Here is a 63,220-nt window from a genome sequence, read left to right on the forward strand (position 1 = left end):
GTGAAATAATTTCTGAGATGCCAGAGAAGAGTTACGGCTCCCTAGGTAGCAATAGAACGCCAAAAAAAGGTTAGGAGAATTTTTAAGATTGGTACAAACAGTTTTGGCTCATTAAGCAAAACGAAGGGCATTTTGGTCATTTCGCCTTCAGAGATGATTTTTGACTGACTTATCAATTTAAGTAGGTGAATTATATGACTTAAAATGTGAACAAATATTGATGAAAATTTAATTAAAAAAATGAGTAAAAGAAATACTTATCAGGTACTAAAAAAAAAGGCGAATTGAAAATCTGGTAAGACTAAAAATTCGGTCAATGAAATTTGAAAGTCCCACATTTACCAAAAAATGAAATTTATTAAGTTAACAAAGTTAAATTAGTTTAATTAATTGAAATTATAAAAATTAAATATAATTATTTAATTAGTCAAACCAAAATGATTAGGAATTTCAATTTAATTGCAAAAGTGCCATCTAATAATATTTACAAATTTGCCATTGGGCATTAAATTAATATATAAATCAATAATTGAAAAGAAAATTATGTCTTCCTATTCCTCATCTTCCCGTCCATTGCTCTCTCTCCCTCTTTTTTTTCAATTTCTTCCATTGATACACCTACTCAAAGCTTGAAACCCTAAATCTCAACCAAAAATTCCTTAGAAAAACTATATCCCACCCTAAACTAAAGCCTAACTAGTATAGAGCACTCAAGAAAACCAAAAGAAATTAAAAGTTTAGGGCAAGAGGAATTTCAGCCAAGGTGGTTCCATGAGGGGAGTGAAGATTTGGTGGATTTGAAGGTTGATTTAGGCTAAAGAGAGCTTGAAGACAAGGTCAGTGCTATGAACTTCATTTAATTTTGAAGTTTGATAAATTTGGTTAGGGTGTAGTGAGAAATATGCAAGGGTGTAGGGCGTTCACCGAAAGCGATGCGCCATGCCGGCGCCCGGGTGTGTTGTTAAGTGAGCAAGGGTTCCCACATCATGGACGTGTGTGGGTAAAGAAGTTAGTCCATAGGACAGATGGTAGAACAGATAATGGAACAGAACACAAGATAGACATAGAAAACAATAGAAGATATCATAGAAAGAGACCAATTAGGAAGGAGCAGGTTAGGAGGAGGATCAGGGTTGGTACTTGGAATGTTAGATCACTTACAGGAAAATTAATGGAGCTTGTGGATACTTTGGAAAGGAGAAGGGTGAATATTGCTTGCATTCAGGAGACTAAATGGGTAGGAGAGAAAAGTAAGGAAGTGGGTAATTCAGGGTACAAATTGTGGTTTACCGGAAAGGAGAGAAATAAGAATGGAGTGGGCATAATCATAGACAAGACATTGAAAGACGCAGTAATAGCTGTGAAAAGAGTAGGAGATAGAATTATATTAGTAAAACTAGTACTAGAAGGAGAAACAATAAATATAGTTAGTGCTTATGCCCCACAAATAGGACTAGACAGTGAGAGTAAACAAAGGTTTTGGAAGATATGGATGATTTAATACAAAGCATACCGAATGAAGAGAATGTTTTCATTGGTGGAGATTTGAATGGACATGTAGGAAGTGATAGACAAGGTTATGAGAATGTTCATGGAGGTTTTGGCTTTGGAAGTCGAAATGAGGAGGGAAAAAGCATCCTGGATTTTGCTATGGCATACGACCTAATGCTAGCAAATACCTACTTTATAAAAAGAGAGTCACATTTAGTGACTTTCAAAAGTGGGCAACATAGAAGCCAAATCGACTTCCTCTTAACCAGGAAGACAAATAGAGCTTTATGCAAGGATTGCAAGGTCATTCTAGGAGAGGCTTTAACAAGTCAACATCGGTTGATGGTCTTGGATGTCAAGTTTAGGAACAATTTAATTAAGGTCAGAAGAAATAGTGTAGCTCGAACAAAGTGGTGGAAGTTCAAAGGAGTAAAGCAAGTGAAGTTCAAAAATGAGCTTCTCGAGTCCAAAGTATGGAAGCTAGATATGGAGGCCAATGATATGTGGATACAGATGGCATCAAAGATTAGAGAAGTAGCTAGAAAAGTACTTGGAGAGTCTAAAGGACATGGACCACCCTTAAAAGAGAGATGGTGGTGGAATGAGGAAGTACAAAAGGCAGTGAAGAGAAAAAAGGAATGGTATAAGAAATTACCTAAATGTGATAATAATGAGGCATATGAACAGTACAAGATAGCAAAGAAAGAGGCAAAAAAGGCAGTTAGTCAAGCAAGAGCACAGGCCTTTGAAAAGTTATATGAGAAACTTGGAACTAAAGAAGGGGAGAAAGATATTTATAGATTAGCAAGGAGGAGAGAAAGGAAATGTCAAGATCTCAATCAAGTTAGGTGCATTAAGGATAAAGAAGGAAAAGTGTTGGTGAAAGATGAGGACATTAAAGAAAGATGGAGAAATTATTTTAATGATCTCTTTAATAATAGTCAAAATGGTAATAGCGTAAATATAGATTATAGAACAATAGAAAAGAATGTGAATTATACTAGAAGGATTAGATCTTTAGAAGTAAAGGAAGCACTTAAGAGAATGAAAGTGGGTAAAGCCTGTGGACCCGATGAAATACCAATTGAAGTGTGGAAGTGTTTGGGAGATATGAGAGTGGCATGGTTAACTAAATTATTTAATAAAATTCTAAACTCAAAGAAAATGCCTGATGAATGGAGGAGAAGTATCTTAGTACCTATTTTTAAAAATAAGGGAGACATACAGAGTTGCTCAAACTATAGGGGAATTAAACTCATGAGCCATACTATGAAGTTGTGGGAGAGAGTTGTGGAGCATTGACTACATCATGATACTTCTATCTCTCTCAATCAATTTGGTTTCATGCCCGGTTGTTCAACTATGGAAGCGATTTTTCTCATTAGAAGCTTGATGGAGAAATATAGAGATGTGAAGAAAGATCTGCATATGGTTTTTATTGATTTGGAGAAGGCTTATGATAGTGTTCCAAGAAATGTCTTATGGAATGTGTTAGAACAAAAGAGGGTATCTATTAGATACATACAAGTGTTGAAAGATATGTATGAAGGAGCAACTACTATTGTGCGCACGGTGGGAGGGGACACAAGAGATTTTCCGATCTCAATTGGATTACACCAAGGATCAGCCATAAGCCCTTACCTTTTTACATTATTTTTAGATGAATTGACGAAACATATACAAGAGAGTATTCCTTGGTGCATGATGTTTGCGGATGATATTGTTCTGATAGATGAGACACAAGAAGGAGTCAATAGAAAGCTAGAGCTTCGGAGAAGTGCTTTAGAGTCAAAGGGTTTTAAGTTAAGTAAACGAAAACAGAATACATGCATTGCAAGTTCAGTGAAGGCCAAACTGGTGATAGGAAAGGAGTTAGTTTGAATAGAGTGATACTGTCCCAAAGTAATCACTTTAAATATCTAGGCTCAGTCCTTCAAGTAGATGGGGGATGTGAGGAAGATGTTAGTCATAGGATTAAAGCCGAATGGTTGAAGTGGAGATGTGCCACGGGAGTTTTATGTGATTGTAAGATTCCAAATAAGTTGAAAGGAAAATTTTACGGTACAGCCATACGACCGGCTATGTTATATGGTAGTGAGTGTTGGGCACTGAAAGAGTCGTGTGCGTCTAAGATAAGAGTTGCAGAGATGAGAATGTTAAGGTGGATGAGTGGCCATACTAGACTAGATAAAGTCTGTAATAAGAGTATTAGAGAAAAGGTAGTAGTGGTGCCAATTGAAGATAAGTTGAGAGAAGGGAGATTGAGGTGGTTTGGTCATGTGAAGCGTAGAAATACGGAGGCTCCAGTTAGACAAGTAGAGCACATTAGGTTAGAGGATAGAAAGAAAAAAAGGGGTAGACCTAAATTGACTTGGAGGAGAGTAGTACAATATGACCTAGAAGCATTACACATTTCTGAGGATTTAACCCAAAATCGTTTAGAGTGGAAAAAGCGAATCCATATAGCCGACCCCAAATTTTTGGGATAAAGGCTTAGTTGAGTAGTTGAGTAGTAGATGTCTTATTTATTGTAATTAAGCAAATATTATTGCTATTGGGATGTATGATTATTGAAATATGCTGAGAAGATACCAAATGATTTAAGGGAGTGTGGTGTTGTGTTTATGCAGGATTTTCTAGACCTTGAGTCCAGTGTGGTTTTTAGGCCATAAGTAGAATTGTGCAAGTCCAATTGGTACAAGGGCAATTGGAGATGAAACTAGACACATAATGACACAACTTTTATGAAGAAACCCTACCCAGAAAACCAAGTTAGAATGACCTAGAAATTGCCCTAATCCGGGTGACCAACAAGCTGTCCCTGGAAAATGACCAAATGAATAGTGTTTGTTCATTTGATCATAACTCACTGTAGAAATGTCCAATTGACTTGAAATTTATATGAATGGAAAGCTTAGACAATTTAGAACAACTTTTATGCAGAATACAAACTTAAATTTTGAACCTAACCAATTGAAATTTCTAGCCCAAGTTAGGACACTAAATCTGGCAGAACCAAATTCTGCCCAGAATTTCTGGACAAGGAATTAAGGTGAATTATGAATACTTGTTCTCATCATGAGGAAAAAGAAAAATTAAAGTTAATACATAAATAAGTTTGTATCTCAACTACATTGCTAGGGAAAATTTAATTTTCAATTCTGGACCTCATAATATATTCATAATACAACTGGGAATATAAAATGTGAATTATATATATATGGACTGTTAAATGTGAAAATGAGGCAAAATTATCACTAGGGCTATGCCTCTTTTGTAACCAGAAATTAATACCTTACATAATTAATGGCATATGAGAAACAAAAAGAATGTTTTGAGTACAATGGTATATGAGAACCATTGTTGTGAATTGTGATCAACACAAATGATATAATAAATGAATGTATAAATTATGATAAATGCATAATTTATGTAAAATTGTATTCTATAAATTTATATTTCTGTTACGAATAGAATTGAAATATTATAAATTATATTTAGAATTTATCGTGAAATAATGAAATAATAAAACAAAACATATAACACTTAATGGTACTTATGTGCCCATGTATTGCCTAGACACGTGTGTTAGATTGGATAGATTGGCATGCCAATAGAGTATTGTTTTAGCAGTACTGTGTATGGCTTTATGCCCGCACTCATGGCTTTTTTGCCCGATTATATGTTATCATGGCTTTTTAGCCATACTGACTGCATACGTGGTTGACGTTCCGCGTCCCATGGTATGACGGCCCGAGGCACCACCCGTTATCCAGTTTAGTCAGCCTGTCATAGGTTACCTGGGCAGTGTAAATTATTGAAATTATTTAAGAATATTAATAATTAAAAATATTAGAAAGTGTTGAATGAAATGAGAAAAAAAAGATTAGCGATAAAAACAAAACTGAATCAAGTAGTACAAATGAAATTTTCAGAATTGTAGGAACCGAAAATACAATACTCCTAGAATTAATCTGTATATTGAATATTATTACCGTATAAACTCAACACTTCCAAAGAGGGATAAAATAAAATACAAGATAGTTGATATTAGAAATATCATACAAAATTTAATTGATACCCGATGATCTAAATTATACTTTAGAATTATACTTCAGTCTTTCTTTATTTGTATATATTTTTTTCTTGTTATATTATTATACCACTAAGCAGAAATACTTAGCGCGATGAATTTGTTTCATTCGCGCAGGTACTGAAGGTAAAGCCTAGCGAATATTAAATAGGGATTTTGGAGTTCTGATATGCAGAAGTATCTGAAGTATTCAAGGTTATCACCTCCTCAGCAATGCATATAGATATGGCCCATATAGATCATCTTTTGTATTTTGTATAAAATGCTTATTTATTGTATTGTAATGTATATTATGAAAATGTGATCAATAGGAATGTGATGTAAACTAATAAATTAGCTTTTTCATATGTAATTAATTTATATATCATGTAAATTACGAAATTATGTAATCATTTTGTAAATTATGTAATTTGAGCATGAATGAGATTGCATGAGTTTGAAGATAGAATTGAAATATATAGATGATGCATGAAATGATGAGATGATTATGAGAATTATTGATAAGATTTTTATTGTAAAATATTATTGAAAATTTCAAGCTGGTGAATAGTGAATCACGTCAAAAGTAAATAAAATAGGAAAAATTCTGTTAGTTTCTCCATAGAATATGAATTATTTTAAAATATAACAAGTTCAAAATTATTAAAAAAATAAAGTAAGATAAGTTAGGATGCTTTGACATTGAGTGTGACATGCCTTGCTCGACTATACTGTAGTCAATGATGATGGGTGTCACATACCTAATCAAGTTTTGGCAGCTTCTATAACAGTACCTGAATATTCACACAACTATCATAGGTATTGAATTTATAACAGATTAAGTGTAGATAAGAATTTATAAATTAAAAAAAAAAAAAGACTATGAAAAGTCTTTCTAGCTTAAAGGGTGATTTTGCGACTGAATTTTCTGTCCACAGACTGAATTTTCTGTCCATAGACTGAATTTTCTGTGAATTTAATTAATTAGAAGCAGTTCATCAAACACTCAACTTTTATGGTTGCTAGTGCTAAAGATAAATCTTATCACCTGTGCTCACCAATTGAATGTTGCCAATTCATATTTTTTTTTTTAAAAAAAAAGAACACATATTTTTATGATCATGTGACTGATATTAAATTATTTATATAGAAAATAAGAAAAAAATTAGCAAAAAAAATTTAATTGATTAATTAAAAAACAAATTAACTTGTATACTCTGGCACTAGCGATCCTTTCGCAAAAACATAATTTTCATACTTCATAAATGAGCTGTTTCATTAATTATATATATTTATTAAAAACTTGTTTGTTATTGTTGTTAAATTTTGCTATTGTTATTTTGAAGCTGTTTACAAAATTATTGTTTTGAAAAAGTAATTTATATGTTTAATAATAAAATAAAAAATTATTGTTGATAAAAAAAATTATTTATTATTTAGTACGTTGTTGTTAGAAGTAAAATGATAAAAAGACTAAATTATAAATATATTATTTTAATTTTATTAATAATTAACTATTAGTTTTATTCCTATTAATTTTTTTTCTAATTATATTCAATTTATAAATTTTAGAAATTAATTATAAAAAACTTCATTGTAATTTAAAATAAATAATATTTAAAATAAATTAATCAAAATCACAATTTAAAAGGGTATCATTGAATTAAAAGGATTGAGGTGAATAAATGGCTAGAGTCAAATGAAGATTAGACTTACTTAAATTTAGACTGATTATAAATAAAATGTTAAACTAATCAATTAATTAATTGATCCTTTTATAAATCCATTAATTTTTTAAGATGACTTTGAATGGAATAATAACATTATGATTTTTTACATGAAAATCACAAAAGTATATTATATAAAAAAAGTTTTAAAATCTTATATAATTTATTATATTTATGGTTATATATATATATATATATATATATATATATATATATATATATATATATATATATATATATATATATATCTTTACAAATTAAAATTAAATTCTTTATGTAGAGCAATCTTTTGATATGGTCTATATATAGATATAGACCTAAAAATCTGATTGACATAGTTGCTGTTTAGTCACTCATTAAAAAAAAATAAATTTTAATTTAAAAGTATTAAGGATTCACGTAATAGAAATTAATACTGATTTTATGGGATTCCTTGTAACAACCTCATTTTAGCTAGTCTGTGTATTCGACTAATCCAGTGACCAATGTCTGACCGGACAGCTAGAATATCTGAAATTGTATTTAGACTAGAGTGAGGAGTCATAAATAATTCAAATAAGTGTAAGAAAAGTTAAACAAAAATTTTAGAAATGAAATACAACAAAATTAAATGAGCCAATACCCCGGTGATAGGTGACCATAACGGGAAGTTGCTGTCTTCACAGCTATTAACCCTAAACCCAAGGGGAATCCCGTGAAATAATTTCTGGGATGCCAGAGAAGAGTTACGGCGCCCAAGGTAGCATTAGAACACCAAAAAAAGGTTAGGAGAATTTTTAAGATCGGTACAGACAGTTTTGGCTCATTAAGCAAAACGAAGGGCATTTTGGTCATTTCGTCTTCAGAGATGATTTTTGACCAACTTGTCAATTTAAGTTGGTGAATTATATGACTTAAAATGTGAACAAATATCGATGAAAATTTAATTAAAAAAATGAGTAAAAGAAAGACTTATCGAGTACTAAAGAAAAAAGGCGAATTGAAAATCTGGTAAGACTAAAAATTCGGTCAATGAAATTTGGAAGTCCCACATTGACCAAAAATGAAATTTATTAAGTTAACAAAGCTAAATTAGTTTAATTAATTGAAATTATAAAAATTAAATATAATTATTTAATTAGTCAAACCAAAATGATTAGGAATTTCAATTTAATTGCAAAAGTGCCATCTAACAATATTTACAAATTGGCCATTGGGCATTAAATTAATATATAAATCAATAATTGAAAAGAAAATTATGTCTTCCCATTGCTCTCTCTCCCTCTTTTTTTTCAATTTCTTCCATTGATACACCTACTCAAAGCTTGAAACTGATACGGTGTGTCCGCAAGTGCACGGGTCACAGTAGTATAGTTTTAAAAAAATGATATCGATCCCACAGGGAATTGTGCTTAAATTGGAAATAAAAGTATAAGCTAATTAGAATGACAAGAATTAAAGATGTAAAATGAAATTTCAAATTAAGACAAAAATTAAAGATGTAAAATGAAATTTGGAATTAAAATTTGTATTCGAGGAATTAAAACTAAATCAAACAATTAACTAAAATTAATTAAGCTAGATTACCAAAAATTAATGTGGAATTTCTATTTATAAAATTTGAGAGGAATTAAATCTAAATTCAATAAAAATAAAAATAAAGTGATTCTAGAGATTGGATTTAAATTGGATTTAAATTTAAATTGGATTTAAATTGAAATTGCTAATTATGAGATTTGGAGGATTTAAATCTAAATTCAATGAAAATTAAATTGATTCTAGAGATTGGATTTTCAATATTGTTTGCATGTGGTTTATCCTTAATTTAGCCAAACACATGAGAATTGCAATTTTGAGGGAAATCAATTCTTAAATTTTTGAAACCTTTTTCAAGCATCTCAAAATTGGTTTTCATTAAATCAAACCCTGTTTTCACGGTATTTCAAATCTAACAAAAACCCAACTAATGCATAAAATTGATTTTTGGAAAATTCCCCTTAATCTTCTTAGCTTATTTCTAACACCAAGAAAATAAAGTTTATTGCAAGATTATCCATCCCCAATATTCACTTTTCAGTCCATCTATTAAGGATTAAAACTTAACTTAATGAGGGCCCATTCATCAAGCAAGGCAATAAGCACACAAGCAATAAATCAAAATATAACAAATCCCATTTAAATGGCTAAATCAGTTCAAAACCACAAAACAAATCAATATTTACAAACCCATCTCTAGAATCTCAATAAACTACTCACAAATCATTGTTTAAAGACAAACCCAAATGAAGAAATGAAGAAATAATGGAAATGTAAGCTAAAAGGGGTAGAAAAACCCAGCAAATTTGCAGAAGGATCTCTGCAGAAAAGTGCAGAAACGTGATCCTTGCTGCTGCTGGAAGAAAATGCAGAAGGTGCTCCTCCTTCTCTCTTTCTAACTTTTCCGAAAATGACTCCCTTGCTCTCTATGGAAAGAAAGTGATAAAGGGCACTTTATATAGGCGAGGGGACTGTTCTAGAATGGGTAAAAGGGGGAAGGATCCAGAGAAAGTGAGGTAAAAAGGCTGGAGTAACGGAAATGCCACGTCAACAATTTTCCAGTAAAAACGACATAAGCCGAGTCAGTTGTGTCGCGGGTTGTGTCGCTCTCGGCGTGAATATCTGACGATCGACACAACCTGCGACATAAGCTAATTCGGTTGTGCTGCAGGTTGTGTCGCTCTCGGCCATTTTTTTACTCAACTTCAAAATTTTTGCAATTCGACTTTAATCTCCTCCAAATGGCTACTCTGATCAAAATACATCAAATTTCTCCAGATTTAACCTACAAAACAAATAAATTCCAAAAATTAAACTAAGAAATGTGAAAATTGTAAAATTGACTAAATATATACTAATATCTAAAATAATAGCTATGAATAAGGGTAAATTATGTGCAAAAATTATACCTAAATGATGATATAAAATGCATGCATCAAATTCCCCCATACTCAAACTCTTGCTTGTCCTCAAGCAAAATTTCATTGAAACTCATTTGGAAGGGAATAGAATCAGTCTTTGAAAACACAAAAATCACTGATCCAAACCACCAACTTACCTCTATCCACCAACATTCCAAGTTCCCACCAGCAAAAGCACAAAGAATGAAGCAAGCACTCTCAACAATTACAGAATAGCTAAGAATTAACCAATCAACCCAAGCAACAAATACCAACCAACTACAAGAGTCAATTGTGCCTAAACAAACTTAAATGAAATAGATAGCCAATGTGTCTCAAATAGATGGTGAGTAATGTATGGAAGATTATGTTGCCAAACCCATATGCAAGCATAAAAGATCTAACTCTACTAATGTAACAAGCATTTTTCAAAGAATCATTAGGTCTTTTTAAGGGTTGTAATGGGGTCCAATAAGGTAAAATTGCGGTTAACAAAGAAAGGGAATAAGGTAAACAAAATATGAGAATAATATTAATCATGAAACTCATAGTGCATCCATTTTTTTTTTTTTATCAAATCAAGAGGAAAAAAATTCACAATGAATCTCAAGTGCTATCACAATGATTATATAAAGGGACTGCTTATTTATTTTATTTTATTTTGATTTTGTATGTGTCCCTATTTCATGTCACACCCAAAATTACCTTTGGGATATTTTGGTGACCTTTTCAACTTTTCACAATTACTCTAGCACTTTTCAAGATGTTTCAATCCTCCGAGATTTTTTTTTTTTATGCACTTAATTGCTAAAATATTATTCTCATAGATAGGTAGTAGTGTTTAGGTTTTATGGCTAGGTAAATGATTTGGGTTCCAAAGAAATTAGGGAATTAAGGTTCAAGGGGGTTTGCAAGGGTTAAAATGAAATTAAGGTAGGTTAAGGCTAAATGTGAGGTTTAAAATATGAAGAAATGCCTAAATCATATTCTTATCAAATGCAAGTTAAAAATTTCGCTTTGAAAGATCTAAGATGCTTGTTCTAGGAATGGTGAGATGACAATGACCATTTTCTTTCTTAAAGGCTTATCCAGACACTCAAAACTCAAAATAATTAATCAGAATCTGTATACCTAGATGAATGTATTAATTTTCAGCTATTAAGTAAGAGAAAGAATAATGCTTAAGACTTTGTACCTAGCTGAAACTTTCATTCCACTAACCATCTAAAGGCAAGTTGGATTGCCTGAATAAGTGGCTTATGGAATTCAAAGACTGGTTTAAAAATCCAAAAATTTTAAATGAATGAATAAAATGCATGAGTGTATAAATGTATAGTGAATCTATATGCAACTAAGTATGCATAACTAAGTGTATGAAACTATATGCAGGTGTATATATGTGAATATGTACAAGTATGAAGTAATAAGTGTGTCGGAAAAATAATTTTTGCAAAAAATTTACCCTCTCCCCCATACTCAGAATGAACATTGTCCTCAATGTTAAAAGAGTGCAAGGAATGGGATAATTATGTGCATAAAGAATTATTACCCTGTTGCATAAGCGATAGCACAACTTGTGTTGAAAGTGACACAAGCTGAGATAAGAAGTGTTACCTCATTGAAGTGCAGCCAATTTAATTAGATAAAATTTGGACAGCTGCTGCACTCATTGCAAAAGAAACAGTGCAATGGAATCCATTAATTAAATCAATTAATCTCGAAAATTTGGAATAGGGAAGTTAAGCGCAGAAAATATAATTATCAAGTGTAAATTCTGAAGGAGCATATTAAAGCAAGTGAGCAATGTACTAAAGACATAAAAGAAAAAATGTATTTTATGAGGAACTAAAAAAAACTGAATAAGTAAACGGTTCAAGTAAAAGAAAAACAACACAAGCAAAATATTAATTAATTAAGCAACGAAAATAAAGACATGAAATGTTTTTTTTTTTTTTTTTTTTTTTTTTTTTTTTTATGCTCATTTGCTTGCAATGCATTGCATCCCATCTGCACAAGGAAATTAGAACAATGTTAAACTCTGAATAAGGAGTATAGAAAAACTTAAAACAAATATATATATGAAAGAAATAAAGAATCAATGAAAAATTATGAGTTATGCAAAAAAATGCTAAGTTTAGGTCTTTAGCTTGACCATACTCACTCAAGATGTTATGGAGAATGAGAGAGATAGCAAGTTGCTATCTTCTCAATTGGCTCACCAGCTGAATAATGCCTCAACCTTTGCCCATTTACCTTGAAATTACCTGATTTTTCACCAAAAATTTCCACAGCACCATGAGGTAAAACTTTCACAATTTTAAATGGACCGGACCACCTCGATTTTAATTTTCCTGGAAAAAATTTTAACCTTGAATTGAATAAGAGAACCCAATCTCCTTCTTTAAAGTCCTTTTTCTTGATATGCTTATCATGCCATTTTTTAGTTCTTTCTTTATAGATCCTAGCATTTTCATAAGCATCAAGTCTCAATTCTTCTAATTCATCAAGTTGCAAAAGTCTTTTGTGTCCAGCAGCTTGTAAATCAAAATTGATTGCTCTTATGGCCCAATAAGCTTTATGTTCTAACTCTACGGGCAAATGGCATGATTTCCCAAAAACTAACCTATAAGGTGTAGTTCCTATGGGAGTTTTAAATGCTGTTCTATATGCCCAAAGAGTGTCATCTAATTTAAGGGACCAATCTTTTCTGGACTTATTGACAGTTTTCTCTAAGATTTGCTTGATTTCTCTATTTGTGATTTCTACTTGGCCATTTGTTTGAGGGTGATATGGTGTGGCAATCCTATGCTTTACCCCATATTTTCTCATCAATTTTTCAAATTGGTGGTTGCAAAAATGGCTACCACCATCACTGATTATGGCACGTGGGGCACCAAATCTGGTTAAAACAAATTTTTTCAGAAATTTCACCACAACTTTTGCATCATCGGTAGGTGTAGCAATAGCTTCTACCCATTTAGATACATAGTCCACCCCTACCAAGATATATTTATTCCCATAAGAAGATGGAAATGGCCCCATGAAATCAATTCTCCACACATCAAATAGTTCAACTTCTAATATGGACTGTTGGGGCATCTCATCTCTCTTGGAAATGTTGCCTACTCTTTGACACCTATCACACCTGCTTACAAAGTCTCTCACATGTTTAAACATTTTAGGCCAATAGAAACCTGATGTCAAGACTTTTTCAACAGTTTTTGAGACACTAAAATGACCACCATATTCAGAGGAATGACAATGGTAAATAACATCATTTATTTCTTCCTCTGGTATACATCTTCTAATTATTCCATCATTGCATCTCCTAAACAAAAGAGGTTCTTCCCAAGAATAAAATTTAACATCATGCAAGAATCTTTTCTTTTGCTGCCAAGATAAATCAGGTGGCAAGACACCACAAGACAAGAAATTCACAATATCAGCAAACCATGGAAGTGCAGAATTTAACACATACAACTGCTCATTCATGAAAAATTCATCAATTGGCACAATTTCATCATCTTTATTTTCAGTTTTAATCCTAGAAAGATGATCAGCCACCACATTCTCAACACCTTTTTTATCTCTTATTTCCAAATCAAATTCTTGAAGTAATAAAATCCATCTAATCAACCTAAATTTAGCCTCTTTCTTGTTTATTAGATACCTTATTGCTGCATGATCAGTAAAAACTATTACCTTTGAGTTGACCAAATAAGAACGGAATTTATTGAGTGCAAATACTACCGCAAGGAACTCCTTTTCAGTTGTAGCGTAATTGACTTGAGCTTCATCAAGGGTTCGGCTTGCATAGTAAATGGCATAAGGTTTTCTATCTTTTACGGCCAAGGGCGGCTCAACAAAGAAACTCACTTGCATCACACATAATTTCGAATGGCAAAGTCCAATCCGGGGGTTGCATGATAGGAGCTGTTGTTAATGCCGTCTTTAACCTGCAAAAAGCAACCATACAATCTTGATTAAAATCAAATTTAACATCATGATTCAAAAGATTTGTTAAGGGTTTAGCAAGTTTAGAAAAATCCTGAATAAATCGCCGGTAAAACCCGGCATGTCCAAGGAAACTCCGCACTCCTTTGTGATGGTTGGAGGGGCATTTTTCAATAATTTCTATTTTAGCTCTATCCACTTCAATTCCCCTATTTGAGATCAAATGCCCTAAAACGATCCCCTCTTGGACCATAAAGTGGCATTTCTCCCAATTCAACACCAGATCATTATCAGCACATCTCTGCAAGATTTTAGACAAATTAGTCAAGCATGAATCAAAATTAGTGCAGATATCTTGAAAAGTCATCCGTGAAGACCTCCATAATTTCTTCAATAAAATCAGAAAAATGGCCATCATGCACCTTTGAAATGTGCCAGGCGCATTACACAATCCGAATGGCATCCTTCGATAAGCAAAGGTGCCATAGGGACAGGTAAAGGTAGTTTTTTCTTGGTCATCAGGATGTATTGGAATTTGAAAGAAACCAGAATATCCATCTAAGTAACAAAAGAATGAATGCTTGGCTAATCTCTCTAACATTTGATCCATAAAAGGAAGGGGAAAATGGTCTTTTCTTGTAGCACTGTTCAACTTTCTATAGTCTATGCACATTCTCCAACTCGAATAGTTCTAGTGGGTATCAATTCATTATTCTTATTTTTAACAATCACACCCCACCTTTCTTTGGTACAACATGCACAGACTAACCCACTCCTTTATCGTAAATAGGGTAAATAATTCCAGCAGCTAGTAATTTTAGGATTTCCTTTTTCACAACATCCTTCATTGTAGGATTCAATCTTCTTTGATGTTCAATGGAAGGTTTACTATTTGGCTCAAGGAAAATCCTATGCATACAAACTGTTGGACTAATTCCCTTTATATCATCAATTGTATAACCCAAAACTCTTCTATATTCTCTCAAAACTCTCAACAATTTTTCTTTCTCAATATTAGTCAAAGATGCATTAATTATGACAGGATATGTTTCATTTGGTCCAAGAAAAGCATACCTGAGGTTGGAAGGAAGAGGTTTAAGATCTACCTTTGGGGCATCCTCTACCTTTAATGATGGTGGTTTGATCTCTAAATTTTGTACTTCTTCAAGTTGAAAAATTGTGGCTTCAGGATGTGGTGGAGAGCTCTCCAAGTGTTGTGCAAAAGTAGCTATGTTGTGGTTATCATCATCAATGCTCCCATCATGGACTAAGCAATTTTCAAGTGGGTCTTGTGGATAGCTTTTTCTGAAATGCTCTTGAACAATTTCTTCAATAATGTCTACCCGCAAACAAGACTCAACTTCTTCATGTTTCCTTTTCATGGCAGGATTGATGTTGAATATCATTTGATCATCTCCCACTCTAAGTGTCAATTGCTCACCCTTCGCATCAATTAATGCACCAGCTGTTGCCAAGAAGGGTCTTCCCAATAAGATAGGAACTTTTGTGTCTTCTTCCATATCCAAAATGACAAAGTCCACCGGAATGTAAAATTTCCCAACCTTGATAGGCACATTTTCAAGAATGCCTTCCGGATACTTAATTGAACGGTCAGCCAATGATAGATACATGTTTGTGGGCTTCAATTCTCCCATATTCAACTTCTCATATATTGAAAGTGGCATTAGGCTGACACTAGCTCCAAGGTCACATAAGGCATTTGCCACACAATTATCACCAATATGACAAGGGATGGAAAACACACCCGGATCTTTGAGTTTGGGAGGTAACTTCTTCTGGATTATAGCACTGCATTGCTCTCCCAAGTTGATGGTGTCATAATCTTCTAGTATTCTCTTGTTGGAAAGAATCTCCTTCAAAAACTTGGCATAACTTGGCATTTGGGATAGTGCCTCAGTGAATGGCACATTGATATACAACTTCTTTAGCACTTCAAGGAATTTGCCAAATTGTTTGTTTAGCTTGTGCTTGATGAATCTTTGAGGGTAGGGAAGGGTGGGCTTGTAAGGTTCAGGTGGGATGTATGGTTTCTCTCCCTCATCTTGCTCACTTTTGCTTTCTTCTTCTTTTTCATTTTTCTTGCTCTCAACTGAATTTTCTTCTTTTGTGCTCTCTTTTTCTTCTCTCTTGTTTTCACTCTCTTGACCAACTTTTTTACCACTTCTCAAGGTTACAACCTTACATTGCTCATGAGGGTTTTGTGGTTGGCTAGGTAGTTTCCCATAGGAATTGCTTCCTGATGAGCTTGCTTGTTGCGCCAATTGAGTCTCCAACATGCGGTTGTGGACTTGTAATTGATCCATGGTTTGTCTCATGTGTTGCATTTCTTCCTCCAATTTGCTATTCATCTTGCTTTGTTCAGCAAAAAATTTCTCCATCATGTTCTCCAAAGATGGCTTCGGTTCATGAGATGGAAGGGATTGTTGTGCTCTTGCTTGATATCCAGGTGGTGGCTGCCTTGTGGGCTAAAATTGAGGCTGAAATTGAGGCATATTCTGCTGCACAAACTGCTGGTTATGAGCATAATTTGAGCTTTGGCCTTGCTGAGCAAAAGTTGCTTGTGGTCTCCATGTTGAGTTGTTCACATTAGAGTAAGCATTTCCCATAGGTTTCTGTTGATAACCTCCTGCATAAGCAGCTTGCTCCTGCAAATAATCATCACCATAAGAAGAGTAATCAACTCCACAACTTTGGGTTCCATCTGTGAAGGCAACTTGTTGCATAGTTGTAGGAGTTGAGTTTGTTGCCTTTGTGCAAAAATCACTAAGAAGCTGAGTCAACTGATCAAATCTTGCATTCATGTAGCTAACTGAGTCTAGTTCATAGATCCCAGCTTTCTTTGGCTCAAGTGCTCTAGGATTTCCCCATAAATGGGTATTATGAGCAATCTTCTCTAATAGATCATAGCATTCTTCACTTGTCATTCTCATGAAATCTCCTCCTGCTTGTGAATCAATTGTGTTTCTTATGGCTGGAGTAACTCTGGTGTAGAAATTCTGAACAGTCATCCATTTGGGTATTTCATGATGAGGACATTGCCTTTCAAGCTCCTTAAATCTCATCCAAGATTCATACAAAGTTTCATCATCTCTTGGTTTAAAAGCTACCATTAAATTCCTCAAATGAGTAATTTTCCCAGGTGGGAAAAATTGAGATAGAAAAGCTTGAGATAGCTGCTCCCAAGTAGCTATAATAGCTTGTGGAAGTGAGTCATACCACTCTAATGCTGAATCCCGAAGAGAAAATGGAAATAATGTGAGCCGAATAACTTCATCAGAAACTCCAGGTTGCCTTTGTGTACCACATATCATCAAAAATTTCTTCAAATGAGAATGAGGATTTTCAAGTGGACTACCTCCAAATTGTGAATTCTGAACCATTTGAATGAGACCAGTTTTTAACTCAAATTGATTAGCTCCAATAATAGGTCTGTTATCTCTCACATCAGTACATCTAGGAAAAGCATAGTCTAACATGGATCTTCTTTGAGGATCATTTTGATTAGCATTTTGCCCGTTTTGCTCATTTCCTCCATTGTTTCCACCAATAGCTCTATTTTGATTCTCCATATTTTCTATTGTCTCCTCTTGCTCAAATATTTGTTGTTCTTCTTTTTCTGCTTCTTTTCTTCTCTTGTATTCCTTTTTGTTGGCTCGACAGAATTTTTCAATTTCAGGATTGAACAACAATTCAGTATCACTTGTGCTTTTCGATCGTCTCATAAACAAGAAAAGTACCTGAAAAACACAAGGAACAATAGTGAAAATAAAAGAAAATAAAAATTCTAATTAGCTTAAAACAATTAAAATCCAACTTAAAAACAAACAATTCCCCGGCAACGGCGCCAAAAACTTGATACGGTGTGTCCGCAAGTGCACGGGTCACAGTAGTATAGTTTTAAAAAAATGATATCGATCCCACAGGGAATTGTGCTTAAATTGGAAATAAAAGTATAAGCTAATTAGAATGACAAAAATTAAAGATGTAAAATGAAATTTCAAATTAAGACAAAAATTAAAGATGTAAAATGAAATTTGGAATTAAAATTTGTATTCGAGGAATTAAAACTAAATCAAACAATTAACTAAAATTAATTAAACTAGATTACCAAAAATTAATGTGGAATTTCTATTTATGAAATTTGAGAGGAATTAAATCTAAATTCAATAAAAATAAAAATAAAGTGATTCTAGAGATTGGATTTAAATTGGATTTAAATTTAAATTGGATTTAAATTGAAATTGCTATTTATGAGATTTGGAGGATTTAAATCTAAATTCAATGAAAATTAAATTGATTCTAGAGATTGGATTTTCAATATTGTTTGCATGTGGTTTATCCTTAATTTAGCCAAACACATGAGAATTGCAATTTTGAGGGAAATCAATTCTTAAATTTTTGAAACCTTTTTCAAGCATCTCAAAATTGGTTTTCATTAAATCAAACCCTGTTTTCACGGTATTTCAAATCTAACAAAAACCCAACTAATGCATAAAATTGATTTTTGGAAAATTCCCCTTAATCTTCTTAGCTTATTTCTAACACCAAGAAAATAAAGTTTATTGCAAGATTATCCATCCCCAATATTCACTTTTCAGTCCATCTATTAAGGATTAAAACTTAACTTAATGAGGGCCCATTCATCAAGCAAGGCAATAAGCACACAAGCAATAAATCAAAATATAACAAATCCCATTTAAATGGCTAAATCAGTTCAAAACCACAAAATAAATCAATATTTACAAACCCATCTCTAGAATCTCAATAAACTACTCACAAATCATTGTTTAAAGACAAACCCAAATGAAGAAATGAAGAAATAATGGAAATGTAAGCTAAAAGGGGTAGAAAAACCCAGCAAATTTGCAGAAGGATCTCTGCAGAAAGGTGCAGAAACGTGATCCTTGCTGCTGCTGGAAGAAAATGCAGAAGGTGCTCCTCCTTCTCTCTTTCTCACTTTTCCGAAAATGACTCCCTTGCTCTCTATGGAAAGAAAGTGATAAAGGGCACTTTATATAGGCGAGGGGACTGTTCTAGAATGGGTAAAAGGGGGAAGGATCCAGAGAAAGTGAGGTAAAAAGGCTGGAGTAACGGAAATGCCACGTCAATAATTTTCCAGTAAAAACGACATAAGCCGAGTCAGTTGTGTCGCGGGTTGTGTCGCTCTCGGCGTGAATATCTGACGATCGACACAACCTGCGACATAAGCTAATTCGGTTGTGCTGCAGGTTGTGTCGCTCTCGCCATTTTACTCAACTTCAAAATTTTTGCAATTCGACTTTAATCTCCTCCAAATGGCTACTCTGATCAAAATACATCAAATTTCTCCAGATTTAACCTACAAAACAAATAAATTCCAAAAATTAAACTAAGAAATGTGAAAATTGTAAAATTGACTAAATATATACTAATATCTAAAATAATAGTTATGAATAAGGGTAAATTATGTGCAAAAATTATACCTAAATGATGATATAAAATGCATGCATCAGAAACCCTAAGTCTCAACCAAAAATTCCTTAGAAAAACTATATCCCACCCTAAACTAAAGCCTAACTGGTAGAGAGCACTCAAGAAAACTAAAAGAAATTAAGAGTTTAGGGCAAGAGGAATTTCAGCCAACGTGGTTCCATGAGGGGAGTGAAGGTTTGGTGGATTTGAAGGTTGATTTAGGCTAAGGAGAGCTTGAAGACAAGGTTAGTGCTATGAACTTCATTTAATTTTGAAGTTTGATAATTTTGGTTAGGGTTTGATACATTTGAGAATTTTATTATCTATGTCTTATTTATTGCAATTAAGCAAATATTATTGCTATTGGAATGTATGATTGTTGAAATATGTTGAGAAGATACCAAATGAGTTAAGGGAGTGCGGTGTTGTGTTTATGCAGGATTTTCTGGACCTTGAGTCCAGTGTGGTTTTTTGGCCATAAGTAGAATTGTGCAAGTCCAATTTTCAAGGCCAATTAGAGATGAAACTAAACACATAATGACACAACTTTTATGAAGAAATCCTGCCCAGAAAACCAAGTTAGAATGACCTAGAAATTGCCCCAATCCGGGTGACCAACAACCCATCCCTGGAAAATGACCAAATGAATAGTGTTTGTTCATTTGATCATAACTCACTGTAGAAATGTCTAATTGACTTGAAATTTATATCAATGGAAAGCTTAAACAATTTAGAACAACTTTTGTACAGAACACAAATTTAAATTTTGAACCTAACCAATTGAAATTTTTAGCCCAAATTAGGACACTAAATCTGGCAGAACCAAATTCTGCCCAGAATTTCTGGACAAGACCAATCCGGCCAGTTATGGTGTTTAGGCCATAACTTGAGTTACAAAACTCCAAATGGAATGATTCAAAAAGGGAATTAAAGACGACACATAAAGGAACAACTTTCACGAAGAAAGTTTTGTCAAAATTCTACTGTAGCAAGGTCCAATGAAACAGTAAACTTGGACCTCAAATTCTGAAAAATTGAAATAAAACCTAGGAGGCTAGGAATTGAGTTTGGCAATCAATGCCAATAAAAATAAAATACAAAATGTGGTATCTTGGTGAATTTAGGCTCAACAAATTTATTATAAATAAAAAAGTCAACCTTTGAATGGAAATGGTCAAATAAATAGTAACCACTAAATTATGTGAAGTAGAAAATCAAACTATAAGAACCATTGTAGTTATTAATATAGAACGTGGTAGGTAAATTGTGAATGGTGAATTTGAGTGACACTAGGATTTAAGGAAAATTTAGCTAAATTTGAAATCTATGAAATATTCATGGATTACTTGAAATATGAATAATAATTCACCTAAATTACGAGGAATAGATAGTTAGAGCTTATATGCCCATTACAAATAGAATTCATGATACATTAGTAATACAATTAGAAATATGAAATTGTAATTAGCATAAGTGAATTGTCAAATGTATAAGTGAGATGAAGTCAACATGAGGAATTATGTTTCATTGTAATTAGAACAATAATAATATCCTACCCAATAAGTGGTGCATGAGAGGAATTAAGGTGAATTATGAATACTTGTTCTCATCATGAGGAAAAAGAGAAATTAAAATTAATACATTAATAAGTTTGTATCTCAACTACATTGCTAGGGAAAATTTAATTTTCAATTCTGGACCTCATAATATATTCATAATACAACTGGGAATATAAAATGTGAATTATATATATATAGACTGTTAAATGTGAAAATGAGGCGAAATTATCACTAGGGCTATGCCTCTTTTGTAACCAGAAATTAATACCTTACATAATTAATGGCATATGAGAAACAAAAAGAATGTTTTGAGTACAATGGTACATAAGAACCATTATTGTGAATTATGATCAATACAAATGATATAATAAATGAATGTATAAATTATGATAAATGCATAATTTATGTAAAATTGTATTCTAAAAATTTATATTTTTGTTATGAATAGAATTGAAATATTATAAATTATAATTAGAATTTATCGTGAAATAATGAAATAATAAAACAAAACATATTAACACTTAATGGTACTTATGTGCCCATGTATTTCCTAGACACGTGTGTCAGATTGGATAGATTGGCATGCCAATAGGGTATTGTTTTAGCAGTACTGCGTATGGCTTTATGCCCGCACTCATGGCTTTTATGCCCGATTATATGTTATCATGGCTTTTTAGCCATACTGACTGCATACGTGGTTGACGTTCCGCGTCCCATGGTATGACGGCCCGAGGCACCACCCGTTATCCAGTTTAGTCAGCCTGTCATAGGTTACCTGGGCAGTGTAAATTATTGAAATTATTTAAGAATATTAATAATTAAAAATATTAGAAAGTGTTGAATGAAATGAGAAAAAAAAGATTAGCGATAGAAACATAACTAAATCAAGTAGTACAAATGAAATTTTCAGAATTGTAGGAACCGAAAATATAATACTCCTAAAATTAATCTGTATATCGAATATTGTTACTGTATAAACTCAGCACTTCCAAACAGGGACAAAATAGAATACAAGATAGTTGATATTAGAAATATCATACAAAATTTAATTGATACCCGAGGATCTAAATTATACTTTAGAATTATACTTCAGTCTTTCTTTATTTGTATATATTATTTTCTTGTTATATTATTGCACCACTAAGCAGAAATGCTTAGCGCGATGAATTTGTTTCATTCGCGCAGGTACTGAAGGTAAAGCCCAGCGAATATTAAATAGGGATTTTGGAGTTCAGATATGCAGAAGTATCTGAAGTATTCAAGGTTGTCACCTCCTCAGCAATGCATGTAGATATGACCCATATAGATCATCTTTTGTATTTTGTATAAAATGCTTAGTTAGTGTATTGTAATGTAGATTATGAAAAGGTAATTAATAGGAATGTGATGTAAACTAATAAATTAGCTTTTTCATATGTAATTAATTTATATATCATGTAAATTACAAAATTATGTAATTATTTTGTAAATTATGTAATTTGAGCATGAATGAGATTGCATGAGTTTGAAGATAGAATTGAAATATATAGATGATGCATGAAATGATGAAATGATTATGAGAATTATTGATGAGATTTTTATTGTAAAATATTATTGAAAATTTCAAGCTGGTAAATAGTGAATCACGTCAAAAGTAAATAAAATAGGGGAAATTTTGTTAGTTTCTCTATAGAATATGAATTATTTTAAAATATAACGAGTTTAAAATTATTAAAAAAATAAAGTAAGATAAGTTAGGGTACTTTGACACTAAGTGTGATATGCCTTGCTCGGCTATACTGTAGTCAATGATGATGGGTGTCACATACCTAATCAAGTTTTGGCAGCTTCTATAACAATACCTGAATATTCACACAACTACCATATGTGTTGAATTTATAACAGATTAAGTGTAGATAAGAATTTATAAATTAAAAAAAAAAAAAAGACTATGAAAAGTCTTTCTAGCTTAAAGGGTGATTTTGCGACTGAATTTTCTGTCCACAGACTGAATTTTCTGAATTTTCTGTCCATTGACTGAATTTTCTGTGAATTTAATTAATTAGAAGCAGTTCATCAAACGCTCAACTTTTATGGTTGCCAGTGCTAAAGATAAATCTTATCACCTGTGCTCACCAATTGAATGTTGCCAATTCATATTATTTTTTTTTAAAAAAAGAACACATATTTTTATGATCATGTGACTGATATTAAATTATTTATATAGAAAATAAGAAAAAAATTAGCAAAAAAAATTTAATTGATTAATTAAAAAACAAATTAACCTGTATACTCTGGCACTAGTGATCCTTTCGCAAAAACATAATTTTCATACTTCATAAATAAGCTGTTTCACTAATTATATATATATTTATTAAAAACTTGTTTGTTATTGTTGTTAAATTTTGCTATTGTTATTTTGAAGCTGTTTATAAAATTCTTGTTTTGAAAAAGTAATTTATATGTTTAATAATAAAATAAAAAATTATTGTTGATAAAAAAAATTATTTATTATTTAGTACGTTATTGTTAGAAGTAAAATGATAAAAAGACTAAATTATAAATATATTATTTTAATTTTATTAATAATTAACTATTAGTTTTATTCGTATTAATTTTTTTTTCTAATTATATTCAATTTATAAATTTTAGAAATTAATTATAAAAAACTTCATTGTAATTTAAAATAAATAATATTTAAAATAAATTTTTTAAAAAAATTAATCAAAATCACAATTTAAAAGGGTATCATTGAATTAAAAGGATTGAGGTGAATAAATGGCTAGAGTCAAATGAAGATTAGACTTACTTAAATTTAGACTGATTGTAAATAAAATGTTAAAACTAATCAATTAATTAATTGATCCTTTTATAAATCCATTAATTTTTTAAGATGACTTTGAATGGAATAATAACATTATGATTTTTTACATGAAAATCACAAAAGTATATTATATAAAAAAAGTTTTAAAATCTTATATAATTTATTATATTTATGGTAATATATATATTTATATATATATATATATATATACAAATAAAAATTAAATTATTTATGTAGAGCAATCTTTTGATATGGTCTATATATAGATATAGACCTAAAAATGTGATTGACATAGTTGCTGTTTAGTCAGTCATTAAAAAATAAATAAATTTTAATTTAAAAGTATTAAGGATTCACGTAATAGAAATTAATACTGATTTTATGGGATTCCTTGTAACAACCTCATTTTAGCTAGTCTGTGTATTCGACTGTTCCGGTGACCAATGTCTGACCGGACAGCTAGAATATCTGAAATTGTATTTAGACTAGAGTGAGGAGTCATAAATAATTCAAATAAGTGTAAGAAAAATTAAACAAAAATTTTAGAAATGAAATACAACAAAGTTAAATGAGCCAATACTTCAGTGATAGGTGATCATAACGGGAAGTTGCTGTCTTCACAGCTATTAACCCTAAACCCAAGGGGAATCCCGTGAAATAATTTCTGAGATGCCACAGAAGAGTTACGGTGCCCTAGGTAGCATTAGAACGCCAAAAAAAGGTTAGGAGAATTTTTAAGATCGGTACAGACAGTTTTGGCTCATTAAGCAAAACGAAGGGTACTTTGGTCATTTCGTCTTCAGAGATGATTTTTGACCGACTTGTCAATTTAAGTAGGTGAATTATATGACTTAAAATGTGAACAAATATCGATGAAAATTTAATTAAAAAAATGAGTAAAAGAAAGGCTTATCGAGTACTAAAGAAAAAGGCGAATTGAAAATCTGGTAAGACTAAAAATTCGGTCAATGAAATTTGAAAGTCCCACATTGACCAAAAATGAAATTTATTAAGTTAAAAAAGCTAAATTAGTTTAATTAATTGAAATTATAAAAATTAAATATAATTATTTAATTAGTCAAACCAAAATGATTAGGAATTTCAATTTAATTGCAAAAGTGCCATCTAACAATATTTACAAATTGGCCATTGGGCATTAAATTAATATATAAATCAATAATTGAAAAGAAAATTCTGTCTTCCCATTGCTCTCTCTCCCTCTTTTTTTTCAATTTCTTCCATTGATACACCTACTCAAAGCTTGAAACCCTAAGTCTCAACCAAAAATTCCTTAGAAAAACTATATCCCACCCTAAACTAAAGCCTAACTGGTAGAGAGCACTCAAGAAAACTAAAAGAAATTAAGAGTTTAGGGCAAGAGGAATTTCAGCCAACGTGGTTCCATGAGGGGAGTGAAGATTTGGTGGATTTGAAGGTTGATTTAGGCTAAGGAGAGCTTGAAGACAAGGTTAGTGCTATGAACTTCATTTAATTTTGAAGTTTGATAAATTTGGTTAGGGTTTGATACATTTGAGAATTTTATTATCTATGTCTTATTTATTGCAATTAAGCAAATATTATTGCTATTGGAATGTATGATTGTTGAAATATGTTGAGAAGATACCAAATGAGTTAAGGGAGTGTGGTGTTGTGTTTATGCAGGATTTTCTGGACCTTGAGTCCAGTGTGGTTTTTTTGCCATAAGTAGAATTGTGCAAGTCCAATTGGTGCAAGGCCAATTAGAGATGAAACTAGACACATAATGACACAACTTTTATGAAGAAACCCTGCCCATAAAACCAAGTTAGAATGACCTAGAAATTGCCCCAATCCGGGTGACCAACAACCCATCCCTGGAAAATGACCAAATGAATAGTGTTTGTTCATTTGATCATAACTCACTGTAGAAATGTCCAATTGACTTGAAATTTATATCAATGGAAAGTTTAAACAATTTAGAACAACTTTTGTGCAGAACACAAATTTAAATTTTGAACCTAACCAATTGAAATTTCCAGCCCAAATTAGGACACTAAATCTGGCAGAACCAAATTCTGCCCAGAATTTCCGGACAAGACCAATCCGGCCAGTTATGGTGTTTAGGCCATAACTTGAGTTACAAAACTCCAAATGGAGTGATTCAAAGAGGGAATTAAAGACGACACATAAAGGAACAACTTTCACGAAGAAAGTTTTGTCAAAATTCTACTGTAGCAAGGTCCAATGAAACAGTAAACTTGGACCTCAAATTCTGAAAAATTGAAATAAAACCTAGGAGGCTAGGAATTGAGTTTGGCAATCAATGCCAATAAAAATAAAATACAAAATGTGGTATCTTGGTGAATTTAGGCTCAACAAATTTATTATAAATAAAAAAGTCAACCTTTGAATGGAAATGGTCAAATAAATAGTAATCACTAAATTATGTGAAGTAGAAAATCAAACTATAAGAACCATTGTAGTTATTAATATAGGACGTGGTAGGTAAATTGTGAATGGTGAATTTGAGTGACACTAGCATTTAAGGAAAATTTAGCTAAATTTGAAATCCATGAAATATTCATGGATTACCTGAAATATGAATAATAATTCACCTAAATTATGAGGAATAGATAGTTAGAGCTTATATGCCCATTACAAATAGAATTCATGATACATTAGTAATACAATTAGAAATATGAAATTGTAATTAACATTAGTGAATTGTCAAATGTATAAGTGAGATGAAGTCAACATGAGGAATTATGTTTCATTGTAATTAGAACAATAATAATATCCTACCCAATAAGTGGTACATGAGAGGAATTAAGGTGAATTATGAATACTTGTTCTCATCATGAGGAAAAAGAGAAATTAAAATTAATACATAAATAAGTTTGTATCTCAACTACATTGCTAGGGAAAATTTAATTTTCAATTCTGGACCTCATAATATATTCATAATACAACTGGGAATATAAAATGTGAATTATATATATATAGACTGTTAAATGTGAAAATGAGGAGAAATTATCACTAGGGCTATGCCTCTTTTGTAACCAGAAATTAATACCTTACATAATTAATGGCATATGAGAAACAAAAAGAATGTTTTGAGTACAATGGTACATAAGAACCATTATTGTGAATTATGATCAATACAAATGATATAATAAATGAATGTATAAATTATGATAAATGCATAATTTATGTAAAATTGTATTCTAAAAATTTATATTTCTGTTATGAATAGAATTGAAATATTATAAATTATAATTAGAATTTATCGTGAAATAATGAAATAATAAAACAAAACATATTAACACTTAATGGTACTTATGTGCCCATATATTGCCTAGACACGTGTGTCAGGTTGGATAGATTGGCATGCCAATAGGGTATTGTTCTAGCAGTACTGTGTATGGCTTTATGCCCGCACTCATGGCTTTATACCCGCACTCATGGCTTTTATGCCCGATTATATGTTATCATGGCTTTTTAGCCATACTGACTGCATACGTGGTTGACGTTCCGCGTCCCATGGTATGACAGCCCAAGGCACCATGGTGTCCAGTGCCAACGACCCGTTATTCAGTTTAGTCAGCCTGTCATAGGTTACCTGGGCAGTGTAAATTATTGAAATTATTTAAGAATATTAATAATTAAAAATATTAGAAAGTGTTGAATGAAATGAGAAAAAAGATTAGCATTAGAAACATAACTGAATCAAGTAGTACAAATGAAATTTTCAGAATTGTAGGAACCGAAAATATAATACTCCTAAAATTAATCTGTATATCGAATATTATTACCGTATAAACTCAGCACTTCCAAAGAGGGACAAAATAGAATACAAGATAGTTGATATTAGAAATATCATACAAAATTTAATTGATACCCGGGGATTTAAATTATACTTTAGAATTATACTTCAGTCTTTCTTTATTTGTATATATTATTTTCTTGTTATACTATTGCATCACTAAGCAGAAATGCTTAGCGCGATGAATTTGTTTCCTTCGCGCAGGTACTGAAGGTAAAGCCCAGCGAATATTAAATAGGGATTTTGGAGTTTTGATATGCAGAAGTGTCTGAAGTATTAAAGGTTGTCACCTCCTCAACAATGCATGTAGATAGGGCCCATATAGATCATCTTTTGTATTTTGTATAAAATGCTTAGTTAGTGTATTGTAATGTAGATTATGAAAAGGTAATTAATAGGAATGTGATGTAAACTAATAAATTAGCTTTTTCATTTGTAATTAATTTATATATCATGTAAATTACAAAATTATGTAATTATTTTGTAAATTATGTAATTTGAGCATGAATGAGATTGCATGAGTTTGAAGATAGAATTGAAATATATAGATGATGCATGAAATGATGAGATGATTATGAGAATTATTGATGAGATTTTTATTATAAAATATTATTGAAAATTTCAAGCAGGTGAATAGTGAATCACGTCAAAAGTAAATAAAATAGGAGAAATTCTATTAGTTTCTCCATAGAATATGAATTATTTTAAAATATAACGAGTTTAAAATTATTAAAAAAATAAAATAAGATAAATTAGGGTGCTCTGACAATGAGTATGACATGTCTTGCTCGGCTATACTGCTAATCAAGTTTTGGCAGCTTCTATAACAGTACCTGATTATTCACACAACTATCATAGGTGTTGAATTTATAATTATGGTAGTTGAATTTATAACAGATTAAGTGTAGATAACAATTTATAAATTTAAAAAAAAAAGACTATGAAAAGTCTTTCTAGCTTAAAGGGTGATTTTGCGACTGAATTTTCTGTCCACAGACTGAATTTTCTGTCCATAGACTGAATTTTCTGTGAATTTAATTAATTAGAAGCAGTTCATCAAACACTCAACTTTTATGGTTGCTAGTGCTAAAGATAAATCTTATCACCTGTGCTCACCAATTGAATGTTGCCAATTCATATTTTTTTTTTTAAAAAAAAAGAACACATATTTTTATGATCATGTGACTGACATTAAATTATTTATATAGAAAATAAGAAAAAAATTAGCAAAAAAAATTTAATTGATTAATTAAAAAACAAATTAACTTGTATACTCTGGCACTAGTGACCCTTTCGCAAAAACATAATTTTCATACTTCATAAATAAGCTGTTTCACTAATTATATATATTTATTAAAAACTTGTTTGTTATTGTTGTTAAATTTTGCTATTGTTATTTTGAAGCTGTTTATAAAATTCTTGTTTTGAAAAAGTAATTTATATGTTTAATAATAAAATAAAAAATTATTGTTGATAAAAAAAATATTTATTATTTAGTACGTTGTTGTTAGAAATAAAATGATAAAAAGACTAAATTATAAATATATTATTTTAATTTTATTAATAATTAACTATTAGTTTTATTCCTATTAATTTTTTTTATAATTATAATCAATTTATATAATGAAGTGTATTTTATTTTAAAATTTTTATTATTTGTTAAATCTATATTTTTATATATAAATGTATGAAGAGATGGGTACATTAACTTTATCTAAATTGTCTTTTATTTTTAAAATTAATTATAATTATATTTTTTACTTTTTAAATTAATTTTAAAATTTATATAAATTTAAAATTCTTAATTCTACTTACACTCAACTTTAATGAAATATAAAATTTTATAAAAAATAATTAATCAAAATAAGCAATTAATAAATAAATAAAAGACTATTAATCTATCCATTATATAAAAAAACTATTTATAGCGACAAATAAATAATTTGTCGCCAATAATATATATGACAACCATCACATGCTAATTAATATAAATTTATCGACAATACTATTTAGCGACAAAAAGACATATCGCATAATATTAACACTTATCCAAAATTTATCGTTGCTATACTTTTAGCGATAGAAAATTTATCATTAAATCCTTTATTATGTAAATTCTATAATATATTATATTGTCACTAATAACGTTTAACGATGAAATATTTATCATTAAATACCTAATAATTTTATTTTTTAATATTATAATAATTAATATAATTTAAAATTTTAATATGATTTTAATAATAATTTTAGGTATACTAAAAAAACTTATTATAATTCTTAATATAGCAATTCTATGATTATAATCTTATAAGTATTATTAATTCACTAAAATTATTCAATAAAATAAATAAATAATTAAACATTGAATATTATTTTTACCAATTTATTTTTTAATTATTTTAAATATCTACTAAATTATAATTTTAAAGTTTTATTATATATATATATATATATAACGGGAAAGGAAGGGAATAATTGGAGGAAAAAATATTATAAAATTATTATTAAAAATTTAACTTTTTAATTAACATAATTACCAAAATAGTATTAAAAAATTAAATATTTAATTAAACAAAAATTTAGTGTTAACTTATTATTCAAATAAAAATTTTGAATTTTTAAATTCAATTTAAGTAAACGAACACGTAATTAGACATAAATTTATAGCCTTGTTTTTAATTATTTATATTGATAAAAATATAATTTTAATGAAACTTAAAATTTATTTTTATATATAAATTAATAAATTTTATTTATTTTATTTTTATTAAAAATAAAAATAAATAATTTTATATTCTCAAATTATTGTTAAATATAATAAATTAAAAAATAATTTTCATTAAAAAATTTAATAAAATTATTATAAATGCATTTCAATTTTGACTAATTTAGATAAATAGAATAAAATTAACACTAATTTTATAATTTTAATAAAATTAACTTACAAAATTTTAAATAAAATTAAAAAATTATTTAGAATTATTTTACTAATTAGTCCTATTTTCAAATTAATTTTACTCTTTTCATCAATAAAGTATTATAACTTATAATTATATTAAATATTTTAAAAAATACTATTCAACAAAATTATTTAGACTTTATTTGAATAAATAGTTAAAATAAAAATATTTTTTTTAATATAATAAAAAATATAATATCAAATTTAAATACTTATTCATTTCACAATTTTATCTATTTATATAAATTTTATATTATTATTTAATAGCTGAATGACTACAAAAAATTAAAACTTTTACAAGTTTTTTATTTTAACCAAACTTTTCAATTTTATCAATTTAATCTCAAACTTTAACATTAATTTTAATTTTAATAATTAGCGTAATTAGAATATTTAATTAACAAAAATAATTAAAATATTTGAATACATCATTAATATTAGCTAATCGTTTTATTTTTATATCAATTTTAATAGTTATTCCCAAACTGATAAAAATATTATTTTAATATATTATAATTATATGATTATATAACTAAAAAAAGATTAATTAAAAAATATATATTATTTCAATAAAAAATTATAATTATAATGATAAAATAATAAAATTATATTGTTTTCAGAAACTTGAATTTAAAAAGATTTTGTTAGGGGATTAAATTTAAATAATTTATTTTTTATATTTAAAAGAGTTAATTAAAATTTTTTACTACATATTCTAACTTTTAAAATTTATTATATACTACAAATAGTTTAAATTTTAATCTCGATCTTGTAAAATTTTTCAATTCAGTTATTTAGATAAATTTTAAAAATTTTAATAAAATACATTATACATGAAACTATATCATTGAATGCGAAATTAATAAAAATTAAAAAAGTTACTTTTTTTTGGACATGATGATTGTTTAAGAGCTCATTATTTTAATTATATAAATAAAAAATGCATTTTGAGTATACACGAGCTTAAATTAAAAGGTTTAGTTTTATTAGAAAAAAAATTAATTTGACTTTATTTAGACATCAGTTAAAAATACATAGGCTTAATGGAGCTTCCTTCCTAAGTGTTTCATACTAAGGTTCGAGCCCGAGACCACTGATTGAGGGAAAAGGGACACCGATCTTCTTATTTTTTTTTTAAATAATTTTTTTACCAGAGATGATATTAATAATTTAAAATTAAAAAAAGCCTCACCTAATCACCTAGCATTCATCATCCATTTATTTCCATTTCCTATTTAGTTAATAGATTCATCTAATCCATGGACATAATTGGTAAACCACACATCAAACAGCTCCACCACCTAAACTTCTAAACCATACTCCTTATTAAATTTAATACTCTGACTTATTTTTTTAATTTATTAAAAATATTTTAAAATTCTGTTTACAGTTTCACAATTTTCACAGCTAGCCATACAAAGCCCCTCTGCGTTAACGTCACACATTTTCATCATTCATTTTCATGCCTGCAATTGCAAGCTGAAATTAAAATGATGGGCTCCTCTCCTCCCTAACAGCTATCCGTTAATATTAATAATTATTAATTTTTATTTATTTAAATATAAACCTTCCCGGCTAATTATATGCATCTTTCGCTGCATATATATTAAGCTGTTTTCTGAGTCAAAAATTGCGTTCTACTTCTTCTCTCTTGCTTTGTTTTTCTAGTTGCCGGATCTCTTTGAGACCTATTCCACCGTTCTCTTTCTCCAATTATTGTAGGTGATTCACTTTCCCTGAAAATTTTTTCAATTTTTCCCTGGAATGGAAAGTTGATTCCGCAGACTTTTTTTCTTGGACAAATGATTGTCGAATGCTGAGATTTTAGCAATAAGGAAACTGGTTTTGGCGAAGAGAGAACAAGAATGGAAGCTGGCAGAGGCAAGGCGGAGAAGAAAGGAACAAACGATGTCGTACTTCAAATTTCGACGACACAAGAATCTTGCTTTGCTTCTCAGGAAACCAAAGATACGAAAGCTTACACTGTTTCAAAGAATTCCCAGTTGGGTTCTTCTCCAAAACGTTCAAAACTTGAGTTGATAGAGTTGGAGAACTCAAGTTTGAGGATCCAAACATCCACGTTTGCAACCTCTCCTTCTTCTTCAGACATAGCAAGATATAGCCCAGTTCCTACCCCAACTCTAAACAAGCCTCCAAAAATCCCAACCACCGATTCCATTACACGAAGAAAATCGCTTGCACGTTCTGAGTTTTTGAAGCCAAAATCAAGATTGGTAGAGGCACCATATCCAAATGATGCAAACTTAAAAGAAGAAAAGATCCGGTTGGTGAATTCAAGCTCGCCTTCTAGTACATCACCTAATGCAGCTTCACCAACTAACACAGTTAGCGTGTCCGCGCAGAAAGATAGCTTGAAATCTGCTCCAATTACCCCGAAAACGCCATTAATTGGAACCCCAGGACCGGATGAGGAGGATGATGAGGAGGTATATAAGACCGCAAGTCTTAAAGTGAGCAAAACAATGGGTAAGAAATGGAAAATATTGATCTTATTTGAGCTGACTGCATTTGTTTGCTTTTTGGGGTTGTTAGTTGCTGGTTTGACTATTGATAGATTGCAGAATTCTACAGTTTGGGGGTTGCAATTATGGAAATGGTGTGTGCTGATATTAGTTATTTTCTGTGGTAGATTAGTCACTGAGTGGTTTATAAATATTTTGGTTTTCTTGATTGAAAGGAACTTCTTGCTAAGGAAAAAGGTGCTTTATTTTGTATATGGATTGAAGAAGAGTGTTCAGGCCGTTATTTGGTTGGGTTTGGTGCTTCTAGCTTGGGGCTTGTTGTTTAATCGAGGAGTTAAGCGATCCAGGCACACTACAAAGATTCTAAATCATATTACAAGAGCTCTTGCTTCTTGTCTTATTGGGGCTGCTATATGGTTGCTCAAAACTTTGTTAGTTAAATTGTTAGCATCTTCTTTTCATGTCACTAGATTCTTTGATAGAATTCAAGAATCAATCTTTCATCAGTATGTTCTTAAAGCTCTTTCCGGGCCTCCTGTGATGGAGATGGCTGAAAAGGTTGGAAGCAGCAATAAAATGCCAGGCCAGCTGAGTTTTAGCAATTTGAAGAAGCAAAATGAAGAGAATAAAGAAGAGGTGATTGATGTGGATAAGCTTAAGAGGATGAAGCACGAGAAGGTTTCTGCTTGGACCATGAAAGGATTGATTAATGTGATTACAGGTACAGGGTTGTCTACTCTCTACAACGCACTCGATCAGTGTGATGAGGAGGAGGGTGAGCAGGACAAAGAGATTACTAGTGAGTGGGAAGCAAAAGCCGCTGCTTATAAGATTTTCAAGAATGTAGCAAAGCCGGGAAGCAAGTGAGAATATCCACCTCCTTAAATTTCTGCAATATTGCAATGGCAGACTGGTGATTTGTTCCAGGGTCATCTCACGTTTCTTTCTGTTTAATGGACTAGGTACATTGATGAAGAAGACCTCCTGCGCTTCATGAAAAAGGAGGAGGTGGACAATGTGATTCTACTGTTCGAAGGAGCAGCAGAAACTGGAAAGATTAAGAGATCAGCATTAAAAAATTGGCTGGTTAGATCTTTGTCAAATTTATTATTCTTATAAATTTTCTATGTGCAAATCTGCCATTTCTAAATCCTTTCTTGAGGCCATAAAATCTTGTATTGTCATTCAATTTCAGTGTGATTGTCATTTTGCATAAGATGTTTCCAGTTTTATAGTCAGAAAATGAGAATTTGACACAATCATAAATTTAGATTACAATAGTTTATCATGAATTCATAAAATAAATAGAACTTTAGAGCCTGTCAAAGAAAAATTTTCGAACATCTAGTCTCTTAGCATATGAGTTCTAGTTTGCAGGTGAACGTTTACAATGAACGCAAATCACTGGCACTTTCCTTAAATGACACCAAAACAGCAATAGAGGAATTGAATAAGCTGGCTTCAGGAATTGTGCTTCTTGTGATCATTATTGTCTGGTTACTTACGATGGGGTTTTTAACAACCAAAGTTCTTGTCTTCGTTTCATCTCAACTTTTGCTGTTGGCATTCATGTTTGGTAACACTGCCAAGACAGTATTTGAAGCCATTATATTTGTGTTCGTGATGCATCCATTCGATGTTGGTGATCGTTGTGTCATTGATGGAGTACAGGTAAGGCCTTAATCCTGGAATAGGTATTAATTCTATGATTATGTGCAATTCAACTTGATTGATACTTTGGTATATTGCAGATGGTTGTTGAAGAGATGAATATTTTGACAACAGTATTTTTGAGATACGACAATGAGAAAATATTCTATCCAAATTCAGTTCTAGCTACCAAACCAATCAGTAACTTCTACAGGAGCCCAGAAATGAGTGATTCTGTGGAATTCACTGTTGATGTTTCCACTTCAATTGAGACTATTGGAATTCTGAAAGCTAGGATAAAAGCGTAAGTCAAGTCTTATATTCCTCTGGTTTATTATCCTACTTTTTTTTTTCCTCCATTGTTTCATGTGCAAATTACAATGTTTTGTTTTATGATTTCAGGTACTTGGAGAGTAAGCCTCAGCACTGGCGTCCAGGCCACAGTGTGCAGGTTAAAGAGATTGAAAATATGAACAAGATGAAAATGGCTCTCTATGTTAATCACACGATAAACTTCCAGAATTCTGGAGATAGGGGCAACAGAAGATCTGATCTAGTATTAGAGATGAAAAAACTTTTTGAAGAACTTGGTATAAAATATCATCTTCTTCCTCAAGAAGTTAATATTAGCTACGTTGGCTCAGCAGCCTTGGCAGTCCCACCTCTCACACGATGACGGTCCCTCTCCTTCTTGCAATAATTTGCTTCTGTTGTATGTATGCTCCTTTATTCTTTGAATTTGTATCATTACCATATGTATCATTCTTGAAAGTTGAGCTTTAAATTTCTGATATGGTAAAACAAGGTTTCTAAAGGTAATCTTGGTGATACGCGAACACCCAAAAAATGGGTTTTGGAAAACTACAATGTTCTAAACTTTGTTCTTGTTCTTTTTGATAATTGGATGTAAAGAAATATTGATCTCATCATTTTATCTGATTCTTCATTTAACTTTCTGGAATTAAATCATCGGCATTTCATGGATGTCAGCTGTTATGGAGAGGAAAGAGGAGGATGTAATTCATCTCAAAGTGAAAATTCAAGATAGAGTTGATGGAGAATGTTCCATCCAAAGGTACGAGAAAAGAAGCAGAAATCAGCACTGCTATATATATATATATATATATATATATATATATATATATATATATATATATATATATATATATATATATATATATACTGTAGTTATTTAGAAATCAGATTATTGCAATTCTTTTATTATTTAATTTATTGTTGTAATTATTTTGGGTGAGTTTAATCAACCACGGATTAAAGGAGGTTGGTAGAGTTACTGCATTCCTAAAATTTTAATTTTGATTGGTCTATGTTAAATGTGGTTTGTCTTTCCCATATGTAGCTGATGCGTCCCAACCGCAAGTGCACGGGTCGTACAAGTAGTATAGAAAAATATCGATCCCACGAGGAGTTGTGTTAATGATTGAATTTTTAATATAAAAGTTGACTAAATTGAAGTATTTATGAAATTAAAATAATGAATTAATGGGTAATGGAGTATGAAATCTAAATGTGCAAATTTAATATTCTATTCAACAATGTATTAATTAAACTAAGATTTGCATCAAATTGAAATAAGCAAGTTCAAATATGGCAATATTTAAAATGGCAAATGATTAAATTCGATTAGAAATTAACAATGGTAAAAAGGCGATTCCGGAGTTCGGGATTTCATATTCAAGCTATTTTGGGATTTTCCCTAGCTAGCCCAATCCATGAAATTTATGGGTTTAAAGGAGATTAATTCTAAAATCCTTTGAAAACTCTTTCGAGTGAGACAAAGAGTGCCTTAATTAACTTAATCCTACTTTCGTGGAGTTAAAATTAACCAAGACCCATTAGGTTCTTTAATCAATCTATTAAAACCCTCTTAACCCTTAGTCTATTTCTATATCTAAGTTAATTAAGTCTAATTTCTTGATTAACTATCACTTGGTTTTCTCCTTTCGGTGCTTCAACCAAGGATTAAGAACATAACTTAATGGGGCCCTTCATTAAGCATGTGAATAAGCACACAAGAAATGGATTAAACCTCATAAATTCATTAAATTGGGACTAACCTACCAAATCCACAAAAATAACTAAAATATTACATCCCTTACTCCAATCAAAAGTAAACTACTCACTATCCATAATGCTTACAAGATATGATGAGTTTAAATGGAAATAAAGCTTTAATCTAAGCTAAGAAGTAAGAAATTAAACACTAGAAATGTAGAAAAATGTAAAGGAAGGAAGAAATCTGCAAATCTTGGTTAAAAATGGTGTGGAAGGTGAAAATGACTCCTCAAATTCTGCCTCTCTTCTCCTCTTCTTCTTTTCTCCTTTGCCTCCCTTCTAAAATGAGAAAATGGGACTATTTATAGCATTTTTCTGACATGGAGCCCTAAAATGGTATGTTCTAGGAGGAATTATTTGAGGGAATCTCCTGCCAGCTCATTAATGAACTCTTCATGGGATCAGATAAGTGGATCGCATACGGTATGCAGTCCCTTATGCAGTTTTTGGCTGGTTCTGGGTCACTTATGCGAAGCTGCATGACTTGGTGCATAGGTTATGCACAATTTCGTGAATGTGCATAAGGGAGGCGAGAATGTGCATAAGCTATGCAGTCTCCTTATGCACATTTCGGCCTCGGGAATGTTGATCTTTCTCCTTATGCAGATCTGCATAGCTTATGCGGCAAGTTATGCAGCTTGGTCAATGCATATTTCAGCTTGAAAACTTGTTTTGACATCTTTTGTCAGAGAAGACACTCCTCAATGGCAAAATTCTCTTTAGTCCTTCAAAACACCATTTTTCCTACAAAACAAAGTAAAATTACAAATTAATCCAAAATTTATAATTATGAAAAACTAACTAATTAACTAATAAAATTAGCTAAAAATGACTAATAATCAAATAAAAATGGTTATGAAATTAAACCTAAATGATTATGCAAAATGTATGCATCAAATACCCCCAAACTCAAGCTTTTGCTTGTCCTCAAGCAAACTTTAAAATGAAATGCAAAAAATTTTTAGGGGTGCCTTATCCAAAGAACTATGAAAATCACCTATTAAAGTAACTTAACACACCTTCAGCCATACCAGCAATCCATATACCCATCCTTCAAAATGCAAAGAATCTAATGCTTATCCAAGCTTTCACCGCTTAGCCATCAAGTCAATTATCATTCAAAATCCCCAAACCAACAAATCAAAAGAGATAGTCATGCTCAAAAAGAATTCTAGGACAATTGATAACCAAAGTATCTCAACATGGAATGATAGAATTGAATGAATAGATGAATAGTTTTCCAATCCCATAGGCAAATTCCCTACTCCTATCTCCACTAATGTAGCAAGTACTATCAAGAGATCAAAGGTTTTTTAGGGATGTAATGAGGCCATGGGGTTTAAAATGAGGCTAAGAAGAAAGATGGGTAAAAAGTATTCAAAGCATGAGAATATTTTCAATTTTTAAACATAAGGTACACTTCTTATTTTATTATAATTTTTTTCTTTTTCTTCTTTTTTTCTTTTTTTTGTATATATGGAGGAGAGAAGTACACAATGAGAATTGTCAAGTGCTAGCATAGTTTACAAAACACATAAAAATGGAGGGACATTTTGATACTTTAGACTTGTATTTTGCATTTTCTTTTGATGATTGTCCCTAAAAATGCCACCCCCAAACTCATTTCTTTTAATACTTTGGGTGGATTTCTTTCATTTTGAATGGCAATAGTGAAAAGCACATATACTAGCACTTTTACAAGATGACAAGCACTTCTTCTCCCTTTTTTTTGTATATTTTTTCTTTTTTTTTATTTTTTTAGAAAGTGTACCTAATATTCAATATTATTCTCATGAAAAGGGTTGGAGTGTTTGGTTCATTGGCTAGGTAGCAATAAGGATTTCAAGAAAAATTAGGGATAAAAAGGCTCAAAGGGGTTTTCAAAGGTCAATTTTAATTAGGAAAAAGGGCCAAAGGTTTAAAATGAGAAGGTTTAAATCAAAGAATGCCTAATCATCTCTCTTTTCAAGTATAAGTCGATATTTCGCCTTGAAAGGTTTAGAAAATTTGTTCTAGGATTGGTGAGACATCATTTGACTACCTTATATCCAATAACTCCTCTAAACACTCCAATCTCTAAAGGACTAGTTGGGTGGCTTTTTGGCTAAGAAGATATAGGCAAGGGATAAACACTTCAAAACTTTGCACCTCTTAGGAAACTTTCGATCCACAAACCCAACTAAAGGTAAGTCAAATCACTCTCATAGGCAACTTTTCAATACTCAAGGGATTTGGCAAAAGATTTTAATGCATGATGCATGATTCCTAAAAATGAGCAATGCATTAACTAAATGGAAGAAGTCTATTTGTGTGCAAAGTGTATAATTTCTAAGTGATGTATAATGTGTGTGTAAATGTGTTATGTATATGTATGTATGGATGTATATGTAAAATATTTACAATATATGTAAATGAAATGGGATGAGATGTTCCTATACTCAAAATGTAAAAAAAATGAAGCAAAAATCAAAATGAATGTGCACCCCCAAACTCAAAATTAGACATTGTCCTCAATGTCTCAAGTAGTGCATTATCAAAATTCAAAGTAAAGAGAAATTACCAGGAATTGTGAAATTTAAGAGCAAAAGGAAAGAGTTACAGTATAGAGCGATGAGAATTCAAGGAATAATGGTGATGCATAAGAGGTCAGACAGGTTATGCAGAGTAAAGTGTCAGTCCAAAACATGTGCATAAGTAGGGTGCATAAGCCGCAAGGCTCGCATGAGTGGCAATAAGGGTTGCATAGGCTATGTAAAATATTTGCAAAAAATTTTTTTTTTTTTTTTTTTTTTTGGTCATGCGGAAGTGCATAAGTTATGCACTCTCCTTATGCAAGTCTCAGCAGGTTTTAACTTTTCCAGAACATGTGCATAAGTAGGGTGCATAAGCCGCAAGGCTCGCATGAGTGGCAATAAGGGTTGCATAGGCTATGTAAAATATTTGCAAAATTTTTTTTTTTTTTTTTTTTTTTATTTTTTGGTCATGCGGAAGTGCATAAGTTATGCACTCTCCTTATGCAAGTTTCGGTGACCCTTGAAATTTTGAGGAGCGAAGTCATGCGGGAGTGCATAAGTTATGCACTCCCCTTATGCATCTCTCGGCGGTGGTTGTTCGTAAATCGGTCATGCGTATGCATAGGTTATGCACTCGCCATGCAATCGCTCGCAATTTTTGGAATTTTGGTTGGTGGTCATGCAGATGTGCATAAGCTATGCACTCGCTTATGCACTCGCGTGGGTTTTGAAATTCGTAATCTTTGGTTATGCGTATGCATAGGCTATGCACATTGCTTATGCAGTCTCGCAACTTTGGTTTTTCTGTTGTCGGTCATGCGTATGCATAGGTTATGCACTCTGCTTATGCACCCCTCGGCAAGTTTGAATTTTTTGGAGTTTCTGGTCATGCGGAAGTGCATAACTTATGCACCTTCCTTATGCACCCTTCGGCAGGTTTGATTTTTCTGGGTTTCTGGTCATGCATAAGTGCATAGGTTATGCACTCGCTTATGCACCCTTCGGCACTGGAGTTTTGGATTTTTGGTTATGCGTATGCATAAGTCATGCACTCTCCTTATGCAAACTTCGGCAGAGAGAGAAAATGAAGGATTTGAAGTTATGCAAATGTGCATAAGTCATGCACTCACCTTATGCAAGGTTTGACAGATATGAAATTTGACAAAATGAGGTTATGCAGAGTTGCATAAGCTATGCACTCTCCTTATGCACTTGCAATAAAGGTGAAAATGGCAAGAATTGTGGTTATGCAGGATTGCATAAGCTATGCAGTTGCTTATGCACAATTCAACAAAATTAAGATTGCAAAGAAACATGATTTGCAAGTGTGAAAAATACCCTAAAATGAAGAAATATAATTCCATGAAGCATAAACCATGAGAAGTTTCACCAAAAACACATCAATATATACAAAGTATATCAAAAAGGCATCACACAAGCATGTAAAAATGGATCCTACATAAAAGACCTTTGAGAACTATGCCATTTTAAGACAAATTCTGCAAATCAACATTTAGCACATAAAACTCCATAAAATTTGCATGAAGTTGCATCTAACCACAAATGATGAAATGAAGTCTCCAAGTTTTGCCAAGAAAATGCAGCATTTTTACCTTGAATCCTACAACCCAAAGAAGCTCAAACTGCAAAAATGACTCACTTACCACCATATTAAGATTAAAATCACACATACTTAAAAGTCTCACACCCAACCTCACCAAAAACACAAGCCATCTGCTGCAAACACCCTCTTTGCTGCAGAATTTTCTTCTTCTCTCGCATAAACCAGATTGCACTCAAGGATGTAATCTATCTGCTGCAGACTTTTCCTTTCTCGCAGATTGCATTTTTCCTATGCAATAAAAATATTTCAGCTCACAATAGTTCACCATCCTTTATTCATTGATATACATCTACAAGGGACAAGATTTAATAATGTCAAAAATTAAATTTGAGGAAATTTAAGATAAAAACAAAATTAATGAAAAAGAAATTAAATCAACAAAAGCAAAATAAAAGGACTTGGGATGCCTCCCAAGAGCGCTCATTTATAGTCCTTAGCTAGACTCTTTTCATGTTTCATGGTGGCTGAAATTGGAATTTGTTGCCTCTGTTTCCAATAGGTGCTTCAATGAATCTATACTTCATTTTCTTTCCATCACATGAGAAGATCCTTGTTTCTTTGTCTAAAAATCCTACCATTTCTTTCTTGATAACCTTTGGTGCATCTTTTCTTTGAGAGATGGTTGCTTTACTTCACTTTTCTCCACTTCCTCAAGTTGAAAGATTTGTGCCATATGACAAGGTGGATTAGTATTCAAATCTTGTGCAAATGCAGCCTCTTTTGGATTTTCATCATTGATACTCCTTCATGGATAAGACAACTTTCAAGAGAAGCCTTGGATAGCTCTTTCTAAAGTGCTCTTTTACTAACTCATCAACTATATCAATTCTCAAACAAGAGTCTACATCTTCATGTTGCTTCTTCTTATCATTGCCAATATTGAAGACTAACGATCCTCTCCGATTCTAAGAGTAAGCTTTTCACCTTTCACGCCAATCAAAGCACCACCAGTAGCTGTGAAAGGCCTCCCAAAATGATTGGCATATGAGAATCCTCTTCCATGTCCAAAATGACAAAGTCAATCGATGTAAAATTTTCCAACCTTCAGTGGTATATTTTCCAAGATCCCTTCGATATTTAATTGATCCGTCGCCAATCAAGAGAAATGTGGGTTGGCTTAAGATCTCCCATGTTAAGCTTCTCATAGATGGAGAGGGGCATAAGGCTTACACTAGCCCCTAAATCACATAAAGCTTTTATAGAACATGATTCCCAATATGGCATGGAATTGAAAACTCCTCGATCCTTGAGCTTTGGAGGAAGTTTCCTTTGAAGGATAGCACCGCATTCCTCGCCAAGGCTACAGTCTCATAATCTTCAAGTCTTCTTTTATTTGAGAGAATTTCTTTCAAAAACTTAGCATAAGAAGGCATTTGGGAAAGAGCATCAATAAAAGGCACATTTATATATAGCTTCTTCAAAACCTCTAAGAACTTTCCAAATTGCTTATCAAGCTTGGCTTTTTGAAATCTCTATGGAAAGGGAAGTTATGGCTTGTAAGGCTTTGGAGGTATATATTTCTCTTCTTTCTCTTCAACCACCTCTTTACCTTTTCTTGCACTCCCTTTTTCACTCTCTTGTTTTTCATCTCCCTCAACATCTTTCTCATTTTCTCTTTTTTCAACTTTTTCACTCTTCTTAGTATGCACTATTTTACCACTCCTCAAGTGTGATGGCATGACATTGCTCCCTTGGATTTTCTGTTTGACTAGGAAGTTTCCCATAGAATTGGTACTTGATGAGCATGCTTGTTGTGCAACTGATTTTCCAAAGATCCTATTGTGTGTTTGCATTTGTTCGAGCCTTGCTTTCATCTCTCTCAACTCTTCATCACGCTTAATTTGATTAGCAAGAATTTGTTGTAATAAAGCCTCCGTGGTGGAACTTTGTTCTTGCTGTCTTGGTAAAGGTGCAGTATTTGCATTCTTTTGCTGAAAACTAGGTGGTGGTTGCCTAGGTTGTTGGTATTGATGCTCTTGTTGTTGTGATGGAAAGTTCTGAGTTGAAGCTTGATTTTGCTGATTCTCCCATGAAAATTGGGATGATTCCTCCAAGCATAGGAAGGATAATCTACTCCACACTCATTGTTCCTTCGCATAAGTAACTTGTTGAGAACTTCCAGAGCATGATGATGAACCGACTAGCATACTTAAATCCTCCATTTTCTTAGCAAGGACATTAGTGAGTGCATCAAATTTGGCATTGATCATGTTGAATGGATCAAGCTCATACATTCCAAAGAACTTGCCTTTTTGAGTTGGAGTTGACCCTCTTGGACTACTCCATAGATGACTGCTTCTTTGCTATTTTCTCTAATAACTCATAAGCTTCATCTTCATGCTTAATGATGAATTCCTCCGCTTGAGCATCAATGATTCCTCTGATAGCAGGAGTGACATTTGTGTAAAAATTCTGGTTTATCATCCATTTAGGAATGGCATGATGTGGACATTGTCTCTCCAACTCCTTCCATCTCATCCATGACTCATAAAGAGTCTCATCTTCTCTTGGTCTAAAAGCAATCATTTGATTCCTCAACTCTTGAGTTTTTCCAGGTGGAAAGTATTGGGCAAGAAATACATCAGTGAGCTGCTCCCAATTTGTAATTGAGTTGTGAGGTAAAGAATCAAGCCAATCCAATGCTTTATCTTTCAAAGAGAATGGAAACAATTTTAGCCTTGCTGCATCATCAGATACTCCAGGTTGTTTTTGCATGTCACAAATCATAGCAAACTTCTTCAGATGTGTGTGTGGATTTTCAGAAGGATGACCCCCAAATTGAGAATTCTGAATCATTTGAAGGACTCCAAAATCCATCTTGTAACTATTTACATCAATTCTTGGTCTTGCTATGCTCTCTCTCAAGTCATCAAAACGAGGAAAAGCATGATCCATCATACTTCCCCTAGGCACCTTAGCATTAACAACTTCTTCACCATGGGCTGCATTTTCATTATTTTGATCATTTCCAGCATTACCAACACCAATTCTAATTCTTTCATCAGCCATGTCTGCTTCTAATTCAGTTTCTATCAAGGCTTCTTTTCTTTTTCTGGTTTCTTTCTTGTTGGCCTTACAAAATTTCTCAATTTCAGGGTTGAATAATAAGGATGTATCACTTGTGCTTCTAGCTCTTCTCATAAAAGATTAAGAGTACCTGAAAAAGAACAAACAAACACAAAATGAAAAGATAACAGAGATAAAACTAAAAAAACAACTAAAATAATCAAGAATTTAATCTTAAGCAAACAAGTCCCCGGCAACGGCGCCAAAAACTTGATGCGTCCCAACCGCAAGTGCACGGGTCGTACAAGTAGTATAGAAAAATATCGATCCCACGAGGAGTTGTGTTAATGATTGAATTTTTGATATAAAAGTTGACTAAATTGAAGTATTTATGAAATTAAAATAATGAATTAATGGGTAATGGAGTATGAAATCTAAATGTGCAAATTTAATATTCTATTCAACAATGTATTAATTAAACTAAGATTTGCATCAAATTGAAATAAGCAAGTTCAAATATGGCAATATTTAAAATGGCAAATGATTAAATTCGATTAGAAATTAACAATGGTAAAAAGGCGATTCCGGAGTTCGGGATTTCATATTCAAGCTATTTTGGGATTTTCCCTAGCTAGCCCAATCCATGAAATTTATGGGTTTAAAGGAGATTAATTCTAAAATCCTTTGAAAACTCTTTCGAGTGAGACAAAGAGTGCCTTAATTAACTTAATCCTACTTTCGTGGAGTTAAAATTAACCAAGACCCATTAGGTTCTTTAATCAATCTATTAAAACCCTCTTAACCCTTAGTCTATTTCTAGATCTAAGTTAATTAAGTCTAATTTCTTGATTAACTATCACTTGGTTTTCTCCTTTCTGCTTCAACCAAGGATTAAGAACATAACTTAATGGGGCCCTTCATTAAGCATGTGAATAAGCACACAAGAAATGGATTAAACCTCATAAATTCATTAAATTGGGACTAACCTACTCAAATCCACAAAAATAACTAAAATATTACATCCCTTACTCCAGAATCAAAAGTAAACTACTCACTATCCATAATGCTTACAAGATATGATGAGTTTAAATGGAAATAAAGCTTTAATCTAAGCTAAGAAGTAAGAAATTAAACACTAGAAATGTAGAAAAATGTAAAGGAAGGAAGAAATGCAAATCTTGGTTAAAAATGGTGTGGAAGGTGAAAATGACTCCTCAAATTCTGCCTCTCTTCTCCTCTTCTTCTTTTCTCCTTTGCCTCCCTTCTAAAATGAGAAAATGGGACTATTTATAGCATTTTTCCGACATGGAGCCCTAAAATGGTATGTTCTAGGAGGAATTATTTGAGGGAATCTCCCGCACTCATTAATGAACTCTTCATGGATCAGATAAGTGGATCGCATAAGTTATGCAATCCCTTATGCGCTTTTGGCTGGTTCTGGTCACTTATGCGGTCGCATGACTTGGTGCATAGGTTATGCACAATTTCGTGAATGTGCATAAGGGAGGCGAGAATGTGCATAAGCTATGCGCTTCCTTATGCACATTTCGGCCGGTTCGAATGTTGATCTTTCTCCTTATGCAGATCTGCATAGCTTATGCGCAAGTTATACGCTTGGTCAATGCATATTTCAACTTGAAAACTTGTTTTGACATCTTTTGTCAGAGAAGACACTCCTCAATGGCAAAATTCTCTTTAGTCCTTCAAAAACACCATTTTTCCTACAAAACAAAGTAAAAATTACAAATTAATCCAAAATTGATAATTATGAAAAACTAACTAATTAACTAATAAAATTAGCTAAAAATGACTAATAATCAAATAAAAATGGTTATGAAATTAAACCTAAATGATTATGCAAAATGTATGCATCAGTAGCTTAAAAAAATTTTAACAAAAATTTTTGGAATTTTTTTTATTTACCTAATTAATAAAAAAATTTAAGTTTGTATTTTAAAAATTTAAAGACTTTTTTATTAATCAAAATAAATTAAAAATTAGTTGGTTTATATTTTTTAAAAAATTTTTTAGTAATAAAAAATTTTAAAAATACTTAATTTGTGAGTAAATCACATTTAAAGACATGAATTTAAATGTACTGTCCGTCACTCTCTTTTAAGTCTAAATGTTATGTGCCTAATATCAGTTCAGCTTCTTAATATTGATTTGAGAATGAATTTTGTACCTTAGAAATGTGTTTATAATGGTAATTTCCGTACTGTTCATATCAAGTTATAATTTTATTTTATTTTTTTTTTAATGCAAGTTCCTCTTGGACCTCTTCACACCCAATGGTTCTGTCAAATTGTCTAAGCATGCTCACCTTAAAGCCGATTGCCTCTGGGTGGCTAGTTGGATGTAGTTTTGTATTTGGAGGACCTGACTGGGCCAACATTCAAAAACCCATTCAGGCAGCCCAAAGCACAGCTATAACGAGAGGCAGTACTAGTAGTCTGGATTGAATTACTGATGCCAACCAACAGAAGTGAACTCTCTTCCAAATTTCAAACTTGATGGTAATTTGGGCCAATTAGATAACCTTATCCACCAATTCCTAACAGCGAAGCTGCCACATAGGACAACGATCAGGACGGCACGTTCCCCTGGCATCTCAATTTTCCACCTCTCATTACATTCCCTTCCCCTACTCTCAAAAACAACCTTAAGAATCCCATCTTCCCAATTTGGACAGTAAATTCATAGAAAGAAAGGTGGTGGCCTAGAGAGAGCAGAACCAAAGATCAGAGAAAGAAATGGCCTCAACTTCAGCTATTTAAATGGCTATGCCATTAACTTCTGCAAGCCAAAAGAGGGGCTCTTCCAAGCTCAGAGGCCTTCTTCAATCCATTGCATGTGAGGGCATCTAAGGCTATGGTGGCGTCAAAATCCAATGGGAGGTTTCAAGTGAAGGCTTCATCAAGGAGAAGGCAACATCGGATTGACAGCAATGCACTCACCGCTTCCATGGTGATTCCCAGGTGGTCAAACTTTGGCCCGGGTTTCTCCATCTCTCAAGAACTTATTGCTCAAAGATTGTGGCTGGTGGGGTTGTGCTTGTTGCCCTTGTTGGTGCCGTGATTGAGTAGCCAATTTCGACTCGCTGCTTGAGCTAAGGGATGTTAAAAATTCTGAGAATTCCGGAATTCTTTCTCCTCTTTATGTTATGTATCTCTATGATGTTTCCAGTGATAATCTGTCTTCAATTCTGTGTTTGTTTTGTCTGTCCTTTCACCCAAACTCGTGAATTCTGAAATTTTCAATTTCTAATTTGGCCCGATACACCTTACGCTTAATCACACCATAGTTTGAAAGGTGCCTACAAATGTATGTCTCTAACAATGTTGATAAAATCACTTAACAATTAAATTTCGAGTCAGTTTGCTAATGCCTAAATGAATTTTGAAGAACCAAAGCTACCGGATCTAAAATCGTGTCTTTTGGTTCAGACATTTAGTATCTAGGATATTATGAAATCAAGTCAAGCGTGTACATACTATCTCAAGAATAATTCACCTTGTCCGCCTTTAACAACAGCTTATCTTCACCTGCTCACACCGTACATTTCCTCTTTGATCTTTAGCCTGAATATATACCGTGAAAGAGAGTGTTCCAAATTATATCTGCTAATCCGCATCATCCTCGCAATTCATATTGCAACAAGTACAATTCCTTTGCAGAGTTAACCTAATATCTCTTCCTGCACTCTGAAATTGCTACCCAAGACATCGCGGTATGGTCTTGAATTTGAAATTGAAGAAGATACCCATAGTCACATACATCAAATTCTTGATTGCATCTATCACATTGCCATCTTGAGTTTCCTGATCTTGCCACTTTCTGGTTACACTGTCTATCACCAATCATCATTGGTATTAGAAGAAAAAATACAAGTAATGAAGGAAAGGATTGTGTATTTATCTGTGTCTTATTTACAGAGATATTACATCTATTTATACATGAGAATATGAGCTAATTTAGACAAGAATAATAATTGCTATAATTATGCTGCACAAATCTCTTATAATCATACTAATTGCTGTAATTATGCTAATCCCCCCCCCCTCAAACTCAAGGTGGTAGCATAGGTGCCAACTTGAATTTGCTTAAGAGATCCTGAAAGCGAGTGGGAGGATGCGTTTTAGTGAATATATCAGCGGTTTAGCTGACAGAGGAGACAGAAATCAAACATATGGTGCCATGAGCAACATGATGACGTACAAAATGACAATCAATTTCGATGTGTTTGGTATGCTCATGAAATACATCATTATGAGAAATCTGTATGGCACTTCTATTATCACAATGAAGCATTGTAGTAGAAGAATGAGTGACACCCAAAATTAGTTAATAACCACCGTAACCAAAGTAATTCAGATGTAGCATCAGCAAGAGCATGATATTCAGATTCTGTGCTAGAACGTGAAACAACAGTTTGCTTTTTGCTACGCCAAGAGATAAAAGAATTACCCAAGAAGAAACAATAACCAGTTGTAGAGTGACGATCTGTCAGATCACCAGCCCAATTAGCATCAGAGTAGCCAGATAATACTATGGAGGAGGTAGCGAAAAAGTGCAAACCATGAAAAAGAGCGCCTTTGATATAACGAAGGATTCGAATTACTATAGAGAAATGAGTTGAGCGAGGAGCAGACATAAACTGGCTGATCAGATGAACAGCATATGAAATATCAGGTCGAGTAACTGTGAAATAAACAAGACTCCCGACAAGCTATCGATATAAAGTAGGATCATCAAGAGGAGTGCCATCAAGAGGTGTAAGTTTGCAATTGAGCTCCAATGGGGTTGATACTGTTTTGCTATCAGTGATGCCTGCTCGAGAAAGTAAGTCAGATGATACTTGGCTTGAGATAGATAATAGCCATCAGAATTTTGAGAAACTTCAAGACCCAAAAAATAGCTGAGAGAACCCAGGTCTTTCATTTCAAAATGCTAATTGAGATAATGTTGTAACTCTGAAATACCAGATGAATCATCTCCTGTTATTATCATATCATCAACATAAAGCAACAGAAGAACAATACCACTATCAGTTCGGTGAGTGAATAATGCAGAATCATGTGGACTAGAGAGAAAACCAAGTTGAGCGAGATGGAACTAAATTTGGCAAACCAGGCCCTGAGAGCTTGTTTTAATCCATATAAGACTCACCGAAGTTTGCAAACCTTATGAGGAAAATGATAACCAAGAGAAGGATGCATATAACCTCTTCTGTTAAATCACCATGAAGAAAAGCATTCTTGACATCCATCTGGAAAAGTTTCCATTTACGAACTGTAGCAATAGCTAAGAGCCTGCGAATAGATGTTAATTGGGCCACTAGAGCAAAAGTTTCTTCATAGTCGATACCATACTCTTGAGTGTACCCTTTGGCTACTAAGCGAGCTTTGTAGCATTCAATAGTTCCATCAGAACGGGTCTTGATTTTGTAAACCCATTTGCAACCAATAGAGGTCTTGTTTGGTGGAAGATCAACTAAATCCCAAGTATGAGTTTTCTAAAGCCCAAATTCGCTACCATAGCTTGCTGCTAAAGAGGGTCAGTACTTGCCTCACGATAAGAATGAGGCTCATGAAGGGTTGCAATAGTAGAGTAACAGTGAAAATAAGAAAGATAATGAGGAGTTTCTCTTACACGGATAGAACGACGAAGAGTAGTGCTAGAAGGAGATGTAGGCGTAGGTACTGGATCAACAACTGGTACAGATTCAACAGGGGCAGGTGTAGTTGGGCTAATATTGAGCACATCACAATCACCTAGATCAGGACTTGGAAACAGCTCTTTGGAGGAGTCAGTGAAAAATAGAGAGTCAGTATTGACAGAGTGATGAAATTTGGAAAGAGAAGAGAACATAGTATTGTCCCAAAAGGTAACATGATGAGAGATGCGTAACTTATTAGAAACAGGATCCCAACAACGATACCCTTTGTCTTCAATGTCATAACCAAGAAAACAACATAGACGAGCATGGGGTTCTAATTTGGTATGTTCATGAGGTTGTAAAAGAAAAGAAACACATCCAAAAGGTTTAAGGATGGAATAGTCAGGAGGTTGTCCAAACAACTTTTCAAAAGGAGATAAATTATGAAGAACCAAGGTAGGAAGACGGTTAATAATATAAACAGCATGAAAAGCTGCTTCTCCCCAAAATTTTTCTGGACATGAGGCAGAAAGAATAAGAGTACGTACAGAATCAGGAATATGGCGATGCTTGTGTTCGGCTCGCCCATTCTGTTGAGAGGTGTGAGGACAAGAACATTGAACAACGGTGCCTTGTTGACTAAGAAACTAAAGTAAAGAAGAATCCTGATATTCCATGGCATTGTCTGTTCGGAGAATTTTAATATCACAAGAGAACTGAGTTTTAATCATTTTTGCAAATGTGATGTAAATTTGTGATAACTCAGATCGATGTTTCAAAAAATATATCTAAGTAAACCGAGAATAATCATCAATAAATATCACGAAATAACGAAAACCATTTATTGAAGAAATAGGAGAAGGACCTCAAATGTCAGAATGAATTAAACCAAAAGGAGTGTCTGAAGTAGTATTATTATGAGAAAAAGATGATGCAGGTTGTTTTGCAAGATGACAATTTAAACAATTAAATGACTCAAACTTAGTAGATCCTAATAATCCACGAGAAATTAAAGGTTGAATTTTACTGGTAGAAGCATGACCAAGATGAAGATGCCATTGGTGAATGAAGAAAAGGATTGTGTATTTGTCTGTGTCTTATTTACAGAGATATTACATCTATTTATACATGAGAATGTGAGCTAATTTAGACAAAAATAATAATTACAACACAAATCTCCTATAATCATGCTAATTGCTGTAATTATGCTACACAAACCTCCTATAATCATGTTAATTATTGTAATTATGCTAACAATTGGGTATGCTGTGCAACAGAATGTATCTATTCTAACAAAAGTTATTCTTGCACGCACTGTGACCCAGTCTGGCCTATCTGATCTTCCAAGACCTTCACACTTGATCTGAGACACTGTTTTACGCATCTCATTCTTAGGTCCTCCTGTCATAGTGTCTCTGGAAATGGACAACGAAGCACCATTCTGCCCTGCTTGATCAAACCAGACCTTCAGGCCATGAGCCTCAAGAATATCTGGGTTTATAAAGAGCTGAATAGAAGAAATTGTCCCTGTGGGTTTTACACTGAAGTCACTAACCTTAACTGCTTTGATAGCTAAAAATCGAAAAACCCCAGAATCAACAATCTCTTGCAGCTTTTGACCTTCCTTATTGCAGAAATCCCCCCAAAGGGTTAGCTCAACACTCCTGCCGGAACTATCCCTCAGATTCATAATTGTTCTTTGAGTCTCCATACCATTCTTTCTCAAGATAGGAGCAGAAGGGTTAACAGATATCACGATGCCAATAACATCGAGTATGGCATTGTTCTCGGCATTCACAATTTCACTAATGAGTTTGAAGGAGAACTGTTGTTGTGGTACAGAACCATCTTCATTGGGACAAAGATCCACAGTTGAAGTTGCCTCCAAAAATATCCCCCTTCATTCTTCAAATGGTTGAAATTCTTCTGTGCAGGTTTTAAGTTACCCTTTGAAATCAAATAGACTCTACCAACCTCAATGACATCATAAAAGTAGTCAACATCATCATTGAAGCAGGTCACTTGTATTCCACCTCCATCAGAGTCGAGAAGGTCAAAGGAGAATGCCTTCCCATCTCCTCGAGCATTGTTATAGCAACGGAGATCCGCTTTTGCAGTTACCCTAGCCTCAATGGCCCATTGCCCCCGATAAGGATTCAAAGCAGCAATGGGAATGATACGTGTTGGTGCCTCATTCTTCATAATAGCAGCATGATTTTTATAATTTGGAGCTGGTAGCTATGGGGGTTGAACAGTTGGTTGGAAACTCTGATGATTATTATCATGATTTTGGGAACTGAAAGTGGATCAGAAACTTTTCATATTATTGCCATGATTTTGAGAACTCAAAGATGGCTGGAAACTATGCACACTAGAACCCTTATTTTGAGCACTCAAAAACTCTGCATATCTTGCCCGTTATTTTGGGTACTTTTGTTGTTATAACCAATCCCTGCTGATTGCATCAATTTGCCATTTGGAAATGCCTTCTGAGCAGCCATATCAGTAAACAATTTTGGATTTCCAATTATTTCAAAGTCTAGAATTATAGTTTCCAAGTTCAGTACTACAATAATCCTATGCAAAGAGGCACAAAAAACAGAACATATCAATCTCAATCATAAAGAAGTGCTAAATACATCTGCTGGGATGTCATGACCCAAATAACGATGAAACAGTGATCATTCCACAACCAAACAAACATTCTTGTTAACTTTTTTTTTCTTTTCTCATCAAAATTCAAAACTAACCGATGGCCTATTATAATTTAAATAATTCTTTGTCACCATTCACACAAAACACAAGATTTTGCATCAAGAACAAGGTCAACATAAGTCAAGCAAATCAAATCTACTTAGGACCAAATAGAGATAATCAAGTATCACAAAAAACACTCAATTTCATGTAAAAAGCACATAAATCCTCAAGTTACAAACTCAACCTCCATGAGTTTGTTCTAAAAAAAACAGCTTCCTTCCACCCTAGTTTTAATAATTTATAGTTGGACATATGAGCACGTCAGTCCTTGAGAAAAGATTATGCAATTTCCCTTTTTGCGTTAAAAAAAACTCCTAGCAAATAAATTAAAATCCTATGCATTCCAAAAAGCACTTAAAAAACGAAAGGAACTTTAGCTGTCCAAAGATAAAACCAAGACTCAAGAATTAAAAAGGGTGAAAAGGTACCCAAAAATGCTTGATAATAATCCTTTTACGTGTATAATAAAATGTAAGCTAGCTATAAGCCATTCACTAGTATGTATATGTGTGTGTGTGTGTGTATATATATATATATGTGTGTGTGTGTGTGTGTGTGTGTGTTATAATAGGCACGCAAATCTAAAGAACACAAAATCACACAATTATACAATATAAGAAAGAGAAGAAAAATAACACAAAATTTACGTGGTTTGACCGTAAGGTCTATGTCCATGAGTAAAATAAGAGAAAAAAATTCTACTATGATGAAAAGAGCAAGATACAATCACTCAAAACCCTCAAACCCTAACCCTAGTATATTTTTCTAATATCTAGGGACTCTACTGTAAAGGACAGAATATTACAATATTTATACTGGTCCATACTACCACAGATTTCACTTTTTATCCCAATTGGGTCACAGAGTGAAACTTTTGGATCGAATCACAATTCGAATCCATGAACACTATCCAAAATTCAAGCCACATAAAAATAGCAGTTCTTCCCCTTGTCTTGAATTTCCTCCATTATCACAAAATCTCCACAACACTCTGTCTTTCCATATGCCCTCGCTAAGGTACTACTGAGCACTATAAACACCAACTAAGTCTAAGTAATACCTAAACGTGCTTAGTGAGACTCCCTTGGTCATCATATATGTTGGATTATCATATGTAGAAACTTTCTACACAACTACAGTCCCCCTGAGATACAATGTTCCGAATGAAGTAATATCTAACATCAATGTGTTTAGTTCGCTCATGGTACATATAATTCTTTGTGAGATGTATTGCATTCAGACTGTCACAAAACACTGTTAGCTTATTCTGTATCAATCCAAGATCACTCACCAAACTCTGTTACCATAAAGCTTCCTTTACTGCATCTACTAAAGCCATATATTCAGCCTCTGCAGTGGATAAAGCAACTGTAGCTTGAAAAGTTGCCTTCCAACTGATAGCACTTCTAAAGAGAGTAAACAAATAACCTGTCAGAGATCTCCTCTTGACTAAGTCCTTTATAATATCTGAATCCAAATAGCCAATAACTGAATCACTCATCTTGGCCTTGTCAAATATAATATCAACATATGTAGTACCCTTCAAATACCTTAGAATTCATTTCATTGCCCGCCAATGTTCTTTCCCAGGACACGCCATGTATCCACTCAGAATACTAACTGCATGTGAAGTGTCAGGTTAGGTACAAACCATAACATACATGATGCTACCAATAGCACTTATATAAGGAACATTGGATATGTATTCCATCTCCTCATCTTTTTTTGGTGACATGTGTACAGATAGCTTGAAATTGACAAACAGAACAGTCACAGGCTTATCATTATTCATGTTGAAAGGCTTAAGTATTTTCTCAATATAGGCCCGTTATGACAAGAAAAGCTTTCCAACACTTTTATTCCTGGTAATTTTCATTCCCAATATATTCTTTACAGCACCCAAATTTTTTATCTCAAACTCATCACTCAACTATTTTTTACAAAATGTTAATCTATGACATGCTTTTAGTAGCAATAAGCATCTCATTCACATACAACAGCAAATAGACAAAGAAATCATCTGCAAGCTTCATATGATATACACAACTATCATGCGAACTACGAATAAAGTCATTACAAATCATGAATGTATCAAATCTTTTATATCACTGCTTAAGCGACTATTTCAGACCATATAAAGATTTCTTAAGCAAACAAACATGGTTTTCTATACCTGGAATGACAAATTTCTTAGGCTGACTTATATAAATTTGCTCCTTTAGCTCACCATGCAAAAATAATGTCTTCACATCTAGTTACTCGAGCTCTATATCATGCAGGGCAACCATAGAAAGTAAGACCCTGATAAAACTATGCTTCACAACTGGAGAAAACACTTCATTAAAGTCCATCCCCTCCCTCTAAGTAAAGCCTTTTACTACTAACCATGCCTTATATCGAGGTGCTTCAACCCCTAGAGTGCCTTCCTTCTTCTTGAACACCCATTTATAGCCTACCACTTTTTATCCTTTAGGCAATGTTACAACTTCTAAGTCTGATTCTTGTTAAGAGATTCAATTTCTTCACCCGTAGCACTAACCTACTGATTTGCATATGAACAAGAAATAGCTTTCATATAAGTGATGAGTTCATGCACATCAACTGTCTCAATAACTGACAAGGCAAATGCAACTAGATTTACATATGCACATCTCTGCGGGGGTCTAATCTATCTTCTCTCTCTACCAATTGCAATGCTATATGGTCCTTGTTGCTATTACTCACGTGTATCCTCTTGTTGATCAGGATCTTGCACCTCATCCTCTGAATCACTGGACTGAACTGCTAAAGTATCTATCTCAAGCTTTACCTGTTGATGCATGCATTTTAGATCATCATTTAGGTATAATTTTTGCACATTATTTACCCTTGTTCATAGCTATTATTATAGATATTAGCATATATTTAGTCAATTTTATAATTTTCACACTTCTTAGTTTAATTTTTGGAATTTATTTGTTTTGTAGGTTAAATTTGGAGAAATTTGATGTATTTTGATCAGAGTAGCCATTTGGAGGAGATTAGAGTCGAATTGCAAAAATTTTGAAGTTGAGTAAAAAAATGGCCAAGAGCGACACAACCTGCAGCACAACCGAATTAGCTTATGTCGCAGGTTGTGTCGATCGTCAGATATTCAGGCCGAGAGCTACACAACCCGCGACACAACTGACTCGGCTTATGTCATTTTTACTGGAAATGGTTGACGTGGCATTTCCGTTACTCCAGCTTTTTACCTCACTTTCTCTGGAACCTTCCCCTTTTTACCCATTCTAGGGCAGACCCTTAGCCTATATAAAGTCTCATTTTATCATTTTCTTTCCATAGAGAGCAAGGGAGGCATTTTTGGCAAGAATAGAAAGAGAAAAGGAGGGAGCACGTTCTGCATTTTTCCAGCAGCAGCAAGGATCACGCCAAGACTTTTCTGCAGCAGATCCTTCTGCAATTTTCTGGGTTTTTCTACCCTTTAGCTTACATTTCCATTATTTCTTCATTTATACATTTGGGTTTGTCTTAAAACTATGAATAGTGAGTAGTTGATTGAGATTCTAGAGATGGGTTTGTAAATATTGATTTGTATTGTGGTTTTTAACTGATTTAGCCATTTAAATGGGATTTGTTACATTTTGATTTATTGCTTGTGTGCTTGTTGCCTTGCTTGATGAATGGGCCCTCATTAAGTTAAGCTTTAATCCTTAATAGATGGACTAAAAAGTGAATGTTAGGGATAGATAATCTTGCAATAAACTTTATTTTCTTGGTGTTAGAGATAAGCTAAGAGAATTAAGGGGACTTTCCAAAATCAATTAGAGCATTAATTGGGTTTTTGTTAGGTTTGAAATACTGTGAAAACAGGGTTTGATTTAATGAAAACCAACTTTGAAATGCTTGAAAAAGGTTTCAAAAATTTAAGAATTGATTTCCCTCAAAATTGCAATTCTCATGTGTTTGGCTAAATTAGGGATAAACCACATGCAAACAATATTGAAAATCCAATCTCTAGAATCACTTTAATTTTTATTGAATTTAGATTTAATTCCTCTCAATTTCATAAATAGAAATTTCAAATTAAATTTTGGTAATCTAGTTTAATTAATTTTAGTTAATTGTTTAATTTAGCTTAAATTCCTCAAATACCAATTTTAATTTTTAGATTTCATTTTTAATATCTTTTAAATTTTGTCATTCTAATTAGCTTATACCTTTATTTCCAATTTAAGCACAATTCCCTGTGGGATCGATATCATTTTTTTTTAAACTATACTACTGTGACCCGTGCACTTGCGGACACACCGTATCAAGTTTTTGGCGCCGTTGCCGGGGAGTTGTTTGTTTTTAAGTTGGATTTTAATTGTTTTAAGCTAATTAGAATTTTTATTTTCTTTTATTTTCACTATTGTTCCTTGTGTTTTTTAGGTACTTTTCTTGTTTATGAGACGATCGAAAATCACAAGTGATACTAAATTGTTGTTCAACCCAGAAATTGAAAAATTCTATCGAGCCAACAAAAAGGAATACAAAAGAAGAAAAGAAGCAGAAAAAGAAGAACAACAAAGATTTGAGCAAGAGGAGACAATTAAAAATATGGAGAATCAAAATAGAGCTATTGGTGGAGACAATGGAGGAAATGAGCAAAATAGGCAAAATGAAGTGTTTAATCAAAATGATCCTCAGAGAAGATCCATGTTAGATTATGCTTTTCCTAGATGTGCAGATGTGAGAGATAACAGACCTATCATTGGAGCTAATCAATTTGAGTTAAAGACTGGTCTCATTCAAATGGTTCAGAATTCACAATTTGGAGGTAGTCCACTTGAAAATCCTCATTCTCATTTGAAGAAATTTTTAATGATATGTGGCACACAAAGACAGCCTGGAGTTTCAGATGAAGTTATTCGGCTCACCTTATTTCCATTTTCTCTTCGGGATTCAGCATTGGAGTGGTATGACTCACTTCCACAAGCTATTATACTTGGGAGCAGCTATCTCAAGCTTTTCTATCTCAATTTTTCCCACCTGGGAAGACCACTCATTTGAGGAATTTGATGGTAGCTTTTAAGCCAAGGGATGATGAAACTTTGTATGAATCTTGGATGAGATTTAAGGAGCTTGAAAGGCAATGTCCTCATCATGAAATACCCAAATGGATGATTGTTCAGAATTTCTACACCAGAGTTACTCCAGCCATAAGAAACACAATTGATTCACAAGCAGGAGGAGATTTCATGAGAATGACAAGTGAAGAATGCTATGATCTATTAGAGAAGATTGCTCATAATACCCATTTATGGGGAAATCCTAGAGCACTTGAGCCAAAGAAGGCTGGGATTTATGAACTTGACTCAGTTAGCTACATGAATGCAAGATTTGATCAGTTGACTCAGCTTCTTAGTGATTTTTGCACAAAGGCAACAACCTCAACTCCTACAACTATGCAACAAGTTGCCTTCACAGATGGAACTCAAAGTTGTGGAGTTGATTACTCTTCTTATGGTGATGATTATTTGCAAGAACAAGCTGCTTATGCAGGAGGTTATCAACAAAAACCTATGGGAAATTTTTACTCTAATGTGAACAACTCAACATGGAGACCACAAGCAACTTTTGCTCAACAAGGTCAAAGCTCAAACTATGCTCATAACCAACAGTATGTGCAGCAAAATAGGCCTCAATTTCAGCCTCAGTTTCAGCCCACAAGGCAGCCACAACCTGGATATCAAGCAAGAGCACAACAATCCCTTCCACCTCATGAACCGAAGCCAACCTTGGAAAGCATGATGGAGAAATTTTTTGCTGAACAAAGCAAGATGAATAGCAAATTGGAGGAAGAAATGCAACACATGAGACAAACCATGGATCAATTACAAGTCCACAACCGCATGTTGGAGACTCAATTGGCTCAACAAGCAAGCTCATCGGGAAGCAATTCCTATGGGAAACTACCTAGCCAACCACAAAACCCTCATGAATAATGTAAGGTTGTAACCTTGAGAAGTGGTAAAAAAGTTGGTCAAGAGAGTGAAAACAAGAGAGAAGAAAAAGAGAGCACAAAAGAAGAAAATTCAGTTGAGAGCAAGAAAAATGAAAAAGAAGAAGAAAGCAAAAGTGAGCAAGATGAGGGAGAGAAACCATACATCCCACCTGAACCTTACAAGCCCACCCTTCCCTACCCTCAAAGATTCATCAAGCACAAGCTAGACAAACAATTTGGCAAATTCCTTGAAGTGCTAAAGAAGTTGTATATCAATGTGCCATTCACTGAGGCACTATCTCAAATGCCAAATTATGCCAAATTTTTGAAGGAGATTCTTTCCAACAAGAGAAGGCTAGAAGATTATGACACCATCAACTTGGGAGAGCAATGTAGTGCTATAATTCAGAAGAAGTTACCTCCCAAACTCAAAGATCCGGGTGTGTTTTCCATTCCTTGTCATATTGGTGATAATTGTGTGGCAAATGCCTTATGTGACCTTGGAGCTAGTGTCAGCCTAATGCCTCTTTCAATATATGAGAAGTTGAATATGGGAGATTTGAAGCCCACAAACATGTATCTTTCATTGGCTGACCGTTCAATTAAGTATCCAGAAGGCATTCTTGAAAATGTGCCTATCAAGGTTGGGAAATTCTACATTCCGGTGGACTTTGTCATTTTAGATATGGAAGAAGACACAAAAGTTCCTATCTTATTGGGAAGACCCTTTTTGGCAACAGCTGGTGCATTAATTGATGTAAAGGGTGAGAAATTGACACTTAGAGTGGGAGATGATCAAATGATATTCAACATCAATCCAGCCATGAAAAGGAAACATGAAGAAGTTGAGTCTTGTTTGCGGGTAGACATTATTGATGAGATTGTTCAAGAGCATTTCAGAAAAAGCTATCCACAAGACCCTCTTGAAAATTGCTTAGTCCATGGTGGGAGCATTGATGATGATAATCACAACATAGCTGCTTTTGCACAACACTTGGAGAGTTCTCCACCACATCCTGAAGCCACAATTTTTCAACTTGAAGAAGTGCAAAATTTGGAGATCAAACCACCATCATTAAAGGTAGAGGATGCCCCAAAGGTAGATCTTAAACCTCTTCCTTCCAACCTCAGGTATGCTTTTCTTGGACCAAATGGAACATATCCTGTTATAATTAATGCATCTTTGACTGATATTGAGAATGAAAAATTGTTGAGAGTTTTGAGAGAATATAGAAGAGTTTTGGGTTATGCAATTGATGATATAAAGGGAATTAGTCCAACAGTTTGTATGCATAGGATTTTCCTAGAGCCAAATAGTAAACCTTCCATTGAACACCAAAGAAGATTGAATCCTACAATGAAGGATGTTGTGAAAAAGGAAATCCTAAAATTACTAGCTGCTGGAATTATTTACCCCATTTCTAACAGTGAATGGGTGAGTCCTGTGCATGTTGTAGCAAAAAAAGGTGGGGTGACAGTTGTTAAAAATGAGAATAATGAATTGATACCCACTAGAATTGTTACAGGTTGGAGAATGTGCATAGACTATAGGAAGTTGAACAATGCTACAAGAAAAGACCATTTTCCCCTTCCTTTTATGGATCAAATGTTAGAGAGATTAGCCAAGCATTCATTCTTTTGTTACTTAGATGGATATTCTGGTTTCTTTCAAATTCCAATCCATCCTGATGACCAAGAAAAAACTACCTTTACCTGTCCCTATGGCACCTTTGCCTATCGAAGGATGCCATTCGGATTGTGTAATGCGCCTGGCACATTTCAAAGGTGCATGATGGCCATTTTTTCTGATTTTATTGAAGAAATTATGGAGGTCTTCATGGATGACTTTTCAGTATATGGCACTAATTTTGATTCATGCTTGACTAATTTGTCTAAAATCTTGCAGAGGTGTGCTGATAATGATTTGGTGTTGAATTGGGAGAAATGCCACTTTATGGTCCAAGAGGGAATCGTTTTAGGGCATTTGATCTCAAATAGGGGAATTGAAGTGGATAGAGCTAAAATAGAAATTATTGAAAAAATGCCCTCCAACCATCACAAATTAGTGCGGAGTTTTCTTGGACATGCCGGGTTTTACCGGCGATTTATTCAGGATTTTTCTAAACTTGCTAAACCCTTAACAAATCTTTTGAATCATGATGTTAAATTTGATTTTAATCAAGATTGTATGGTTGCTTTTTGCAGGTTAAAGACGGCATTAACAACAGCTCCTATCATGCAACCCCCGGATTGGACTTTACCATTCGAAATCATGCGTGACGCAAGCGAGTTTGCTATTGGAGCTGTCCTTGGCCAACGAAAAGATAGAAAACCTTATGCCATTTACTATGCAAGTCGAACCCTTGATGAAGCTCAAGTTAATTATGCCACAACTGAAAAGGAGTTCCTTGCGGTAGTATTTGCACTCAATAAGTTTCGTTCTTATTTGGTCAATTCAAAGGTAATAGTTTTCACCGATCATGCAGCAATAAGGTATTTAATAAGCAAGAAAGAGGCTAAATCTAGGTTGATTAGATGGATTTTATTACTTCAAGAATTTGATTTGGAAATAAGAGATAAAAAGGGTGTTGAAAATGTGGTGGCTGATCACCTTTATAGGATAAAAACTGAAAATAAAGATGATGAAATTGTGCCAATTGATGAATTTTTCATGAATGAGCAGTTGTATATGTTGAATTCTGCACTTCCATGGTTTGCTGATATTGTGAATTTCTTGTCTTGTGGTGTCTTGCCACCTGATTTATCTTGGCAGCAAAAGAAAAGAATCTTGCATGATGTTAAATTTTATTCTTGGGAAGAACCTCTTTTGTTTAGGAGATGTAATGATGGAATAATTAGGAGATGTATACCAGAGGAAGAAATACATGATGTTATTTACCATTGTCATTCCTCTGAATATGGTGGTCATTTTAGTGTCTCAAAAACTATTGAAAAAGTCTTGACATCAGGTTTCTATTGGCCTAAAATGTTTAAACATGTGAGAGACTTTGTAAGCAAGTGTGATAGGTGCCAAAGAGTAGGCAACATTTCCAAAAGAGATGAGATGCCTCAACAATCCATATTAGAAGTTGAATTGTTTGATGTGTGGGGAATTGATTTCATGGGGCCATTTCCATCTTCTTATGGGAATAAATATATCTTGGTAGGGGTGGACTATGTATCTAAATGGGTAGAAGCTATTGCTACACCTACCAATGATGCAAAAGTTGTGGTGAAATTTCTGAAAAAATTTGTTTTGACCAGGTTTGGTGCCCCACGTGCCATAATCAGTGATGGTGGTAGCCATTTTTGCAACCACCAATTTGAAAAATTGATGAGAAAATATGGGGTAAAGCATAGGATTGCCACACCCTATCACCCTCAAACAAATGGCCAAGTAGAAATCACAAATAGAGAAATCAAGTAAATCTTAGAGAAAACTGTCAATAAGTCCAGAAAAGATTGGTCCCTTAAATTAGATGACACTCTTTGGGCATATAGAACAGCCTTTAAAACCCCCATAGGAACTACACCTTATAGGTTAGTTTTTGGGAAATCATGCCATTTGCTCGTAGAGTTAGAACATAAAGCTTATTGGGCCATTAGAGCAATCAATTTTGATTTACAAGCTGCTGAACATAAAAAAACTTTTGCAACTTGATGAATTAGAAGAATTGAGACTTGATGCTTATGAAAATGCTAGGATCTATAAAGAGAGAACTAAAAAATGGCATGATAAGCATATCAAGAAAAAGGACTTTAAAGAAGGAGATTTGGTTCTCTTATTCAATTCAAGGTTGAAATTTTTTCCAGGAAAATTAAAATCAAGGTGGTCCGGTCCATTTAAAATTGTGAAAGTTTTCCCTCATGGTGCTGTTGAAATTTTTGGTGAAAAATCGGGTAACTTCAAAGTAAATGGGCAAAGGTTGAGGCACTATTCAGTTGGTGAGCCAATTGAGAAGATAGCAACTTGCTATCTCTCTCATTCTCCATAACATCTTGAGTGAGTATGGTCAAGCTAAAGACCTAAACTTAGCACTTTTGGGCATAACTCATAATTTTTCATTGATTCTTTATTTCTTTCATATATATATATATTTGTTTTAAGTTTTTCTATACTCCCTATTCAGAGTTTAACATTGTTCTAATTTCCTTGTGCAGATGGGATACAATGCATTGCAAGCAAATGAGCATAAAAAAAAAAAATTCTTGTTTTAGTCTAGCTTTAAATTTTTGGCTTTAAATTTTAGTTTTAAATTTGTTCACTTACCATTTTCATCTTTATTTTGTTGAGAATTTGCTGGTGATTCTTGCTGGATTCATTGCCCTTTTTGTTAGTTTTAAGAAAAAAAATTTTCAAATTTTGACATCTTAGATTAAAAGGAAAATTATTTGAATGTGGACGTGTGAATTGGTGCTTTGAAAAATTATTTTGTGTGAGTATTTGATGAACATAACAAGTTGAACAATTAAAATTCATGTTATGAAGGTTTAATCATTTGAAATCTAATTTGTTTCAATTTTTTAGGTGCTATGAAATCTGGTCAAATTTGGGTCGCAGATTGCACAACCTGCGACATAACCGGTTTTGCTTGTGTCACCGCTTATGTTCGCTGGGCACAATTTTGGGCAGATTGTTGCACAACTTCCGACACAACCCCCCTATCCTTATGATCTAACTTATGTCGCCTGTTTGTTTTGCAGGATAAAATATTCCTTCACCGTAT

The 63,220-nt window shown here is 33.0% G+C and overlaps 1 protein-coding gene, 3 non-coding genes and 1 pseudogene across 4 annotated transcripts; 3 read left to right on the forward strand and 2 right to left on the reverse strand.

Moving 5' to 3' along the window:
• Positions 1 to 17,198: 17,198 nt before the first annotated feature.
• Positions 17,199 to 17,305, forward strand: LOC131170885 (small nucleolar RNA R71). The gene has a single exon (XR_009141650.1). It is a non-coding gene; the product is annotated as a small nucleolar RNA R71 (small nucleolar RNA).
• A 15,053-nt stretch (positions 17,306 to 32,358) lies between these two features.
• LOC131170543 (mechanosensitive ion channel protein 10-like) lies at positions 32,359 to 35,720 on the forward strand. Its single transcript, XM_058129749.1, has 5 exons — positions 32,359 to 34,103; positions 34,203 to 34,326; positions 34,618 to 34,911; positions 34,992 to 35,194; positions 35,293 to 35,720. The coding sequence occupies exons 1-5, from the start codon at positions 32,623 to 32,625 to the stop codon at positions 35,564 to 35,566; spliced, it is 2,376 nt and encodes a 791-aa protein (XP_057985732.1). The 5' UTR covers positions 32,359 to 32,622; the 3' UTR covers positions 35,567 to 35,720.
• A 7,817-nt stretch (positions 35,721 to 43,537) lies between these two features.
• Positions 43,538 to 43,645, forward strand: LOC131170900 (small nucleolar RNA R71). The gene has a single exon (XR_009141664.1). It is a non-coding gene; the product is annotated as a small nucleolar RNA R71 (small nucleolar RNA).
• A 4,005-nt stretch (positions 43,646 to 47,650) lies between these two features.
• On the reverse strand, positions 47,651 to 51,970 carry LOC131170624 (replication protein A 70 kDa DNA-binding subunit A-like; annotated as a pseudogene).
• A 5,582-nt stretch (positions 51,971 to 57,552) lies between these two features.
• LOC131170924 (small nucleolar RNA R71) lies at positions 57,553 to 57,659 on the reverse strand. The gene has a single exon (XR_009141688.1). It is a non-coding gene; the product is annotated as a small nucleolar RNA R71 (small nucleolar RNA).
• Between the last annotated feature and the right edge of the window lie 5,561 nt (positions 57,660 to 63,220).

The sequence above is a fragment of the Hevea brasiliensis genome, chromosome 11 (genome assembly GCF_030052815.1).
Source record: "Hevea brasiliensis isolate MT/VB/25A 57/8 chromosome 11, ASM3005281v1, whole genome shotgun sequence".
NCBI lineage: Eukaryota > Viridiplantae > Streptophyta > Magnoliopsida > Malpighiales > Euphorbiaceae > Hevea > Hevea brasiliensis.

Excerpts from the sequence above, each read along its gene's own strand:
- LOC131170543 (XM_058129749.1), top strand. The coding sequence starts at position 32,623 with ATGGAAGCTGGCAGAGGCAAGGCGGAGAAGAAAGGAACAAACGATGTC. Across the intron at positions 34,327-34,617 it reads CAGCATTAAAAAATTGGCTG|GTGAACGTTTACAATGAACG; the intron begins GTTAGATCTTTG and ends TCTAGTTTGCAG. Across the intron at positions 35,195-35,292 it reads CTGAAAGCTAGGATAAAAGC|GTACTTGGAGAGTAAGCCTC; the intron begins GTAAGTCAAGTC and ends TTATGATTTCAG.